This window comes from Pyrus communis, chromosome 16 (assembly GCF_041283825.1).
Source record: "Pyrus communis isolate YQ-2024b chromosome 16, ASM4128382v1, whole genome shotgun sequence".
In the NCBI taxonomy this organism is placed as follows: Eukaryota; Viridiplantae; Streptophyta; class Magnoliopsida; order Rosales; family Rosaceae; genus Pyrus; species Pyrus communis.
Window position 1 is genome coordinate 24190893 of NC_142580.1, and position 72089 is coordinate 24262981.

The 72089-nt window shown below is 39.9% G+C and overlaps 1 protein-coding gene, 1 non-coding gene and 3 pseudogenes across 2 annotated transcripts; 2 read left to right on the forward strand and 3 right to left on the reverse strand.

The window, feature by feature from the left end:
• Positions 1–29047: 29047 nt before the first annotated feature.
• LOC137730583 (large ribosomal subunit protein bL35c-like) lies at positions 29048–31036 on the reverse strand. The gene is made up of 3 exons (XM_068469567.2): positions 30734–31036; positions 30337–30453; positions 29048–29539 (listed from the first exon to the last, which is right to left on the reverse strand). The coding sequence occupies exons 1-3, from the start codon at positions 31010–31012 to the stop codon at positions 29462–29464; spliced, it is 474 nt and encodes a 157-aa protein (XP_068325668.1). The 5' UTR covers positions 31013–31036; the 3' UTR covers positions 29048–29461.
• Positions 31037–34902: 3866 nt separating this feature from the next.
• LOC148690171 (uncharacterized) lies at positions 34903–36510 on the reverse strand (annotated as a pseudogene).
• LOC137733057 (small nucleolar RNA R71) lies at positions 36026–36132 on the forward strand. The gene has a single exon (XR_011068375.2). It is a non-coding gene; the product is annotated as a small nucleolar RNA R71 (small nucleolar RNA).
• A 27480-nt stretch (positions 36511–63990) lies between the features above and the next one.
• Positions 63991–65474, reverse strand: LOC137732852 (uncharacterized; annotated as a pseudogene).
• Positions 65475–69544: 4070 nt separating this feature from the next.
• Positions 69545–72089, forward strand: part of LOC137732853 (beta-amyrin 28-monooxygenase-like) — an 8887-nt pseudogene continuing 6342 nt past the window's right edge.

Here is a 72089-nt window from a genome sequence, read left to right on the forward strand (position 1 = left end):
GGGGGGGGGGGTTTGATTTGACGAAATTAACTAAATTGCACAAATTGTAATTAAAGGCAAAACGTAAATATGAATGTGATGAAAATATGGATGATGGAATAGCCAAGGGGTTCTTCTCCACACATGTTACACTTGCATACAAGATTGATTCTCAGTTGGTCTTTCGATAAATTATGAAACTCAACACCCCGGGTTAATTAGGTCCGCTTAAATTAACCGTCAAGTTCTCCTTTAAGTTAATGAATTGGATGGGTTTGCGCAACGCAATTCACAACATTCTCCAAAAGTCCTTTACGTGAAAAGCACAATAAAGATACAATCAAAGATCATTAAGCATTATGAAAACTATAAGTGTTGACGAGGCATTCGTTACTATGATGAGCATGAAACTCGTGCCAAGAATTCATTTAACGCGATTGTTTATAAGCAACCTCCACTACTTGTGAATATAAGTTCATAACGATTAGGTGAAACTCACTTATATTCTAGCGTCATATTCATGCATGAAAATTAAGCGCGCATTCTTAATAAACATTCATAAATAAGTTATCAATCAAACGGTTAAACAAATTGAATCCACAACTTATGAAATTCCAACGAAAGTTAATCAATTCATATTGCAAATATAAACATAGTTTCGAATCACCCCCTAGCTAAAGGGGGTTTAGTTCCTCATAACTTTGAAATCAAAGAAACACCTAAACATTCCAACAACTCAAACTTGAATTGTATGAACGTTTAGGCACTCTTCTCTTCAATTCCTCATACGTACAAAACAAAGAGAATTGAATTTAAACATTGAAATCAAAGAAACACCTAAACATTCCAACAACTCAAACTTGAATTGTATGAACGTTTAGGCACTCTTCTCTTCCTCGTTGTTGTAGCACAAGGTTTAAGGATAGGTTGTGTGATGGTGTGAAGTGTTTTGGAGGGATGGGAAGTGGTTGGATAGTGGCTGCAATGGAGGAGAAAAACTGCACAAAATGGAAGGGGATACACGGCAAGGGATGTGTGTTTATGTTGTGTGCTGTGTGGTGAATGGAATGAATCAATTGTGGCTGCAATTGATGCTTATTTATAGGTAAATAAGAGGGAACATGACAGCTAGGAATAGGTGGAAATGTGGCTGCAAGGTTGGTGAATGATTATGAGTGAATGCATGTGAATGTGGCTAGGTTGGAAAGCTGGAATTGCATGTGGAGTGTGCTGAAATGGAGATGTTTTGCACGGCAAAGGGTGAATGGGTAATGTGTGCTGCATGGTTGAATGATTAAAGGGTGCATGTGGGTGAATGTTAGGTTGGAAATGCATGTGGAAGTGTGGCTGCAAAGAGAAGGAAAGCTGGAATGTGGAGGGGAGTGCACGGCAATGGCAGATTTTGATGTGTGAATGGGAATTTGAATGATTAAGTGGCTGAATTGGATTAAAGAATGGGAATGCATGTGATTAAAGAGTGAGAATGCATGTGAATTAGGTTGTAATTGATGGAGTAATGCACGGCATGGGTAGTAATGATGGCAGGTTGTGTATGTGATTGATTTAGGGTGAATGTGCATGTGGTTTAGGTTGTGAAAGCATGTGGATTAGGTGGAAAGAGGTGGGTGTGCATGTGAGTTGAAATGCATGTGTTTAAATGGTTGAAATGTGTAGATGATTATGAGTATGATAAGTGATAAGTGTATGGTTATGATAAGTGATAAATGAATGATTATGATAAGTGATAAATGAATGATTACGATAAGTGATAAATGAATGATATGTGGTGATGATAAGTGTATGATATGTGGTGATGATAAGTGTATGATATGTGGTGATGATAAGTGATGATAGGTGGTTATGATAGTTTGGTCTTCAATTTCGTCCATTCCTTTTGCTCCAAACATAAGCTATCCATTCCAAGTCCAATTTTGCTCCAAAATGCTCCAAAATGCATCTTTTTGCTTCCTTAGCCATATAAACCTAAAAACACACGAAAGAAGCATAAAGGACTAAAATAACTAAAGAAACATAACGTAAATGTACGAGAACAAGCCATTTAAGTCGCATGAATATGCTCCTATCATGCATGTGAATGCATGTGGATTAAAGATTGAATGCATGTGCAATGAAGTGGAATGACAGCTAGGTTGTTTATGATTAAAATGTGGCTGATTTGCATGGCAAAGATGGATAAAGAATGTGTGATTGTGATGGTGTGTTGTGTGATGATTTTCTGAATTGAATCCTTTTATTTATTCCTAGCCTCCTTTGGTCTTCAATTTCGTCCATCTACTTGGCTTTAAGCATATGCAATCCATTCCAAACTCTAATTTGCTCCAAAAGGCTCCAAAAGGCATCCTTTTGCATACTTTTCCCTTAGAACCTGAAAACACACAAAAGAAGCATAAAGGACTAAAATAACTAAAGAAACATAACGTAAATGCACGAGAACAAGCCATTTAAGTCGCATGAATATGCTCCTATCATATAACATGTGCAACTCATGGCAACCAGTACGACAGTATTGAAGTTGCCTAACACATAACTGTAGTCATGCTATAACACAATCGATTCAACTAATACCATAAACTCACCTGAACTTACCTGGGTGTCCTGCATTCACCTTTGCACTTGAAAGCATTCCTAATAATTATATGCAAGTAATATACATCTGGATATACCATGATGCAATCTAATACTCAACCATGTCGTAGCATTTTCAATTATAAACAATACGGTGTGAAGTGTACAATCAATAATGCCCTACTCCCGAACTACTTATTTTCAGGGATAATTATCCATGACAACCCAATTAACACTAATTTAACTAACTAATTCACAAAACTAAAACTTGCCTTTACCAATTTCCTTCGCATTACTCAATTTCCCAAATAAGGCTTTTGTCTCAAATATATTATGGCTGCATCTAACGTCTCGTTAGACTGCCTACGTACCCTAAACAGGGATCAAGCCATTCGTAGTTCATATAGTTACTTCAAGCATTCACAATAATTATATGAAGGTAATATACCTAATCAATATAAAAATGTCGATAGAACTCTCAATAATATGTACGATAAAAAGGAAAAGATCCATTCACCTGGAGTCCATGCTATGATTCTCTAGCGCACGCATCAAGGCGTCCTGAATGATTTGTCCATGTGACCAATTATCAAATCACATCTTAGAACTCTTATCCATAGAATACATAATTCACATAAAACACAACCTCAAAGGCATTCTAAAATAGTTTGAGACCCATTGACCACAAGTCAACAGTCGATCAAAGATCGACGGTAGGGTCTACAACCCTGTATAACTTGACCCGGAAGATCCGCATATCAGATTTCCAATCCGCAACTCCCAACGATCCACAATATGTTTCTAGAATAACATATTAAAATTTCATTACGATCCAACGGTCAGATCTCCGCCAATTGCCTAAAACAAGTGGCCGTGAACATTTATTTTACTAACTTACAAATCCCATTCAGGAAGATCCGTAAGTCGGATTCCCAATCCATAAATTCATATGATCTTTAAATATTACGTATTATAATGTATCCAATTTTGGTGACGATCCAACAGTCGGATCGTCGATTCACATTTTTATCAAGTAATGTATCGTAACGAATTTAGGTTCCAACGATCAACCTACGTCATTCAAATGACAAAAATGAATTCAAGACATTCGACATAGCCTAAAAATAGCATTGGCGGCTCATTGGCCACGCACCGCCGCACGCGCCGCCGCGGGTGGTGGAGCAACTTTCATACCTGCCACAAAGTCCAAAAGTGGACGGAAGATGGTCAATTTTTCCCACAAAGCCGGTGGGTGCCTAAAACTTCCCGGTGTCAATTCGTCTTCTACAGTGGTCCAACGGGGTCAAGGTTGGTTGGGTTTTGCTCCTGGGATGATGGGCTACAAAGCCCAAGTGGTGGCATCGGCCATCACTTTGCCGATTTGCCAGAAAATCAAAAAGAGTGGCCGGAGCACCGTTGATTTTTGTCGACTTTCGTGGCCTCAAACCGCCACATACCATGGTTAATCAAGGTGTTTCTTGGGTGGGTTTTGTAGAGGGGAATGAGAGCTTCAAGATGGTGGTGGTGGCGTTGAAAAACTTCACCGGAGTTGGCCGGAATCGACCTTGGAAAATAGGTGGTCGTGAGTGGAAAAACCCACGGGAAAGCTGGGAGTTTTTTTTTTTTTTTTTTTTTTTTTTTTTTTTTCCCTTCTTCTTTCTATTTCTGATTGGGTCTCACCCTCTCCCTCTCATTTAATTGGTTCCTTCCTATTTGTGCCTAAAATCAGATTGGCCACTTTCCCACAAGGTTGGAATTCAAATAATTTATAACTAAACTTTAAATAGCCATTTTCAAACGTCTATAACTATACCGTTATAATCCGGACTCGCAAACGGCTTTCGCCTCTGCGTCAACATCCACGAGTACTACGAGAATATGTTAAAAGAATAAGTCATACATCTCTCTAGACGATGGTCAACATAAGTCAAAATCTTTGCCTTTATGGCATTTTCCTAAATTCACGCTTTTAAAATAATATAAAAACGTAAAATTTGGAACGGGTTGTCACATAATAGCCTAGCTATTTTGTGAAATTGATAAAAAATAACCCCCAATTTTTATGAGATGTAACAAAATATACACTGTTTATTGATCTAAAACAATATAACCCAAACTAACTGTGGATTTGAGGCAAAAATAATTCACAATATTGCTTGAACTATCCTAATATTAAACATGAAATTGAAGAATAGTAGTAAACACACAAAATTTCAGTTTCGATAAAAATTGATTAGTTATCAAAATGCAGTTTCTAATTTAAAATTGATAGATTATATGGAATCACGAACATACAAACAAGGATTTCAGTTTAGTACCTTTGATTGGAGGCAACTTGTTGCTCGTTGGGAACTTCTTGTTCCGTCGGAATTTGTTGTTGTTCTGCCATTGTTGTGTAGATTTTGGTTTGAAATTTGGAGTATGAAGTTGGAATTGGGTTTTGCGGAAAGGATTTCGAATTGGTTTCTTTCTGCTGGTTTGTAGGGGTGGTTGGTGCAAAGCCCTTTTCGTTAAAGCTCCTTTATTTTTTTATTTTTTTATTTTTTATTTTTAAACTTATATAGAATATTAACCAATAAAATATATTAATATATACACTAGGGCTATTGTATTTTATAGTAAGTTTTTTTAGTAGTTTAACTTTAAAATTATCAAAATATATTTTTTTCTTAACGGGTCGAAACGGGTTACCCATGAGTTACCCGCGTGTAAACCCATTAAGGACATGTTATTAAAAGGTGACTCGATAACGATCCGATTAGTTGTCGTGTCGACCTAAAATCTGTTATTTTCGTGTCGTGTTAACGGTTCGTGTAAGAAATTGTTAGGTCTAAGGGGTCATAATGAATTTTAATGTGTGGTTGTTTTCATCTAATGGTTTGGAATTGTCATTGTTGAGATGGGCACATATATTGCTCACAGTAGAGCCTTCTACATTTTGTATTTTGTTTTTTAAATTTGTACATAATTTATGAATGGTATTATATTACAATTTTGGCCCTATTTTTGTTAGCTTTGTGTGTTAAGTGAGGCATTTTCTTCATTTCGAAATGCTTTACCGTTTTTGTGACATCCCGTCCCGGGATTATTAACACGTACGCGTGGAATTACAATTTTGCCCCTAGTGCGTTTTTCGTCACGTTGTGGGGTTGTTTTGTGTGTTGTGGCATGTGTTGGGCCACAAACACACACCTGCACACTCTCTGTCCTTCCCTTTCCCTCTGTCTCTCTCTCCCGTGTCTCTCTTTCTCTCCCCCGAGCTTCCACTTCCCCTGTAAACGTACGGACACAAACCAAGGACCATTAAACCGTAGCAGATCGAGGAAACCAAGGGTGCAGTTGTGATCGTGAGGTTGAGGGGAGCACGAATATACCACTTTCAGGTAAGAACTTCGACGTTTTCACGTCGATATCGCGATGTCCGTTTTGAGCACTGTTCATGCAACATTAATTTACTTAGTTTTTGGACATTTGAAGCTTGTAGGTGTGTTGGTGAAGCCCTAAGGAGCGTCGGAGTAGCTCGTTGGACAAATTTGGACGTCGGGAAGGCCTGGTTCGAAGTTGGCCGAACTTGGAGTTTTTGGACAAGGTATAATCTCTTAGTTTTAGCCCTTAAAACTTGTTGGGACATGTTCTACTAGTCTAGGGCTTTCATTTGGTCCAAGAATCACGAAAAACGGATGAAAAATGAGCGAGAAAACCCAAGTTGCAGGTTTTCCCAGTTTCCGGCGCCGGCGACGTCGCCGGCGATCGAATGAAGAAGGCGACGGAATATTCCGTCAATTCTGACGGGATATTCCTAACGCCGTTAACGGATCCGGTTAGTTTTAACGGAATATTCCGTCAGTTTAACGGAATATTCCTGACGGCGTCTGTTGACACCGTCAGTGTGCCTGGCACGTGGCCGCGCGTGGGGGGCGCGTAGGTCCGTGCCTGTGCTAGCGTGTGGGGGCGCGTGTGGGGTCCAAAAATTATTTTAAAAATATGGTTGTGATCCTGAGGTTGTGTAGAGCACGTTGGTATATTCATTTGTCCATTTTGAGCAATGTATGAGAAGTTATTACGAGAAACGGGTTATGTGCTTTAAAGTTAACGTTTTTATAGTTGTTTCGCATTTAGGTGACACGTACCCAGAGGACGAGCGTGCACACGCGAGACAGGGAGGCTACGACCCTTCTACATACCAGTGAGTGGGCTTTTGTTTTTCCGTATATACCTATATACATTTATATTACCAGAAATAGATTAAAAAGGGTAATTGATTTATGCCATGCACTTTATTATTATCGTTTATGCATCATTGCATGCTTTATTAGTGGCATACATATACATATGCATATTGGGTGCTGTGGACGCGCAGGTAAGTGCCAGGTAAGTGACATTCACGTTTATGTTTCAGTAGTGGTTTGAGATGCCTAGAGTGCTCATAACCTGCACCCCCGGTGTTAGTGCTCCCGCCCAGAGTAGGGCACAGTCCTTCACGTGATGTTCACCTCCCGCACCACACGCTCAGCTTGGATCCAAGTTAGGTGCATAGGCCTGTCGTACAGACCACATTAGGTGGTTCCGACTTGTAGGTGACCCGCGATTAGTCGCACAGTCTTCACGTGATCGTAGCTCTAGAGCGTATATATATATGTTACACCCAGGCCTGTCGTACAGACCACCTTGAGTGGTTCCGACTCGTGGGCAGGTTCAGTTTTAGAGTTGAGATTTGAGCTCTAGATGCAGCCGTACAGGTCACGTTAGGTGACTCCGGCTGCCAGATGTTATGATGTTGATATGATTTATACCTGGGCACTTACATTCATATTGAGGCTTTGGCATGGCATATCTTGAGCATGATTGGCATACCCTTGAGCATGTTGTGCATGTTTATACATACGTACATATGTTTATTTTCTGGGAAGTATACAGGTTTTACGGCGAGGGGTTAGATTGTATTTTGCTAAATGGTTTTCAAAGAGCTTTGTTTTTGCCCACTCACGCTTTTGTTTTGCGCCCCTCCAGGTTCTAGTTGCTTAGCCGTTGCGGTGGTTTCCCTTGAGAGCTTTTCGGCGTTCTGACAGACACTCCACATTGTAGGGTCGCCTTCGGGCGTACTACTGTTATCGTTTTTGTTTGGACTGCTCTAGACCTGCTCTGATTTTGTATATCACTTACTAGCACTTATATTAGTACCTTGTATGCTAGTTTTGAATTATTCGTACTTTTATATTACTACTTTATTAGTTTCCGCACGCGCACATGGCTACGTCACCTTTGTGTGACGGCCAGCACGCTCCGATCTCGGTCGAGGTGTGTCAGTTTGGTATCAGAGCCTAGGTTTGGCAGTCCTGTGTCTGTGTGAGTATTCTAATAATTTTGGTGTCTTCTGTCAGAACTATGCCGCCTCGTCGGGAACCCCGTCGCTCTTCTGAGCCTATTTTCCCCGATATTACTCAGTTGGGGGAAGCTTTTGCTACAGCCCTTCAGTCAGTGATGCGCCCTCCCCAGAGGACTCCTCTGGAGACCATGTACAATCTGAAGTTGGATAAGTTTAAGGGCAGTGAGGGGCCCGAGAGCGCAGAGCGCTGGCTAGAACACATAGAGAAGACTTTCCGGGTGCTGCATAATCAGGGGAACTTGCCTATGGAGAGGTGGGTCGAGACGACCGCTTGGTTTCTAGATACGGAGTCGGCAGCTTGGTGGGAGCAGGAGCTTCGTAGGTTGACTCCGGATCAGAGGATTGATTGGAATGTTTTTACGGGGTTGTTTAGGAGAAGGTATGTGCCCCCTGAGTATATTGACCGTAAGAAACAAGAGTTTTCCGAGTTAAAACAGCGGAAGATGTCAGCGAATGAGTACTACCGTAAGTTTACGGACTTGTCTCGTTATCACCCTGATGTCGCTGGTAATCCGGCGGAGATGCTCCGTCTTTTCCGTCTGGGCACCAAGAAGAAGTGGCGTTCTATGGCGTCTACTGTCCACAGTGAGACTTACCGGGACTTTTATGAGATACTGTTGAGGATCGAGGACTCCGAGAATATGTCGAGCGATACTGATGAAGAGAAGGACGGCAACCAGAAGAAAGATGACAAAGGCAAAGGTCAGGCATCGCTCGGGCCCCGCCAGACTCAGAACTTCAAGAGAGGTGGAGCTAGTTCTAGTTCTTCGAGTGGTGGCTTCAGTGCCACTGGACAGGGTCGTGGAGGTAGATTTTCTGGTGGCGCTAGAGGCCAGAGGCAGGGCGATGGTGGTCGAGGTAGAGCCCCTATTTGCCGCAGGTGTAACAACCGGCATTTCGGCGAGTGTAGACGTGGTAGCAGTGGTTGCTTCACGTGTGGACAGGTGGGACATAGAGCGGCGAATTGTCCCCAGGGTCAGCAGCAGCAGAAACCACAGCAGACCTTTATGCCACCGCCTGCACCGCTCCAGCAGATCCAGGGTCCTAGTAGTTACGGCCAGACGGGTCGAGGTGGTGCTTACCATTATCAGGGTGATGCTGTTCCTTATGCTCCGGGGCAGTATCAGTATCCCCAGGATCCCTATTCCCAGGGTGGCTATCCCCAGTATTCGGGCGGCTATATGCCGTATCCTCCAGCTCCAGCGGGTGGTTCACAGTGGTATCAGGGAGGACAGTATCAGCAGGGGGAGATTGCCACTAGCAGTGCAGGGTCTTCGAGACAGTCAGGCCAGCCCAGTCAGGGGCGTGGTGCTCAGGGACGCGGCGTTCAGGCGAGCCGAGGCCGCGGCGGGCGTCAGCAGGGACAGGGGCGTCTTCACAATATTTCTCTGCAGGACGCTCAGAACAACCCAGACTTGATTATGGGTACGTTGAACATTCTTGGTTGTTTTGCTAGAGTCTTAATTGATTGTGGAGCTACACATTCCGTAATTTCTCATACTTTTGCTCAAGTAACGCAACCTCGCCCCACGCCTCTAGGGTATGATTTAGAGGTTGTTATGCCTAGAGGAGAGAGTTGTGTCGTAGATTGTGTGTACCCAGGATGTCCAGTGATCGTAGAGGGAGTTGCTTTGTCAGCCGATCTTATCCCGTTAGATATTGTGGACTTTGATGTGATTCTGGGCACGGATTGGTTGCACTTCTATCGTGCCAACATTGACTGTTACGGGAAAGTAGTTACGTTTCACCGACCTGGACTACCTGTGGTTACTTTCGTGGGTGAGCAGAGTGGGGTGAGACATGGCGTTATTTCGGCGCTGCGAGCGAAAAAGTTGTTATCTAAAGGCTGTCAGGGGTATCTGGCTCACGTAGTGCTAAATGAAGCTGTTTCTAACAGAGTTGAGGATGTGAGAGTGGTCAGACACTTCCCTGATGTATTTCCCGAGGATTTACCTGGGTTACCCCCAAATCGAGACGTAGAGTTTACCATTGAGTTGATTCCAGGTACAAATCCTATTTCTTTAACTCCTTATCGTATGGCTCCCGCGGAGTTGAGGGAATTGAAAGTTCAGCTGCAAGAGTTAGTGGATAAGGGATTTATCCAGCCTAGTACTTCGCCTTGGGGCGCTCTAGTGTTGTTTGTGAGGAAGAATGATGGAACTTTGAGGCTGTGCATCGACTACAGGCAACTCAATCGGGTGACGATTAAAAACCGTTATCCATTGCCTCGTATCGATGATTTGTTCGATCAGCTGAGAGGTGCTTGTGTGTTCTCTAAGATAGACTTGAGGTCTGGTTACTATCAGCTGAAGATCAGTAGGGATGATGTCCCTAAGACGGCGTTCAGGACTCGTTATGGTCATTACGAGTTTCTGGTTATGCCATTTGGGTTGACGAATGCACCAGCCGCCTTTATGGATTTGATGAACCGAGTATTCCAGCCTTACTTGGATAGATTTGTCATTGTCTTCATTGACGATATTCTGGTGTATTCTAAGTCGAAAGCGGAGCATGTTCGACATCTTACTTTGGTGTTGAAAAGGTTGAGGGAACACCAGTTATATGCTAAGTTTAGCAAGTGCCAGTTCTGGTTAGACCAAGTTACGTTCTTGGGGCACGTCATTTCTGCTCAGGGTATTTTGGTTGACCCTCAGAAGGTTGCAGCTGTGGAGAGTTGGGAGCAGCCGCGAACCGTCACCGAGGTGAGAAGTTTCCTTGGTTTGGCAGGGTATTATCGAAGATTCGTTAAGGATTTTTCGGTGATTGCCCTGCCGTTGACGAGGTTAACGAGGAAGGATGTTAAATTTGAGTGGGATGATAGGTGTGAGCAGAGTTTCCAGCGGTTGAAGCATTGTCTCACTCACGCACCTGTTTTGGCACTCCCAGACGATAGTGGTGATTTCGAGGTTTACAGCGATGCTTCCTTGAATGGTTTGGGATGTGTATTGATGCAGCATGGTAGGGTGATTGCTTATGCTTCGCGGCAGTTGAAACCTCATGAGATGAATTACCCTACACATGATTTGGAGTTGGCTGCTATCATCTTTGCGTTGAAGTTGTGGAGACACTATCTTTACGGGGAAAAGTGCAGGATCTTTACAGATCACAAGAGTCTCCGGTATCTCTTTACTCAGAAAGAACTTAATCTTCGTCAGCGGAGGTGGTTGGAGTTGCTCAGCGATTACGATTGCACGATTGATTATCATCCTGGTCGTGCGAACGTAGTGGCTGATGCACTTAGCAGGAAGTCACAGGGCCGTATTAACGCGTTGTACGCTAGTCGTGTTCCTCTTTTGGTGGACTTGCGTACTACGGGAGTAAGGCTAGAAGCCGAAGATCGAGATGTGGCATTACTTGCTAATTTCCAAGTTAGGCCGATACTTGTTGATCGGGTGCTTGAAGCCCAAGTAGCTGATCAGGAGACTCAAGAACTTATTCAAGCTCGAGATCAAGGAAAGAGGCGAGACCTCAGAGTTCGTGATTCGGATGGCATGTTGATGCTAGAAGGTAGAATGTTCGTGCCTAAGAGTGTGGAGTTGAAGAAAGAAATTCTCGATGAAGCACATATCTCGGCTTATGCCATGCATCCAGGAGCTACGAAAATGTATCATACCATTCGACCGTTTTATTATTGGCCGGGTATGAAGAGGGAGATAGCCGAGTATGTGAGCAGATGTGCTGTTTGTCAGCAAGTTAAAGCAGAAAGGAAGAAGCCGTTTGGGTTGTTGCAGCCGCTTCCCGTTCCCGAGTGGAAATGGGAAAATATCACCATGGATTTTGTGTACAAGCTCCCGCGTACACATAATGGCTTTGACGGCATTTGGGTGATCGTTGATCGACTCACTAAGTCGGCTCATTTTATTCCAGTGAGAGAGAAGTATTCTTTGAGCCGTTTAGCGGAGTTGTTCATCTCGAAGGTTGTGAAGTACCACGGTGTCCCTGTGAGTATTATTTCGAATCGAGATCCACGATTTACATCGAAGTTTTGGGTAGCTTTCCAGGAAGCTTTGGGCACGAGATTACTTTACAGCACGGCGTATCATCCACAGACAGACGGACAGTCAGAGAGAACTATTCAGACCTTGGAGGATATGCTACGAGCTTCGGTGTTGCAGTTTGGTGACGCTTGGCACCAGCGGTTAGATTTGATGGCAGAGCTTGTCGCACACCGTTTGGTGACCATTTGAGGCCTTGTATGGCAGAGCTTGTCGCACACCGTTCTGTTGGTCAGAGGTTGGAGAAAGAGTCTTAGTAGGTCCAGAGATTGTTGAGGAGACTACTCAGAACGTTCAGGTGATCAAGTCTAACCTGAAAGCAGCTCAGGACAGGCAGAAGAGTCTAGCGGATCGGCATGCTACGGACAGAGCATATGAGGTCGGAGATTGGGTATTTCTGAAGCTTTCACCGTGGAGAGGTGTTGTGCGGTTCGGAAAGAAGAGGAAGTTGAGTCCCAGGTACATCGGACCATACGTGGTCACAGAACGAGTTGGTGAGGTAGCTTACAGGTTGGAGTTGCCTCCGGAGTTGGCTAGAGTGCATAATGTTTTTCACGTGTCCATGCTCCGACACTATGTTGCTGATCCATCTCATGTGATACCTCCTCAACCGCTTGAGATTAACCCAGATTTGAGGTACGACGAGGAGCCGGTGACGATACTAGATTGGAAAGAGAAGGTTCTGAGGAACAAGACAATGAATTTAGTGAAGGTTTTGTGGAGGAATCATTCAGTTGAAGAAGCAACGTGGGAGACAGAAGATCGAATGAGGGATTTGTATCCTCGTTTGTTCTTTGGCCACTAGGGGCTGCTGCTTGGTTGTTTTGAATTTCGGGACGAAATTCTATTAAGGTGGGAAGGTTGTGACATCCCGTCCCGGGATTATTAACACGTACGCGTGGAATTACAATTTTGCCCCTAGTGCGTTTTTCGTCACGTTGTGGGGTTGTTTTGTGTGTTGTGGCATGTGTTGGGCCACAAACACACACCTGCACACTCTCTGTCCTTCCCTTTCCCTCTGTCTCTCTCTCCCGTGTCTCTCTTTCTCTCCCCCGAGCTTCCACTTCCCCTGTAAACGTACGGACACAAACCAAGGACCATTAAACCGTAGCAGATCGAGGAAACCAAGGGTGCAGTTGTGATCGTGAGGTCGAGGGGAGCACGAATATACCACTTTCAGGTAAGAACTTCGACGTTTTCACGTCGATATCGCGATGTCCGTTTTGAGCACTGTTCATGCAACATTAATTTACTTAGTTTTTGGACATTTGAAGCTTGTAGGTGTGTTGGTGAAGCCCTAAGGAGCGTCGGAGTAGCTCGTTGGACAAATTTGGACGTCGGGAAGGCCTGGTTCGAAGTTGGCCGAACTTGGAGTTTTTGGACAAGGTATAATCTCTTAGTTTTAGCCCTTAAAACTTGTTGGGACATGTTCTACTAGTCTAGGGCTTTCATTTGGTCCAAGAATCACGAAAAACGGATGAAAAATGAGCGAGAAAACCCAAGTTGCAGGTTTTCCCAGTTTCCGGCGCCGGCGACGTTGCCGGCGATCGAATGAAGAAGGCGACGGAATATTCCGTCAATTCTGACGGGATATTCCTAACGCCGTTAACGGATCCGGTTAGTTTTAACGGAATATTCCTGACGGCGTGATAGGAGCATATTCATGCGAATTAAATGGCTTGTTCTCGTGCATTTACGTTATGTTTCTCTCGTTATTTTAGTCCTTTATGCTTCTTTTGTGTGTTTTCAGGTTCTAAGGGCCTAGGGAGCAAGTAAGTGCATTTTGAGGCCATTTGGAGCATTTTTGGGCATGGATTGGATAGCTTATCCATGGAGCCAAGAGGATGGACGAATTTGAAGGCCTTGTATGCACTTGAAGACACAAAACAATGGCCCTAACCCAATCACATAACACATTATGCCATACAAACCAACCTATTTTAGGCCCATTCTATGTACTTAAACCCTAGCCCTTTAAACTAGTTCATTTATCACTTATCAAACCATTCACTTATCACTCACCACATATCATTCACTTATCACTTAACATATCATTCATTTATTTCACTTCCATACTCCTCTTAATTCCACATGCATTCTCACACATGCACATCATTCACTCACATTTCCACCATTCATTCTTTATTCCTTTCCAAACATCTCACATGCATTTCCACCTTCCTACTTCATCATTTCACCACATTCTCCCTCTTTAACTCACATGCATTCATCATAATTCACAACACAAAACAACTTCATTGCCGTGGGTTCCCATTTCCTTTCCAAACATCTCACATGCATTTCTTCATTATTTCCTAACCCTACATGCATTATTTATTGCATCTTCACATGCATTCACACACACTTTACACATTCAAACCGTGAGCTCCCATTCCTATATGCCATTTTCAGATTTCCACCCACTAACCTAGTCATCAACACATGCACTTCCACCTTTCATCCACAATGATTCATGATTCATTCACTTTGCATCCTTTAAATCAATCACATACTTTTCCATCATTAATTAGCCACTTGCATCTTAAACAAACAGCCATATGTTCCCTCCACTACTCCTATAAATACCCTTGCATTCATCCATTCAATTCATATCTCATATTTCCATTCACAACACTTCACACAACACAAATACACATCCATTGCCGCAATTCCCCTTCCATTTTCTGTGCAGTTTTTCTCCTTCATTGCAGCCACTATCCAACCACTTCCCATCCCTCCAAAACACTTCACATAATCCCCAAAGCTCACCTTAGACCTTGTGCTACAACAACGAGGAAGAAAAGAGTGCTTAAACGTTCATACAATTCAAGTTTGAGTTGTTGGAATGTTTAGGTGTTTCTTTGATTTCAAAGTTTAAATTTAATTCTCTTTGTTTTGTACGTATGAGAAGGGAAGAGAAGAGTGCCTAAACGTTCATACAATTCACGTTTGAGTTGTTGGAATGTTTAGGTGTTTCTTTGATTTCAAAGTTATGAGGAACTAAACCCCCTTTAGCTAGGGGGTGATTCGAAACTATGTTTATATTTGCATTTTGAATTGATTACGTTTGGTTGGAATTTCATAAGTTGTGGATTCAATTCGTTTAACTGTTTGATTGATAACTTATTTATGTATGTTCATTGAGTTTGCAAGCTTAATTTTCATGCATAAATATGACGCTAGAATATAAGTGAATTTCACCTAATCGTTATGAACTTATATTCACAAGTAGTAGAGGTTACTTATAAACAATCGCGTTAAACGAATTCTTGGCATAAGTTTCATGCGTATTCCATAGTAACGAATGCCTCGTCGATGTTTATGATTTCCGTTGAACTTAATGATCTTTGTTGAATGTCTCTATCATGCGTATTCCATAGTTAGGGACTTTGATTAAGAATAATTGGGTTGTAATGCGTATTCCATTCAATCCAACAAATTTAGGGAAATCTGAAAGTTAATCTAAGCGGATCTAATTAACTTGGAGCATTGAGTTTCACAACTTATCGAAAGACCAACTGAGAATCAATTTTGTTTGCAAGTGTAACATGTGTGGAGAAGAACCCCTTGGCTATTCCATCATCCATATTTTTTTTATCACATTCATATTTACATTTTGCCTTTAATTATATTCTGTCTTTTTAATTTAATATCGTCCAACCACAATTCCCCCCCCCCTATTTTGTTAAGTCTTAATCATTCGTATTTGTTTTATTTTTGTATCTTTAAGCTTTTGGAGTCATAAACAATTGCAAATTCGTCTAAATCAAGTTCTAGCTTCTATTTGAGTCAATTTGATTGTTTTAGACAATTTGAGTTTTTCAAAGCCATTCTGAGTCATAGTAGTCTTGTTAAGAGTATTTTAATTTAGTTTTTATGTTTTTAAGTCAATTTAGAAGGTTTTAGCAAGCCCTCCTAATCCCCGGTCTAGAACGATCCCTCACTTATCCATTCTACTACAATTGTCAAACGAGGGTTTAATTTGAGTGTCAAGTAAATCTCGCATCAAATTTTGGCGCCGTTGCCGGGGATTAGCAACTTTGCTAATCCTTTGTCTTTATTTTTATATTTTTTTTTGTTTTTCGTGCATTCTTATTTTAGATTCTTAGTTTGTTTGTTTCCTTGTTTTTTAGGTACTGTGTATGACTCGTCGCTCTCGGCCTATTATAGAGAACATCTCCGACTTTGACGGTGATTTTGAACGCACTTTGAGGAGAACGAGGAGTCAACAAGAGCCACCACAACCTGGGCTTGAAGAAGACGAAGTAGGTGTAGAAGAAAAGCCCACAGATCAGATTTTTGAAGAAGAACAAGCCATGGCAGCAGATAATAGAACCATCAAGGAGCTTTCGGCCTCGGGTTTGGATAATGCATTGCCTCTTTGTATCCAATACCCCACGGCTGCAGAGGGGAAGACTGAGGAATTTGAACTCAAATCCAGTTTGTTACACCATATTCCGAAGTTCCATGGCTTGTCTATGGAAGACCCCAACAAACACTTGAAGGAGTTCGAGGTGGTTTGTTCGAGCATGACCCCCGTCAATGTGGATGGGAGTATATTGAAGATGAAGGCCTTTCCATTTTCACTTATGGACAAGGCCAAAGATTGGCTCTACGAACTAGCCCCGGGAACTGTGACTTCGTGGGAGAGTATGAAGCGTGCTTTCTTGGAGAAATTCTTCCCTACTTCGAGAGTGATTCTCCTACGGAAGAAAATTAGTGGTATTCAACAGAATCATGGTGAGACATTCCCGGCTTATTATGAGCGCTTCAAGGGCCTTGTAGCTTCATGTCCTCAACATCAAATGAAGGAGGAACTTCTCCTTCAATATTTCTATGAGGGCCTCCTTCCTATCGAACGTCAAATGGTTGATGCGTCAGCGGGAGGAGCATTGGTGGACAAAACACCAAGGGATGCTAAGATTCTCATAGCCAACCGAGCGCTCAACGCTCAACAATATGAAGGAGTGGGCCAAAGGGAAGCCCCACGGCAACAAAGTGTAAATGAGGTGAGTGCTATTTCTGAAATTCAATCACAACTTGCTAATCTTACTTCTCTTGTTTCTCAGGTTGTGATTGGTCCAAAAGCACAAGAACACCAAGTTTGTGGCGTGTGCTCAATTCAAGGGCATCCATCCGACAAGTGCCCTCAACTAATCGAGAATGGTGGGTGGGAATCTGCCAATGCAATTGGTTTCCAAGGACAAAATCAAAACAACCCATACTCGAACACTTACAATGCCGGATGGAGGGACCATCCAAACTTCAAATGGAGGGAGCCACAACAAACTGCCCAACAAGGAGGATTTAGGCCAAACCCCCCTGGTTTTTATACCAAGCCGTATGCACCCCAACAATCCCAACAACCTTCGGCATCATCTCATTCAGGTACGTCTTTGGAAAGTAATCAAGCTATGCAATTACTAACCTCTATTTCGCAGGGGTTGCAAAATCAAAACAACCGGATAGAAAATAACGAGAAGGAGATGATGGATATGAAGAAACAAATAGGGCAGATTTCTGAGTTCCTTGGACAGATTAGAGAGCAAGGAAAGCTTCCTAGCTCAACCACAGTCAATCCAAAGGGAGGATTCGAATCCGCCAAGGCCATCACCCTAAGGGGTGGAAAAGAAGTTGGGACCGAGCCAAACAATCCCAAATCTGCCCAGAAAGTAGATGAAGAGACGACACAACCTGAGGCAGATCACCCTAACTCGGCCAAATCAGGTAATTTAAGTTCAAATTCATGTACTTCACGTCCTAATCTGCCCAATGTACCTTTTCCTTGCAGGTTCATGCAAGAAAAAAAGGAAGAAAGTGAGAAGGACATTCTTGAAACGTTCCGGAAGGTGCAAGTGAACATACCACTTCTCGATGCAATCAAACAGGTTCCAAAGTATGCTAAATTCCTCAAAGACCTATGCAATACAAAGAGAAGAAGGGCAAACAAAGAGGTAGTGAAGGTAAGCGAGAATGTGTCCGCTGTTTTGCAACGTAAACTGCCTACCAAGTGCAAAGACCCCGGTAGTTTCACGATTCCTTGTGTGATTGGACATAATCGTTTTGAACATGCCATGCTTGATTTAGGTGCATCCATAAATGTCATGCCTTATTCTATTTATGCATCTATGAATTTGGGTGAATTAAAACAAGATGGTGTAATCATACAATTGGCCGATCGTTCTAACGCGTATCCAAAAGGAGTTTTGGAAGATGTGATTGTGCAGGTGAACCATTTAATTTTTCCAGCTGATTTCTACGTCCTAGACATGGAGGATTCAGCCCATTCTACATCTTTGCCGATTCTCCTTGGTAGGCCATTCATGAAGACGGCCCGAACGAAGATTGATGTATACAAAGGCACCTTGACAATGGAATTCGATGGGGAAGTGATTGATTTTAATATTTCTGAAACTATGAGATATCCCGTTGATGACCATTCTTGTTTTTCCATTGATGTTATCGATTCTTTGGCGCAGGTATACCTTGAAGAATTGAACGAGGACGCCCTGGAAACAACCATCACTAAGGCCATAGAGCGCAAAAATGAAGGATTTGGGCCAATGCAAGGCCACGGCAAGGAGGAGGAATTCTTTGCAATGGGTTCTAGAGAAGAAATAATTGAGGTTGTGGCAGCCCTTGAGTCATTGCCACAACAATATGGTAAGGTTCCACTCTCACTTTCAAATTCAGTTTCCACTAAGATGCTACCTTCTGTTGTTCAGGCACCATCGCTTGAACTTAAGCCGTTGCCGGACCATTTGAAGTATGTGTTTTTGGGAAAAGGCGAAACATTGCCCGTCATCATTTCATCAAGTCTCACGGCAATGGAGGAGGAGAAGCTTGTGAGGGTGCTGCGAGAACACAAAACGGCCATAGGGTGGACTTTGGCCGACATTAAAGGAATAAGCCCTACCACATGCATGCACCGTATACTTCTTGAGGAGGGGACTAAGCCATCCCGAGAGGCTCAACGCCGTCTCAACCCTCCGATGATGGAAGTGGTGAAGAAGGAAATAATCAAGCTTTTGGATTGCGGAGTGATCTACCCTATCTCCGATAGCCGTTGGGTCTCTCCAGTTCAAGTCGTTCCCAAGAAGTCCGGAGTAACTGTTATCAAGAATGATGAGAATGAGCTCGTGCCTACACGCATTCAGACTGGATGGCGCGTATGTATCGATTACCGGAAGCTAAATGCCATGACTAGGAAAGATCACTTTCCTTTGCCATTCATCGACCAGATGCTCGAAAGGTTAGCCGGTCATGCTTTTTACTGTTTTCTTGATGGATACTCTGGATATAACCAAATTGTGATAGCCCCGGATGATCAAGAGAAGACCACATTCACATGTCCCTTTGGAACATTTGCTTATCGTCGCATGCCATTTGGCTTATGCAACGCACCGGCCACTTTCCAAAGGTGTATGGTAAGTATATTTTCCGATTTTGTTGAAAAGATCATTGAGGTTTTCATGGATGATTTCAGTGTATTTGGGAGTTCATTTGATAATTGCTTGGATAATCTGACCTTAATTTTGAAACGATGTGTTGAAACTAACCTTGTCTTGAATTGGGAGAAATGTCACTTTATGGTGAAACAAGGAATAGTTTTAGGACATATTGTTTCAGAAAAAGGAATTGCAGTAGATAAATCGAAAATAGACCTTGTACGTCACTTACCCTCTCCTACTTCGGTTAGAGAGGTACGTTCGTTTCTTGGCCATGCAGGGTTCTATAGGCGTTTTATCAAGGACTTCTCCAAGATGTCCAACCCTCTTTGCCGATTGCTTCAAAAAGATGTGCCATTCAAGTTTGATGAAGAGTGTAATTCGGCATTTAACCAACTCAAGGAGAAGCTAGTCTCGGCCCCCATTATTGTACCTCCAGATTGGAGCCTTCCGTTCGAGCTCATGTGCGATGCATCCGACTATGCATTAGGAGCTGTTCTAGGACAAAGAAGAGACAAGCGGCCGCATGTCATATACTATGCCTCTCGGACTCTCAATGATGCCCAATTGAACTACTCCACGACGGAAAAAGAACTTCTAGCTGTGGTTTTTGCTTTAGATAAATTCCGTTCATATTTAATTGGTACTAAAGTAATCGTTTATTCTGATCATGCAGCTTTGAGGTACTTGCTCACGAAAAAGGAAGCAAAGCCGAGGCTTATCCGTTGGATTCTTCTTCTTCAAGAATTTGATATTGAAATCCGGGATAAGAAAGGAAGCGAGAATGTAGTGGCTGACCATTTAAGCCGAATGATCCACGAGGAGCATGAACATGCCGTACCTATCCCTGAAACTTTTCCCGATGAGCAGCTGCTATCCATTGAGGTAAGTGAACCATGGTATGCAGATTTAGTGAATTACTTGGTGGCTAAACAAATTCCAAATGAACTAAACAAGCACCAACGTGATAAGCTTAAAAATGATGCACGTTTCTATGTTTGGGACGACCCTTATTTGTGGAAGTATTGCTCAGATCAAATTGTACGTAGATGTGTGCATGATTCTGAATTTCACTCAATTCTAAGCTTTTGTCACACATATGCATGTGGTGGTCATTTTGGCACACAACGCACTGCCCTCAAGGTTCTAGAGTGTGGTTTTTATTGGCCGACTATATTTAGGGATGCTAGAACCTTTTGTATGTCTTGTGATCGTTGCCAACGAATGGGTAACATAGGTACCAAGGACCAAATGCCGCAAACCCCTGTCTTTAATGTTGAAATTTTTGATGTTTGGGGCATTGATTTCATGGGCCCTTTCCCTCCATCTTATGGTTTCACTTATATCTTGCTAGCCGTTGATTATGTTTCTAAATGGGTGGAAGCAAAAGCCACCCGTACTAACGATTCTAAGGTGGTTGCAGATTTCGTGAAAACTAACATTTTTGCTAGGTTTGGAATGCCAAGAGTAATCATAAGTGATGGAGGGTCTCACTTTTGCAATCGGACCATTGAGGCGTTGCTAAGAAAGTACCATGTCAACCATAAGGTCTCCACACCTTACCATCCTCAAACAAATGGCCAAGCCGAGGTGTCTAACCGAGAAATCAAACAAATTTTGGAGAAGACCGTTGGACCAACAAGGAGGGATTGGAGCTTACGTTTAGATGATGCACTGTGGGCATATCGTACGGCATACAAAACACCCATTGGGATGTCACCTTTTCGGCTCGTCTATGGTAAGCCATGTCATTTGCCCGTAGAGTTAGAGCACAAGGCACATTGGGCCGTGAAGACTTTCAACATGGACATAGATGCAGCGGGAGTTCATAGGAAGCTCCAATTGAATGAACTTGAGGAGATTCGGAATGAAGCCTATGAGAATGCCCGGATGTACAAAGCCAAGACCAAAGCATTCCATGATAAAATGATTCGAACCAAGACCTTCACAGTTGGGCAGAAAGTGTTACTTTTTAACTCTCGCCTACGTTTGTTTCCTGGTAAGTTGCGTTCTAAATGGATTGGCCCGTTTGTTGTTACTAATGTTTTCCCTCATGGTGCAGTGCAAATCAAAAGTTCAAGGACGCAGCAAGAATTCAAAGTGAATGGGCATCGATTGAAGCCCTATTACGAGATGTTTGAGGAGCATGTCGTGGAGGAGGTACCCCTCCATGCCGTGGAACCTAGTCAAGCTTAAACGGAGGTACCGTCCGGCTGCAAGACGTAAAAGAAAGCGCTTCGTGGGAGGCAACCCATGCATCCGAATAGAGAAGAACTTGGAAAACCCTTTAAGAGACTTATTTTTATTCCTTTCTTTTTCTTTACTGCCTTTACTTTGCTTTCTTTCTCGTATTTGTTTATTTGCTTGCTCTGTTGTTTTTTTTTTTTGCTTAAAACATTGAGGACAAAGTTTGATTTAAGTGTGGGGGGGTAAACAATTTGTATTTGCATGAATTTCGTGGGATTTATTCACCTATCACTTAGAATGTTGTTTCTTGCTGTTTTAAGCGTTTTTAGAGTGTTTTAGTGTGTTTTATAGTGTCTTGGTATAAAACTCCGAAAATTTGATAAAAATTTAAAAAAAAAAAAAAAAAAAAATTCTTTTCTTTGTTGCTGTTTTGTTTCTGCCTTGTTAGGTTGTTTAGTTGTTATTGTTTGTTTGTTTATTAATTGTGTGAGTCTATGATTGTAACATTGAGAAAATGTTTGATTTATTGATAGGCACTGTTAAACAAAGAAAGATGGTGCTTCATAAAGGTTGTTTGCTTGAGGCCCCACTACGTGGCTTTACTCTTGGAGCGGAAGGCGTAGGAGCGGAAGGCGTAGGAACAGAAGGCATCGGAGCAGAAGGCGTAGGAACAGAAGGCATCGGAGCGGGAGGCATCGAAGATAGAGCATTCCAGGCCTCAATACTTGGCCAAGCGCTGGATGAGCCAGGAAAAAGGTGCCTCTGGAGGAAAGACGAAAACCTTTGACGGTCACTGTGAATCCGACCTTCAGACTCTTGCAGCTCATCAAGCTTCCTCTTCATGCCCGTCGAATAGTTGTTTGCAAGCACATGCAAACTTCTATTCTCATACTTCAGCTGCTGGATCTCCTGCTTGAGACTTTCCACCTCTGCCATCAATGATTCCACCTGACGGGAGCGGGCAAGCAGGCGTTGGCCCATGTTGGACACAGAACTCGCACACTGAACACTAAGTGCGAGGGACTCTTGAACGGCCAACTCATCGGACCGTCCTGACAGCAGCCTACTATCTTTCGGAGTGAGGAGGTTCCTAGCTACTATTGTAGCTGTTGTGGCGTCCTGCATCACGGAGTCTTCACCTGTGAGAGGACCGTTAGAAGAAAAGAAAGAAGGGCGCCATACGTTACCTTGACGCGGCGCGGCCGCATCACTGCTAAGGCTCAATTCCAAGCTAAGGTTCGATGAGTTTGCCATTTTTTCAAAAGTGTTCAAAGAGAAGGGATGGAGTTAAATTTCAAAGGGCCGGAGTCGATTTTCAAGAATGGGAAATCTTCAGAGTGTGTTTGTGGCGGTGATCGATACCTCAATAAGAAGCCAAGGCGACGCGTCCACCGATTCAAAAAGCCGGAATTTCCGGCGTAATTTAGGCGACGCTTTCTCAGCTTTTCAAAAGACGTGTTCAACTTTGTCAAAAGAGTTCTTCTTTTCAGACAACACGTGGAGGCCATCATCGCAACTACACATCTTTAGCCGACAAGCGCAAAGTTCGGCGACGCTTTCTCGGCTTTTCAGAAGACGCGTGCAGCTTTGTCAAAAGGAGCCGCATCTGCACTACCACGTGTCGTTCAGAAAGCGAAGGGGCGCCTGCTCAGAAATCGAAGAGGCGTGTTCAGAGATCGAAGAGGCGCCATTATTTCAAAAAGCCGGATTTGCGGGATCAAAACGTTTGTCGACAAAGGTAAAAAAATACCACCACTTGATATTATCTCTATATATGTCGACCTTCGTCTTTTATGGCAGGGCAAACTTGAAGAAAATGCCCAACTCTCCCTCACCTCTGAGGGCGCACTCCCAGCAAAGCCTTTTGAAATACTCAATTCTTTCTTTTTCCCCAAAGATGATACCAGATGCCTGGAGTACATATGACCCAGGAGGAAACGGCGGATTGAAACATGTGCTGATTCATTCACCGCTTCTTCAAAAGCAAAGGTATCTCATATCATCAAGGTCAAAAGCAAAGGTATCTCATATCATGCTCTTTCCCTGTCTTTTTCTTTGTCCTTGTTCTTACTCGCATGGCAAAGTAAACGAAGCAATCAGCCGGCACTTGGAGTCAGTCTTCCGATCTGGAGCCAACTGCCTGGAATCTATTCCTGATTGCTTACCTAGCGTTGCTCTCGAGTAGTCATCTTCAACGGTTGATACACTTCCGGAGAAGGGACCACTTCTGCAAAGGGGAGCGAGTAAGGCAAGTGAAAATGATACATTGAAGCATGTGGAGACAAACATAGGCTGAGTTATCCTCCAACCCTTTTCAATACGAATTGGAAAGATTGAACAAAGAAACAGACCAAAGGGGTAAGCTCAGACTTTCGGGGGAGACCAAAAGAACCATCCTGCTGCCCAGTTCAAGAAGTAGCACAAAGGAAAATCAACGATGGGCAGAAACCAGTTCAAGAGTAAGCCTGTGGAATCACAAAGATCAAAGCCTCAATGCAATTACCAAGGAGAAGATGGAATTTGAGTGTTTAATTTGAGTGTCAAGATTTTAGAGAGGTACCAAAATTTGATGCGAGATTTACTTGACACTCAAATTAAACCCTCGTTTGACAATTGTAGTAGAATGGATAAGTGAGGGATCGTTCTAGACCGGGGATTAGGAGGGCTTGCTAAAACCTTCTAAATTGACTTAAAAACATAAAAACTAAATTAAAATACTCTTAACAAGACTACTATGACTCAGAATGGCTTTGAAAAACTCAAATTGTCTAAAACAATCAAATTGACTCAAATAGAAGCTAGAACTTGATTTAGACGAATTTGCAATTGTTTATGACTCCAAAAGCTTAAAGATACAAAAATAAAACAAATACGAATGATTAAGACTTAACAAAATAGGGGGGGGGGAATTGTGGTTGGACGATATTAAATTAAAAAGACAGAATATAATTAAAGGCAAAATGTAAATATGAATGTGATAAAAAAAATATGGATGATGGAATAGCCAAGGGGTTCTTCTCCACACATGTTACACTTGCAAACAAAATTGATTCTCAGTTGGTCTTTCGATAAGTTGTGAAACTCAATGCTCCAAGTTAATTAGATCCGCTTAGATTAACTTTCAGATTTCCCTAAATTTGTTGGATTGAATGGAATACGCATTACAACCGAATTATTCTTAATCAAAGTCCCTAACTATGGAATACGCATGATAGAGACATTCAACAAAGATCATTAAGTTCAACGGAAATCATAAACATCGACGAGGCATTCGTTACTATGGAATACGCATGAAACTTATGCCAAGAATTCGTTTAACGCGATTGTTTATAAGTAACCTCTACTACTTGTGAATATAAGTTCATAACGATTAGGTGAAATTCATTTATATTCTAGCGTCATATTTATGCATGAAAATTAAGCTTGCAAACTCAATGAACATACATAAATAAGTTATCAATCAAACAGTTAAACGAATTGAATCCACAACTTATGAAATTCCAACCAAACGTAATCAATTCAAAATGCAAATATAAACATAGTTTCGAATCACCCCCTAGCTAAAGGGGGTTTAGTTCCTCATAACTTTGAAATCAAAGAAACACCTAAACATTCCAACAACTCAAACGTGAATTGTATGAACGTTTAGGCACTCTTCTCTTCCCTTCTCATACGTACAAAACAAAGAGAATTAAATTTAAACTTTGAAATCAAAGAAACACCTAAACATTCCAACAACTCAAACTTGAATTGTATGAACGTTTAAGCACTCTTTTCTTCCTCGTTGTTGTAGCACAAGGTCTAAGGTGAGCTTTGGGGATTATGTGAAGTGTTTTGGAGGGATGGAAAGTGGTTGGATAGTGGCTGCAATGAAGGAGAAAAACTGCACAGAAAATGGAAGGGGAATTGCGGCAATGGATGTGTATTTGTGTTTTGTGAAGTGTTGTGAATGGAAATATGAGATATGAATTGAATGGATGAATGCAAGGGTATTTATAGGAGTAGTGGAGGGAACATATGGCTGTTTGTTTAAGATGCAAGTGGCTAATTAATGATGGAAAAGTATGTGATTGATTTAAAGGATGCAAAGTGAATGAATCATGAATCATTGTGGATGAAAGGTGGAAGTGCATGTGTTGATGACTAGGTTAGTGGGTGGAAATCTGAAAATGGCATATAGGAATGGGAGCTCACGGTTTGAATGTGTAAAGTGTGTGTGAATGCATGTGAAGATGCAATAAATAATGCATGTAGGGTTAGGAAATAATGAAGAAATGCATGTGAGATGTTTGGAAAGGAAATGGGAACCCACGGCAATGAAGTTGTTTTGTGTTGTGAATTATGATGAATGCATGTGAGTTAAAGAGGGAGAATGTGGTGAAATGATGAAGTAGGAAGGTGGAAATGCATGTGAGATGTTTGGAAAGGAATAAAGAATGAATGGTGGAAATGTGAGTGAATGATGTGCATGTGTGAGAATGCATGTGGAATTAAGAGGAGTATGGAAGTGAAATAAATGAATGATATGTTAAGTGATAAGTGAATGATATGTGGTGAGTGATAAGTGAATGGTTTGATAAGTGATAAATGAACTAGTTTAAAGGGCTAGGGTTTAAGTACATAGAATGGGCCTAAAATAGGTTGGTTTGTATGGCATAATGTGTTATGTGATTGGGTTAGGGCCATTGTTTTGTGTCTTCAAGTGCATACAAGGCCTTCAAATTCGTCCATCCTCTTGGCTCCATGGATAAGCTATCCAATCCATGCCCAAAAATGCTCCAAATGGCCTCAAAATGCACTTACTTGCTCCCTAGGCCCTTAGAACCTGAAAACACACAAAAGAAGCATAAAGGACTAAAATAACGAGAGAAACATAACGTAAATGCACGAGAACAAGCCATTTAAGTCGCATGAATATGCTCCTATCACGGCGTCTGTTGACACCGTCAGTGTGCCTGGCACGTGGCCGCGCGTGGGGGGCGCGTAGGTCCGTGCCTGTGCTGGCGTGTGGGGGCGCGTGTGGGGTCCAAAAATTATTTTAAAAATATGGTTGTGATCCTGAGGTTGTGTAGAGCACGTTGGTATATTCATTTGTCCATTTTGAGCAATGTATGAGAAGTTATTACGAGAAACGGGTTATGTGCTTTAAAGTTAACGTTTTTATAGTTGTTTCGCATTTAGGTGACACGTACCCAGAGGACGAGCGTGCACACGCGAGACAGGGAGGCTACGACCCTTCTACATACCAGTGAGTGGGCTTTTGTTTTTCCGTATATACCTATATACATTTATATTACCAGAAATAGATTAAAAAGGGTAATTGATTTATGCCATGCACTTTATTATTATCGTTTATGCATCATTGCGTGCTTTATTAGTGGCATACATATACATATGCATATTGGGTGCTGTGGACGCGCAGGTAAGTGCCAGGTAAGTGACATTCACGTTTATGTTTCAGTAGTGGTTTGAGATGCCTAGAGAGCTCATAACCTGCACCCCCGGTGTTAGTGCTCCCGCCCAGAGTAGGGCACAGTCCTTCACGTGATGTTCACCTCCCGCACCACACGCTCAGCTTGGATCCAAGTTAGGTGCATAGGCCTGTCGTACAGACCACATTAGGTGGTTCCGACTTGTAGGTGACCCGCGATTAGTCGCACAGTCTTCACGTGATCGTAGCACTAGAGCGTATATATATATGTTACACCCAGGCCTGTCGTACAGACCACCTTGAGTGGTTCCGACTCGTGGGCAGGTTCAGTTTTAGAGTTGAGATTTGAGCTCTAGATGCAGCCGTACAGGTCACGTTAGGTGACTCCGGCTGCCAGATGTTATGATGTTGATATGATTTATACCTGGGCACTTACATTCATATTGAGGCTTTGGCATGGCATATCTTGAGCATGATTGGCATACCCTTGAGCATGTTGTGCATGTTTATACATACGTACATATGTTTATTTTCTGGGAAGTATACAGGTTTTACGGCGAGGGGTTAGATTGTATTTTGCTAAATGGTTTTCAAAGAGCTTTGTTTTTGCCCACTCACGCTTTTGTTTTGCGCCCCTCCAGGTTCTAGTTGCTTAGCCGTTGCGGTGGTTTCCCTTGAGAGCTTTTCGGCGTTCTGACAGACACTCCACATTGTAGGGTCGCCTTCGGGCGTACTACTGTTATCGTTTTTGTTTGGACTGCTCTAGACCTGCTCTGATTTTGTATATCACTTACTAGCACTTATATTAGTACCTTGTATGCTAGTTTTGAATTATTCGTACTTTTATATTACTACTTTATTAGCTTCCGCACGCGCACATGGCTACGTCACCTTTGTGTGACGGCCAGCACGCTCCGATCTCGGTCGGGGTGTGTCAGTTTTTGCCTAATGACTTCATATATACTAACCTTTCTGCATGCGCTTTAGCAAAGATTAAAATAACCATGTATAAGTACTAGCTGACTCATGAGGAAAGTTTGATGAGGTGAAAGACGGTGTTTAAGTAGTTCATATTGGTAAGGCGATAAAAAGAGGCATCGATTGGAAGGTCAGTTGGTGACCTGCCGAGAAAGGCAATGACATCGAGCACGGTGGGGCTCACTAGGCTAAGGGGCAAGATCATCATATTAGTGGCCAAGCACCAGAAGTTTAGGGTGGCCACCAAAAGCTCGCAGTCCATATTGATCTCGACTGTAGAGATTTTGTTGGCATCAAGAATGCCTAACTTTTTCTTGGAGTCGTCGAAGTGTATCTGGTTGACCCAAGAAACCCAACCGGTGGGGGTCGAAGGCAACTTGGGGTTTGGCAACTTCCCACTTCGACCAACCACCTCCCTTGAAGAATGGGTCGAGTAGGTTCGTCTGCATCAGCGAGACGATCGAATCTGGGACGGTATCCTTGAATAGAAGGCCTAGGACCTGAATTTTGGTCTCTTTTTTCATCTGGGTATCTAAAAAACACATAGCAAAAAGGGTTCCAAAAATCAAAGTGACGGGATCCTAAGGTCACAAATGAACTAAACTCTGTAAATTAATACAATTTCAAAACCTTATGATGCAATGTGAGAAAAATGCAAGCTCATGGCCAATTATGAAAATCAATTCAAACTTAAAGGGTTTGAAATTTTTTTTATTTTTTTTATTTTTTTGTTTGGTCAAAAAATAGATTTTGTTAAATTAGATGTTAGATTAACCACCGATAGGGTTCGAACTCACGCCGTTTGGCAAGGGTTGAACTTCTTTTCACCACTGTAGTAAAGGGCCACTTGCATTTAAAATGTAGTTAGGAAACTGGGGGATACAAGACTCCGAAGCACCTTGGCAACAGTAAAAAAAATGAGAACCCGCTAGACATCTACTTACCCATAACTATACTATTACCTCATCACCTTCTATAACAGTATTACCACAGCCCAGTTTAACACAGGGAAGACTAAGTGCACGATGTAACAGCAGTAAAACAATCCACAGACAAATGCGAAAACCAATCCTTCCATGGTACGATGAATGATAAATAAAAGACGATAGACCTATTCTATCAATAATAAATATAAGTTTGCAATTCATAGGACAACACTGACACTCTGCCTCACATGCAACTAGGCTGCCCAAAATGAAGCACATAGAATAAATTGCATCATAGCTATTATCATATTGTTTGCATTTACCAGCAGACCCAAGTTCTAGAATCTTGCAAAAGAGGAAACTATATAAAACGTTAGTATTTCCATGATATATGTCCGTACTTTGAAAATGTAACAGCAACACCCTCAATTGGCAAGGAAATAAAAATCATTGAAGAAAAAAAAGATCAAACACTTGTACAAAGATTTGAGAAATAAAAGAGCATGCGTCAGAAATTCCATTTGCATCAAGTTTGGAAATCATCTTTACTCTGCCTTCCTATTTACTTTTAGATATGGCAAGGCTCCAATCACGTTGTCATAGTCACTTCGACTAACTGCATGCTGCACATGGCAAAAGCCAAACTAACATAAGAAACCGAGTAGCAGTACTAAACCTGTGGGCATCTAGATGGTGGGGGTGTGTGGGTTGAGTGCTCGGTAATTGGTGGGTTATGGACCTATGGTTCATTTAGATGAGCCATATGCATTCATTTGGACGAGCTAGATGGGTTTATAAGAACCAAGTAACATAAGAAACATTACTTTTTCCCTTTTCCCACGAAAAGCTCACTCCAAAGCTTCTCCTTCCCCAATTTCAACTGTTCACTCTTTCCAAATTGCAAGCTATTGATGGCATTGCCTTGCCTTTTGAAGTTGAGCTTTAAAACAAGCCAACTCAGAAAAAAAAAAAAAAAAAAAAAAAAAAAAAACCACACCGATAATGATAAATGCTATGAACATATGAAGCATACAACAGACAAGGTAACAAACTCAAATGGGTAATGGATGAGAAGACAATCATTATTTCTCTAGAACAAGAACAAATGATAAAGCGATTGCAAACTGTGTACCAATTTTTTCAAAGTTCACGAACAAATTGTTGATAAGTGAGAAGGAACCATTTCTTGCTCAAGTTTCACTTGAACTGGTTCTAAAAGTAGTAGGGTTCAGAATGAGCCCTTAAAATCATGGTAATATCGCAAATTAAATTCAAACCTAAACTCCTTGAGTCAAACATTGAATGTTTCAAAGAAAATCATTCTATAACAAAACATTAGACAATTGAAAGTGGAGGGAAATATATACTAATTGAACATAGTTCTCTAATTGAAAGTGGAGATAAGTTATACAAAACGCACCATTTTGGAGAGTCGAGTTCTCCTCTTGGCATTCTTCTTTACAAGTAAATGTTGCTTTCCAGCTCTCCTGCGAACTAGTTTTCCTCTACCCGTCACCCTGAAGCGTTTCGCTGAAGCCTATCAACAATAATTCACCAAATACTTACTATTTAGATGACAAAACAAATAAAATTTTGAAGGCTAACAATTAAACAACAACAAACAACGGCCTAAGTTGGATTTGATTGGGGGAATTCACAGTTCAAGGTTTCACTATGAATTTATTTGGTGGACTAATATCAAATTCGAATTCACTACTATACCAATAAAGAAGAGAATCATAATATCAACTCCAGATTCCACATTGCTTATTTTCCAAAGATTTTCCCAGTAACCAAACAAAAATGACGACTAATACCTTGTGGGTCTTCATTTTGTAGCCTTTGGCTGAGACGATGGTAAGAGAGCTAAGGCGGCGAGGAGGGGTGAAAGTAATAGCGCAGAGCTTGTGGGGAAGAAGCGAGTCCAACCCAGAAATGCTATGAGATTGAGAGGAACTGAGTCTCAAGGGTTTGGGCCTCTTGAACTGACCGAGTTGAACTGAGCCGTGATCGAGTTGAGTTGGGTAAGAGCACGATGGGGAGTATCTTAAACCAAACGATGCCGCCATGGTCATGGTTACACCTTCACAAGCCATTCTTACCTTCTCTTCTTCCGCTGACAGAAAACAAGTTTGTGGATAAAATTTGAGCGTTTAATTCGACTCCTTATACACTGTAACTACAACGGGTGTACACACCACATGCTACTATATAAATAGTGAAATATATGTGTTAAAAAGTTAATAATTTAAAAAATAAAATTTCTCATCACTTATAAAAACACGTGGTGTACTACTCGTGTTTCGGTCATACTCGAGAGGAGGACCATGGGCTCCAAATCTGTCTTTTTTGTGTCTCATTACTAATATTTTGACATATGTCTTCTAATTTAACCTAAAAATAACTTTAGTTAAAAGCAAAAGAACTGCGAAGAGAATGAGGATCACTTCGGAACTCTAGGAGCATTGGCGTTTTAGGGCGGAATCTAAAGGCTCTCCAACATGTGTAACCAAAAACACTCTGTTGCAAACAAAAGTTCACATCTCCAAAGAAGATGAATACGAATATGGACCAACTGTTGTGTTAGTGTTTGGATCTAAATTTACATCATCGGCCGTGTAATCAAGGTTGTTGAGTGTGTATAGCTCCACACTATCAGATGGAGAAGCAAGAATAATTTTGTTATTATTAAATGATAACATTATGATTTTTCATCATAGCAATTATATTTTAATAAGGAATTATCTTAACGTTTTCTTATCCAAGATAAATGGGATGCAAAATATATATGTGATCTGGAAGTAAACAATACAATTCGAGTTGAGGACTCTTATCTCGTGGCATGGCTTGGATATGATGGTCATGATAGGCTTTAGCCTACAGATGAAATAAGAAAATAGTGACGTGATGTAGTAGAAAGTTATCATGCATGCATGGATAAAGATTGTGAAATGATGGTGGGATAATTAGCACCATCGAATATTTTTGGCAGGATGCCAAGAATCTTAGTCAAATGGCATTGCATGCAAGACTTGGGGATAAAGTGGAAGTGCATCAGGTCGCTACAAATGAACATGTGGCCCCAGTTTACAAGAGATGATTATGAAGAGTTGAGCTTTGGATTAATTAAAGGGGTCAGAATGAGATAAAGATAGGGTTTAGCCATGTTGGAAAAGTCAAACGACTAAAACATAGGCTTTGGCCTGCAGAACGTAAATCGCTTCATGAGTTTGAAATGCAATTGTATCATGCAATAAGTGTCAGCCGCCAAACAAGTATAGTAGCTCTATAAATACAAAGTGTCAGGCAATTGAGAAAGCCCCTCCAATTCAACACATAATTGCCCTACGTAAACTTCTCAAACAACTTGAGATTTTTATTTTCCTTTTCTCCGCCAACACATCTTTAGTTTGGATAAACAACACTAGAGCCGTAGAATTAGCCAACCGAGGAACACCTTTAGTTTGGATAAACAACACTGCTTTGAGACCGTAGAATCAGCCAACTGAGGAGCACCTTTAGTTTGGATAAACAACACTGCTTCGAAACTGTAGAATCAGCCAGCTGAGGAACACCTTTAGTATGCCCACAAGGGCTCTCATTGATGTAATAGCTTTTGGAATACTTATTGTGTTAAACTATTATATGTTTAATGAAGGCAAAAGCTTATTGTTAATCACTATTTATTGTATTATGTGTTTAAGTAATAAGGGAATCCAAGGAATGTATTTAATCTAAGAGAGAAGTGATCTAAGTAAGTTAGATTAACGAGACCTTTCTCTTATGTTCATTCCTAAAACGTTCCTAGTCATAGGATTGACAATTGGGCATTGACATTCTGCTAAAGTTAGTATGTGTTATGTTAACTCAAGCGTGATTATGACTAGTCTCAAGTCATTTAGTGTTGGGCACAGAGACAAACATATAGGCGCTCAAAATGGTAATTGAGTACACTGAACTACAATCAAAAGAGAGTTCGAACAATACATGTCATGTAAGAACTCGTAAGTTGCAATATGCAAAGTAGCCCTTTAACCTGAGACATCGTAGATGTCTAATGGTTAGGTCCTTGATCTTTGATCATGTCAAAGGCATTACATTGAGAGTGCCCACGACATTGTTGGGGTCAAGCTATCTAGTCATGTACGCATATGAATGCACAACAAGGGATCTTTAACCTTCCATGGTGGAGGGAGAATACTCTGAGATATGATTTGGAAGTCTTTGACCAAAGCATACGAATATGACTTAGGAAGTTTGTTCCAAATCATTCAATTGAATCATACAGAGAAGTATCATATTGGATAGTAGACATGAAACAAACTATCACTCAAATAATGTGATTAAGAGTATTGTATTAGAGAAGGACCGTATTGCAGCGTAATTGTAACTGGATAGGCTCTCCAACCACTTCTACTTAGTTTGGGTAGCCATGACATACTGCTAGATGTCACTCATGGTTTGTGGAAGCCCTGAAGATTAGCAAACACTAATCTTCATCAAGGGAAGAATTAAAATGTAGTTTCAATTCACAATCGATCGTTAAGAGTAAGAATCGCCCACTGCCTCACTAATTCGAACCTAATGAATCGTACACCGAGTAAGGATGAAAGTGAAGAAATATAAATGAGATGGATAAGCAATTAAATGGTTTAATTGTGAATGGTCAAGATTAATTAATTATACGAAAGGTTCGTATTGGGCTTTCAAGTTAGTTTCGGGTCTCGAGGCCCAAAAGGGTTTTGGTACGCAAGGCCCATTATGTTTAAGTTGTATGACAACTAAAAAAAAAAAGGGCAAATAGCCCAATAACTAAAGGATGGCCGGCCATAGGGTGAGTGGTAGTGAACTTGGCATAATTGCAAGTTTGCCACTCAAATGTGAGGTGCTATAAAAGGAACTTTATAGCTTTACCACATCAAGGGTTTTTCTTTGAGGCAAAAGAGCAAAATTCTTTCTCTCTTTGTCTTCCAAAGAGGCCGGCCACACTTTGATGCAAGGTGCAACTGATAGAAACAAAATAAAATGAAAAATAAGATTGATAGGTAGGGTTTAATATCTCCTAGTGCAAGGAAAGGCCTGAAAACCCTATAAACTTTGCTTTTAGTACCAGCCTACAACGTAGACACTAGAAAGAACAAAGATGCAAACTCTTAAACAAGAGAAAGGCACATAAAAAACGAGTTTACAACTCAAATATCAATATGATAATTCAAACAATTTTGCCCCTTCTTCTTTACAAATACAAGTGTTTATAGGCTTACAACTTAAAGTGAAAAATATGAAAAAACAAAAAATAAAGGCTTACAATATAACTCCTAAAAAACTAAATGATTTCATAAAATGTCATTAACCTAGGAATTCCATAAGCCACAAATTTAAAGCTAGCATATTCCTTTACTTACAATATAACTCCTAAAAAACTAAATGATTCCATACGCCAGCATATTTCTTATGACATTAAGAAAAGGTAAATTAACATTCACTTTACTTAAAATATCAAAAATTTCTTTAAATGACTTATCCTGCTTGCCTTTGGCAAGTCTTCCAGGAAATGGGACGAGAAGAGTGTAAGGTTTTGCAGCCTTGTGAAGATTTGGGACTTTAAATGAAGAAGTGACATTACTTGGTTCGTCATTTGGTTTCTCATTCTCTTCTTGAGTCACACCTGCATTCACATGATCAGATTCATTAGTAACTTCATTTCCAACTCCATTATTAATAACCTTACCACTTCTAAGTGTAGCAATTGCTTTGGCCTATTCTTGGTTCCTTTGAAGTATCACCGGTTGGCTCGGAAACTTTTCGGCCTTTCTTTGACTCAAAGCATCTACAATCTAACCTAATTGTGTTTCCATTTGGTTAGAGTAACTGAATGTTGTTGGAGAGTATTAATGGTAGTTTGTTGGAATTGAACGGTATTTTGAGCTAGCATTTTGACTGTATCTTCAAGTGTAGCAGCATGCTTTGGTTGGAAATTTTTAAACTAATTGTTATTTTTCCATGAGAGATTTGGATGGTCTCTCTAACCAGGGTTGTATGTATTAGAGAATGGGTCATTTTGTGGCCTCTGATTATAAGAGTTCATGAAATTCACTTGCTCTTGGATGAATTCGGGGTAAGCCTCACTACCTGAGCATTGATAAGTAAGATGACCTGGTATGTTGCAAATGGCATACACCTCAGCTATCTTGGGCACCATATTAAGCACGGAATCAAGCTTCTTTTCCAAACCTATCACATCCCGGCCCGGGGTCCACCACATCCCGAGCCCGCTCCACCACCATAGCACGATATTGTCCACTTTGGGCCCTGACCACACCTTCACGGTTTTGTTTCTAAGAACTCACACGAGAACTTCCCAGTGGGTCACCTATCATATGAGTGCTCTCGCGCGCTATTCGCTTAACTTCGAAGTTCTCATGGAACCCGAAGCCACTGAGCTCCCAAAAGGCCTTGTGCTAGATAGAGATGGGAATATACATATAAGGATCACTCCCCTGGGTGATGTGGGATCTTACAATCCACCCCCCTTAGGGACCCGACATCATCGTCGGCACACCACACTACCAGGGTTAGGCTCTGATACCAAATTATCACATCCCGCCCCAGGGTCCACCATATCCCGGGCCCATTCCACCAACGTAGCACAATATTGTTTACTTTGGGCCCCGACCACGCCCTCACGATTTTTTTTCTGAGAACTCACACTTGAACTTCCCAGTGGGTCACCCATCATAGGAGTGCTCTCGCGCGCTACTCGCTTAACTTCAGAGTTCCCATGGAACCCGAAGCTAGTGAGCTCCCAAAAGGCCTCGTGCTAGGTAGAGATGGGAATATACATATAAGGATCACTCCCCTGGATGATGTGGGATCTTACAAAACCAGCCACCTGCAATGCAAAATCTTTATGAGAACTCATTTCATACACTCCAGCTCGTTTACCTCTTGTATCTTTGTGTTGAGCATTAGATCCCAACATCTGATAGATGTTATATGACTCTTAAGCATTCTTTTTCTTCAAAGCCCCACCTGCTGCAGTGTCAATAGTAGATTGACATGTTTGGGTTAATCCACCATAAAAAATTTGCATTTGTAAGTAAGGAGGTAACCCATGATGTGGACATTGCAGCAAAAGGCCTTTAAAGCACTCCCAACATTCATTGAAAGGTTATCCATCATCTTGCTTAAAGTTAATGATTTGTCCTCTCAAAGTGGCTGTCTTTTTAGTAGAAAAGAACTTCTCTAAAAATTTCTTAGCTATGGCATCCCAAGTGGTGAGCGAACCAGGTGCTAAAGTCATTAGCCAACCCTTAGTCTTATGTTTCAATGTCTAAGGAAAAACTCTCATCCTCAGATTTGCTTCATTCACTCTCTGCAAAGGTAAACCACTCACAACATTATAGAATTCTTTAATATGGGCTAACGGATTTTCATTAGGTAAACCATAAAATGAAGAAATCATATGAAAATGTGAGGATTTGAGATCATAGTTTCTAGCTTCAACAGGCAACAAGATGCATGAGGGTGAATTTGGTATAACCGGCTGAGCATAGTCTTTCAAAGCTCGATTGTCATCGTCATTGTTTGCCATCTCTTCTTCTTGCTCAAAATTGCACTACTTAGAATAAGCACCTACACTCGTTGATCTAGAAGATTGATCATCCTCTTCTTCATGGTTAGTTTGAGCACTAGTTGACAGAAAGTTCTCAAAAGTTCTCAAAAGCACCTACACTCCTACCCTCTGATCAAGAATGTTTACCGTGTTTTGTTTATCTATATTAAATCATGTTTAACATGTTTAAAAACCTATACATATCTTTTTTTGCCCAAAACTCAACAATATTTTTTGCATCCCCATACAACAGCATCTCCTCATTTTTTGTATGCAAAAGCTGGAACACAAAGTATATTAAATGGGGTTATTAGAAGAAATTCAGTTATTATAATGTTTTTTGTATCTTTGTACCAGAAATTTCTATGTTTTGTAACTGAATGTTACACACTGGTAAAAACTAATTCCTAGTTATTGTTAATATATCGGTTATATTATATATATATATATATATATATATATAAATTACAGAAAAAAAAATTCTACATGTTGGGTAATACCATAGGTAAAAAGAATCACAGAACAGACTTGCTATAATCACAACGCGACTAATTGCTCTTCCAAGGCTGGCAAGGGAAGGCGTCCGAAAAACCCCTCACGTAATGTGTTTATCCCCAAACTTAGCTTCGGCAAATATGTTGGAAGCCCATTTGTCCCACATCGGATAAAGGGAGAAGAGAAGAGTACTTTAAGTAGAATAACACCACTTTAACTAACACCGAGAGCTCTTGTGATAAAACCCTGATAACTCGTATATTTCATGCATTTATACCATTCATTTCTAGTCTCTTTGTGATGTTTTTGAGTTAAATTGGTTGCATTTTACCTTATTTTGTGTTAGTGTAGTTACATGTACTTTAGGATCAATTTGAGGACAAAAGAAGTGAAAAAATGGCATTTTTAGGGTTGACCCTTATTCAAACTTGGAAAGATGTTTAGTGGCCTGTTTTGAAGCCCAAATAAAGAATCCAAGACAAATCTGGCTTGTTAGAAAACCAGGAGCAGAATGGGAAAGGAATTGGAATATCTAGCCAGATTTGGAGGAGCCAAATAAGGAAAAACGTTCAAAACTTTGGCTTAATGGTGGGGACCACCTTGCAATCAGCTACAGCCCCATTTAGCCTATAAATACTAGGGTTTCATATCACTTTTTCACAAGCTCCCCTTGGGGGTCGCTCAGAGCTCTCTCTTTTCTCTTTCTTTGGCCTTTCTTCCAGAAACAAAACCTTATTTCTCTTCACCATCCGCTACCACGGAAGAAACCACGCAGCCGCGTTGTTCTTGAAGGATTTCAACATCAGAATTGCTTCAAGGGGGTTTCTTCTATGAACTTTAATTTCACTCATGTTGTTCTTGATATTTATATATTCTGTAATCATGTTGTGTAATTAAGTTCATAGCTGGGGATTTCAATGTAGCCTTGCAAAACTATTCTAGTTTATTAAGTTAAAGTATTCGATTCATCAATCTGTTTCTTGTTTCATTCACTTATTTATCCACTGTTTCATTTCCACGCCCAGAGTCTTATCTTTTTCTTGGCTTCTTTGTCCACCGTTTCATTTCCTCGGTTAGAGTCTTATTTTTTTTCTCGGCTTCATTGTCTTGGCTTCAAATTTATGTTGCTTCAATTTTTCTGTCATTGACTGAGAAATTGGGGATGCCAGTCACCATGGGTATTTGTCGATGGTTGCAGGCAAAGAGCAGTATTCACTGAAGCGATGGTCGAGAATTGATGGTAAACCGAGCTACCAAGAAGCAAGTTTTTCTCAGTCTTGTTTTCTTTAGCCGATTCGACCAAGTGGAGTAGACGGTCTAAAGGTGCTGCTTCACCATGATCCCGGTGCTAATGGTGTTTTAGGTCGGCTAAATAGCCAACGGTGGTTCCAACTAGGGCAATAAATGGTGTTCAGTTGTGAAGTGGTACTCAACAATTTCACAAGTTTTTCAGGTAGAGTCTCGACCAGTTGTTGTCTCTCGGCCGAGGATCTTTTCATCAGCATTTGGTCCACTCGGTGGAATTTGTCAGGTAAAGAAAAAATTTGGTGGAATCATATTTTTTACGGCCAAAAGAGATGGCATGCAAAAGATTATATGTTCATGATATAAATGAAAAGCCACCAATTTCAAGTGGTAGGTTTTCACGTGGGATATCCTTCTTTGGTGAAGCAGTCATTAGTTGGAGTTTGTCAAGGATCTTAAACACGAATGTCGCCTTACAATCAAGGCCAAGCGACGAAAGGCCACCACCGAAGAGGTTCGGTCGGAGTAATGCTCAGCAATGAAAAGGCCAATACCTCTTCAGCAATTGATTGGTTGGCCATTTAAAAATGAGTTAGTGGTGCATTTGTGAGAGATATATATATATATATATATATATATATATATAAACATCTTTGCACGGTCAAGTAGAGGCCATTCGGTAGAAAAGAATTAGGCCAAGATTTTATGGCCTCGATTTTTACAAAGCCATTGTTGTCGACATTGGTTCAAGATTTTTAGGCCAAGTGCAGATGCTTTTCTAAGCTTGGCTGGGCTATGAGCCGAGTTCGGTGGTATTGACCCATTCGGCAGCATCAATGTCAATCTTAACGCTTACTGTGGAGCGCGTTGAATTCGAAATTTTCCTCAACCATCAACTCTAATCCAAAGCCCTGATTCGAGGAGTTAATTCGGTGTTTCTTCGGTTCGACGAATCATTTTGACCGACGCCATATCATGTTCGAGGACGACCTAGACACCATTTCACCCATGTGAGCTTGGTGGGGATATTTGGTAAAAGACAGGGTTTATCCAAATTTCGTCAATAGCATCAAATGTCGTTTTTCCAATCAAGGCCTCTACATCATCGGTCTCTACAATTAAGGTCGTTGAGTGAGCATAGCTTCCAACCGTCGGATGGAAAACTGAAGATAATTTTGTTATTATTGAAGAATAATACTATGCTTTTTATCATAATAATTATCTTTTAATATGATTCATCTTGACATTTTCTTATACGGGATAAATAGGATTCAAATTATCTCCAATCTGGAAGCAATAACAAAGTTCAAGTTAACATGGGACACGTAGATTGGAACAACTTGGAGTAGGAGATCGGCACAAAGATATTAAAGACGGGATTGCATTTGCATGCAGCGTGAGGCCACGGAGACTTCTATTTGGAGATTAATTCCATGCAATAAAGTGTCCAATTTGAAGAAATTAGCAATGTGAGTGGTGTTTGATTAATGTTGTGCATGTCCCTGATGTGCTATTGGCTTAGTGATAACAACCGGATGATTAGAGATAAAGTGGAAGAGCATCAGGTTGCTGCAAATAAACACGTGGCCCCAGTTTGCAAGAGATCATTATCTGGAGTTAAGCTTTGGATTGATAAATGGGATCATAATGAGATAAAGATAGGTTTTAGCCATGTTGGAAAAGTCAAACAACTAAAAATGCTTTGGCCTACAGAACGTAAATCACTTCATGAGTTTGAAATGTAATTGTATTCTACAATAAGTATTAGCCACCAAGCAAGTACCGCAACTCTATAAATACAAAGCGGTAGGCAATTGAGAAAGCCTCTTCAAATTAACATACAAATTGCCCTGCGCAAAGCTTCTCAACAATCCTGAGATTTTTTCCTCTCCCCCCTTCTTTTCACCAACATATCTTCAGTTTGAATAGACAGCACTAAAGCCGTAGAATCAGCCGACTGAGGAGCACCTTCAGTTTGGATAGACAACACTGCTTCGAGACTGACTGGTTATTTATCCAAGTCTCGCTCAACAAGGATTCCTGAATCCTTGTTGGTAGAGGTCATCTCATCAACCTTTTTGGCGAAATAAGGTATTACCAGGTTACTACATTCGGCACATTAAAAGCTGAATTTGAAATTGAACTTCGCAGAACTAGTAGCCTTGTCTTCAAGCTTTAGAACCCAAAGGCTAAGACATGTTCCTTCCTTGGCCACAGTCGTATGATCAAGAGGTTAGCAGCACGCCTAACACCACATCAACCTATTTACTCCCCGGCAGATGAATTGGCGCGCCCCGCACACAACCGAATGATGTAGTTAGCTTATTAATTACTTGGCCTACGCGCCATGTAGGCTTGGTAGTTTTTATGGTTAACACTTTTACAACCCAAATCCTACAAATTACAAACCCTAAACCGAATGAGTAGAAACCCATAACAAACGAAGAAGATTCTCCCAAACTATTCTCTAACTCACAAACTAGTTTCCACCAATTGCCAAACGAATAAGCCATGAGTTTGCCGCACACACTTGAATCCACAAGGTGACCTCCACCCATGAACCCAATTAGAGAACTTTCTAAACCCCTGGTGACGACACAAAATAAACCTTCCCTAAGGTAGTGCATAGGATTTAGGTTACAATGAGAATCCTAATCCTAAATAGAAGGAATCCAAATCATAATCAAATAGATAATTAACAAAATCTCTCTACCAAATAAGGAATCCAACCACAAAGTCATATCCAAACCCCAAATAGGAGACCAAAACAAAATAGGTAACACAAACTAATTTATGCTTTATCCTAATTTTGAGCTATAAATGACAACAGGTCTCTCCAGCTCAATATAAATACATAAATACCCCCAACTAAAGTTCATCTTAAAGACATCAATCTCAATACCCTTATTCTCTTACACATTACTTGAGTCTTAAATTGTTAACTAACTTGACCATCGAAAAGCCTTTGACCAACACCCCCTTGGGTCTAGGGCTTGCTTACAATTCTTTTTTACTTTCTAGGTTACTTAAATATGTGCCTCCACCACTCACAGCAATGCACAATTTTGATTCCAACAATGGGCATATAAAAAGTCCCAGAAAGAAGGCGCATGTTTCTAAATTAAAGACTGCTCTAATACAATAACAAGTCCACCACAATTGTTAAGCTCTTCTTAAGAAAGAGAATGCAAAAAGAAAACATGCAAATTACCTTCATCCAGGTTGAACACACTCATTTGTGAATCCTCCCAGCTGGTGTTTTGTCTGGCACTAATGCACAAGTAACGTGAATTCTAGAAGACGCCATCCTGTTGAATATTTGTAACAAGTACTTGATCACAAATATGTTAAATAGGATTAAAACAAAAAAACCAAAAATTCAGTCCACAGAAAGGAAATGAAAGGTTAGCATTTCCTCCATTTTAGTAGATAGTCACTTTTTGTCGGAAGGAAACACCCTTGGTATATCAAATTGAATTACTAATGCGGAAAAGAGACAATGGGAGAGGAGAGAAGCAAGAAGATAGAAACTTTTACCTTGTGAAGGACGAGGTTGAATAGTATCTAGGCTGGAATCTTGGGCCAACTGCTGCAAAGAAGACACCAAGTGGAGGCTTGGCCGGTGGAAATTCAGCCATCACCTCAAGAAGGCTTCTTTGACTTGCAACCACCCATTGTGCATATTCGTCCTGCACAAGTTTACAGCCAATGTTACATACTGACAAACATCTAACAATTAGATATTGATGAAGTAATATCAAGAAAAGATACTTAGTAGTTGGTTAGTATCAAAGTACAAATTATACTACCTTCCCAGCTGGTGATGCAAGATGTCTTAATCGATCAGCTTCAGTTGAGTCAGATGCATGTGCAGCTAAAGCGAGCAAGGCAGACTTTCTCGGAGAAGTTAAAACATCAGCGTATCAAGTTAGTGCTATTCTTAATGTGCATGGTGGGAAGGGAGGTGTCAAGGAGCTTCCACTTAGTGGTGTGCCATCCTCTGTATCAGTGTGCATCAAAACCTCTTATATGAACCTAGTGTGGAAGTTTAGACAAAGAGGGGATAAGGACATATGGGAGTGCCAATGGTGGATTGGGTGGATGGAAGTTTTATTGCCGGATTGCTGACGGGGAAGCGAAGTATGGTGGGTGGGTGGAGGTCTTATTGACGGGTTGTTTTCAAAATTTTTATAAAATTCTAATTCGATGAGATAACAGAAGAAAAAATGTTTGATCTTGAAATGAAGAATGTACTCAGAGATGGGATGACCAAATCGCCAGGCGACTTGCGAGAGACCTTTAACTGCAGACTCACTTTCATATCCTCCAACTGCTAATTTTTAGTATAATCAATTTGTATAGGGTATTTGTGTAATGAGAAAAAAAAAAGGCAATAATGTCATCTATCACATGATTAACTTTTGTCTTTTCTTGAAATGTTTAAAAAGTGTTGTCTCAATATAAAATTAAGTATTAAAAGTATACTTTGTGTGTAATTTTTCCTTAGTTTTAATATGGTTAAAAAAAACAAATTATAAGAGTATTTTTATTATTTTAGCTTAAAAAAAAAATCTGAAAAACGTTGGCATACCCAGCAACTCTCGAACCATGGACACTTATATTTGCAAAATCCCAATAACCAATGAGTCACATGCTCATTTCCCCTAAAACTTGCAGAAATTAATATACAGAGGGCTGCAATTCCAGGATAGGCTTAGGCCAATGCTAGGCTCTATGTGGTTCTGCCACTGACAACTTGGCTAAACTCTGATTTTCTTTTATTTTTCTTTTTATAGATCGGGTACTTTTTTTTTATAGGGAAGTGTTATTTGCACTCCAAAAATTTTATTCTATACTCCTCACAAGTGTATTTTTCTTTCTAAATATAGAAAGTTTGGAATGTAAAATGAAAATTTTGAAGTACCAATAATAATTCCCTTTTTATAATACTCAAAAACACCGATTGAATGACAACTTGGCTAAATTCACATTTTCTTTCCTTGTCCTTCTTTTGATCAAGTAACTTTTTAAGATACTCAAACACCATCATGTGATTTTATTATATGTTGACCTATATTATAATACATAAAATAAGGTAAGCAATTTGTAGATTAAAAATTATAGAATTCTTTAGATATAAGTCCATGCAACACTTATTTCCTTGACAAAAATCCATCTCATTTTAAACATTTAAATAAAACCCAAATTTTAAGTAAACTGCCATGTAAACAAATAAATACCTATTATTTTCAAACTATTTACAATTGTGCCACAACACTCTAATTATGTTAATGAATTTAATTATCCACCATAATTGTGGGAAATAAGTGCCTTATTATTATAAAATTATCTACTTTATACTTGTCTTACCATCATAGATTCATATGTTTCATTTCTTTTATTTGTTTGACAATCATTGTAGGTAAATGATTTTGCATGTATGTATGATGACACACCCCGACCGAAGTCAGGGCATGCTGGACGTCACGTGGGAGTGACGTAACCATGTGCACAGTGCGGAAGCTAAGAAATAATAATAAAAGTACGAATAAATAAAAACTAAGCTATACACTAAGTAGATAACATACAAGTGCAGTCTGGGGGAACAAACACTAAATAAACACACCCAGAGGTGGTCCTACTCTGATGATAATCTGTCAGATATGCAGTGAATCCCTCGAGAGCCACCAACAGAGCTATCCAAACTAGAACCTGGAGGGGCGCAAAACAGAAAGCGTGAGTGGGCAAAAACAATGCTTTTCAAAATCATTTCAATAACAAAAGTTCTAACCCCTCGCCGTAAAACCTGTATAGGTTCCCAGAAAATAGAATATACATATATATATATATATAACATGCTCAAAAATATGCCATGTCGAATGCCTCTAAACAAAATGCAAGTACTCAGGTAATGTCAATCAATGCCATATAATCTGCCAGCCGGAATCACCTAACGTGATCTGTACGGCGGAATCTAGAGCTCAAATCCCCAACTCACTAACTATACCTGCACACGAGTCGGAACCACCTAAAGTGGTCTGTACGACAAGACTGAGTGTAAATAAATACGCTCAAGTGCTACGATCACGTGAAGACTGAGCGAATAATCGCGGGTCACCTACGAGTCGGAACCACCTATAGTGGTCTGTATGACAGGACTGTTCACCTAACTTGGATCCAAGATGAGCGTGTGGTGCGGGAGGTGAACATCCCGTGAAGGACTGTGCCCTACTCTGGGTGGGAGCACTAACACCGGGGGTGTAGGTTATGAGCTCTCTATGCATCTCAATTCACTACTAAACAAAAACATAAACCATAACTTACCTGGCACTTACTTGTGCGTCTGCATCACCAAACATATATATATATATATATATATATGCAACTACTAATGCATAATTAATTAGGCAAACACAAAGCATGACATTTAAAACATATAAACATTTCATTTCATTTTTTGGGAAAATCACAAGTATATAGGTATATACGGAAAACCAAAAGCCCACTCACTGGTATGTAGAAGGGTCGTAACCCCCTTGCCTCGAGTGACTGCTCTCGTCCTCAAGATAGGTCTCACCTATATGCGAAACAACTATAAAAACGTTAATTTAAAGCACATAACCCAAACTAGGTAATAACTTCTCATACAATGCTCAAATGGGGTGTGTGAATACACCAACGTGATCTACTCAATCTCACGAACATCCCCATATTTTTAAAATAATTTTCTGGCGCCCCTCACGCCGGCCAAGGCACGCCCACACGCGCCGCCCACGCGCAGGCATGTGCCTGGCACACTGACGGCGTCAGTTAACGCCGTCAGGAATATTCAGTTAACTCTGACAGATTCTGATAAAGTTAACCTAACACTGTTAGGAATATTCTATCCAAACTGACGGAATATTCTGTAGTCTTCTCCGGCCAACCTCTGGCGTCGTTGCCGTCGTTGGAAAACCGAGAAATTTTCTAAACTTAATATCTCACTCATTGTTCACCCAAATTTCACGAAATTGGTACCAAAATGAAGCTTACAACTAGAGGAACAAATCCTTACCACTTTCAAGCAATAAAACCAACAGAATCTCACCGGAAAAAAAAAACCCCACCAAATCTGGCCAAACTTGCAACTCACGATCCCGACATCCAAAACCTTCAAATGAACTACCCCAAGCTTCCTAAGGACCTCACCAAGCTTCCTACAAGCCTGAAATTCCCAAAAACACATGATTTTACGTGTGCATAAACAGTACTCCAAAATGAACACTCGGGTTCAATGTGAAAACGAAGGTTCCCTTACCTGAAATGGGTATGGTTGAACTCCTACGAACCTCACGAGCACAAATGTATAGTTTTCTTCCTCGATCTACCACGTTTTCGAGTGTTTTAGTCTTGTCCGTACACAAGCAGAAGAAAAGAGAGAGAGAGAGAGAGAGACTTGGGACATGAAGAAGATAAGGATGAAAGTGTATGGGTGCGTGTGTGGTCCAAAATCAGCCCACCAAAACTCCAAAATGACCATACAACGAAACAAAACACTAGGGGCAAAACCGTCATCTTACCCCTACGGTACGAAAAATCCGGGACGAGCTGTCACATATGAGGCATATTTTGTTAAAATTATATATATGCGTGCAAATAATTTATCTATATTTTTATGTAAAATAATATGTAATTAATTAATTTTGAATCAATTTGACACACCCCAACCGAGATCAGGGCGTGCTGGCCGTCACGCGAAGGTGACGTAACCATGTGCACGGTGCGGAAGCTAATAAAATAGTAATACAAATAGTACGAATAAATAAAAACTAGCAACATAAGGTAATAAAATCAAGTGCTAGCGTAAGTGAGACACAAGTTCAGAGCAATAAGTCTACAGCAGTCCAAAAGAAAATGATACGACAACAGTACACCCGAAGGTGACCCTGCTCTGGTGATCGTCTGTCAGAAATGCCGGGAAAGCCCTCTGGGAAACTACCGAACCTGCTAGACAACTAGAACCTGGAGGGGCGCAAAACAAAAGCGTGAGTGGGCAAAAACAAAGCTTTTCGAAAACCATTTAGTAAAATACATTCTAACCCCTCGTCGTAAAACCTGTATACTTCCCAAAAAATAACATATGTACGTATGTATATAGATATGCCAATCAGGCTCAAGAATATGTCATGTCGAAACCTCAGAATGAAATGCAGGTGCTCAGGTATAAATCATATCAATAACATATAATCTGGCAGCTGGAGTCACCTAACGTGACCTGTACGGCTGCATCTAGAGCTCAAATCTCAATATCAATACTAAACCCGCCCACGAGTCGGAACCACCTAAAGTGGTATGTACGACAGGCCTGGGTGTAAAACATATAAACACTCTAGTGCTACGATCACGTGAAGGCTGTGCGAATAATCGCGGGTCACCTATGAGTCGGAACCACCTAATGTGGTCTGTACGACAGGACTGTGCACCTAACTTGGATCCAAGCTGAGCATATGGTGCGGGAGGTGAACATCACATGAAGGACTGTGCCCTACTCTGGGCGGGAGCACTAACACCGGGGGTGCAGGTTATGAGCTCTCTAAGCATCTCAAACCACTACTGAATATAAACATGAATAACACTTATCTGGCACTTACCTGTGCGTCCATAGCACCCAATATGCATATGTATATATATGCAACTAATAATGTAACTAACGATGCACAGCCAACAATAATATAATGCATGGCATATGGCAAATAATAATTCAAATCAATTTCTGGGAAAATATAAGTATATAGGTATATACGGAAAACCAAAAGCCCACTCACTGGTAAGTGGAAGGGTCGTAGCCCCCTGCCTCGAGTGACCACGCTCGTCCTCGAGATACGTATCACCTATATGCGAAACAACTACAAAAACGTTAATTTTAAAGCACATAACCAACTTCTCGTAATAACTTCTCATACATTGCTCAAATTGGGCAAATAAATATACCAACGTGCTCTACTCGACCTCAGGAACACACCCAAATTTTTAGAAAAAAATTTCACCGCCACACGCGCCCCCACGCACCGGCCAAGCCAGGCACGTGCCTGGCACGCTGACGGCGTCAACTGACGCCGTAGGGAATATTCTGTCAGTTTTGACAGATTCCGTCAACGGCGTCAGGAATATTCCGTCAGACTTGACGGAATATTCCGTCTCCTTCTCCGGCGAGCCTCCGCCGCCGGAAAACTGGAAAATTTTCAAACTTCAATATCTCGTTCGTTTTTCACCCAAATTTGACAAACTTAGTACCAAATTGAAGCTTAGGACTAGAGGAACATAATTATACTACTTTCAAGGGTTAAAAACCACGAAATCTCACCTGTCAAAACAATCCAACTCCGGCCAACTTCGAATACAGTGATCCCGACGTCCAATTCCTTCAAACGAACTACTCTGAGCCTCCTTGGGACCTCACCAAGCTACCTACGAGCTTCAAATTTCCTAAAACATGAGAAATCACGTTTGCATGAATAGTACCCCAAATCGGACTTCGTGGAATCGACGTGAAAACGTTGATATTCTTACCTGAAAATAGTACGGTTGGGCTTCTACAAGCTTCACGAGTTCGAGTATGGGTTTAGTTTCTTCGATCTGTGGAGGTTTAGTGTGCTTGTGTGTGTCCGTAGGTTTTCGAAGGAAGAGGAAAGGAATGGGGCTCGGGACAGGTGTAGAGAAACAGGGAGAAATGTGGTGGTTGGTGGGAAGATGTGTGTGGGTCCAAACATGCCAACCAAACTCAAAAACAACAAATAAACGTAAAGAAATCAAACTAGGGGCAATTTCGTCTTTTCACACGTACGTTAAAATGTTTCTGGGACGAGCTGTCACAAATTGGCCAAAAACGTTTATTTATTCTGTAGGTAAATTATTTTTCATGTGATATTACATATATACTAGCCACATTTTGTTACTATTATATAGAGTGTGCAATCAATCGACATTCTTTTATTTTGTAGGTAAATTGTTTTATTTTATTTTTTTGCAAAATATTGGTATTTAATTAATTTGAATAAAAAATATTTATTTATTTTGTAGGTAAATTATTTTGCATGTATCATTACATAATTTACTAGGAACTTATAAATTTATTATATATGTTGTGCAAAATAATTCACCATGTTATATTTAAAATATTGATAATTTTGAATAAAATAACATTTTTTATATTTGTAGCATCATCTGAAAACAACTATACAAGGAACATTGGTATCATGTAAATTTTTGTTATTAAATGCATAGGAATCATGACATTTAAATTTTTTTCCAAATCCCCATAAGGTATTTGAAGACATTTAATTGAATGAAAAATATAGATAATATGTGAGAGACCCAAAGTAAGTGTTATTAGGGATAATTTAGACATCCAAAAATACAAATTTTGTCAAGTCAAACTTAACTATGGATATTGCTTAGTTCGAGCCTAGTTGACACACCCCGACCCAAAATGGAGAGTGTTGGCCGTCACGTGAGGGTGACGTAGTCAAGTGCACAGTGTGGAAGCAAGAGAGTAAAAAAATACAAGGAAATAAAGTCAACAAAATAATTTACAATAAAAGATCAGTGAGTGCTAGTGACAAACAGGGAAGGAAAGTGCAAAGTAGGAGCTTAAGTATCCTAGGTGCAGTCCAGAATAAACAAACACTACACAAGTGATAACTAGAAAGTCCTACATGGAGGGCGCTCTGTCAGAAATGCCTCGATGCCTCTGTCCCCACCCACGTCCTCGCTGCCTAAAACCTGGAGGGGCACAAAACAGAAAACGTGAGTGGGCAAAAACAAAGTTGTTTTTCAAACCATTTCAATATGAAGTAATAACCCCTCTCTGGAAAACCTGTATACTTTCCAGAAAATATTGTACATACTCGTATATCAAATCATGCTAAAAACGATAAAGCTCAAATATGTCATGCCAGATATATGCCATGCCAAAATATCCGATCAACAATATAAGCATCAACCAGGTGAGATAACACAAATCATAATATGCTGATAATATCAACACATCAGCTGGAGTCACCTAAAGTGACCTGTACGGCTGAAACTATAGCTCCTCAACCACTATCTTGCACACAAGTCAGAACCACCTATAGTGGTCTATACAACAGGTTGGGTGTAAATAAATACGCTCTAGTACGAAGTTCATGTGAAGGTTGTGCGAAGTATCGCAAGTCACCTACGAGTCGGAACCACCTGAAGTGGTATGTACGACAGGCTGGCACCTGCCTTGGATCCAAGCTGAGCGTACAGTGCGGGAGGTGAACGATGATGTGAAGGCTAGGCCCTACTCTGGCTGAGCACAATCACCAAGGTGCAGGACTATAAGCTATATCTCAATCTCATCAACACCACATCTATCACTAACAATATACTCACCTGACTTACCTGCGCGTCTGCGGCACCAAAGCATACATATATGCAACTATTAATGCATAAATAAATATGCAAACACTATGCATTGCATTTAAAAAAAACATATAAACATTTAATTGCATTTTCTGGAAAACTTCTCAAGTATATAGGTATATACGGAAAACCAAAAGCCCACTCACTACTACGTAGAAGGATCGTAAGCCCCGAGCCTTTGCGTGGTTGCGCTCGTCCTCTGGATAGTCCTCACCTATATGTGAAACAACTATAAAAACGTCAATTTAACACACATAACCAACCTTAGATAATAACTTCACATACATTGCTCAAATGGGGTGTTTAAATATACCAACGTGATCTACTCAATCCCACGAACACCCCCATATTTTTAAAATAATTTTTTGACCTCCCACTCATCGCCACGTGCCGGCCATATGCGGGCACGTGCTTGGCACGCGTGTGACACCTTAACAGTGTTAGGGAATATTCCGTGGAATATTTTGTTAGAACCCTAACAGACGTTAACGGCCGTTACCTGACACCGTTAGAATATTTCGTTAACTCTGACGGAATATTCTCCTCCTTCTCCGGTGAGCCTTGGCGGTCCCCACCGTTCGCCGCCGTCAGCGTCACCGCCTGCAACTCGACTTCTCGCCGGAAAACTGGAAAAACTTCAAACCGTAATATCTTCTTCATTTCTCAACCAAATTCCATGAAATTGATACCAAAATGAAGCTTACAACGAGTAGAACAAAACCTTACCACTTTGGAGACCCAAAACCAAAGGAATCTCACCAGAAAAACTCACGACATTCCGGCCAAACCTGCAACTCTCTGAAACTGGGCTTCCCGACGTCCAAAACACTTCAAAATTGTTTCCCCAGCTTCGTGAAAAGGTTCTAAAGCTTCCTAGAACCTTAAAAACTTCTAAAAACCTCAAGATCACATGTGCATGAACAGTGCACCAAAATTGGGTTCACGAGTTCTAGGGTTTTTTAAGGTCTCACGTTGATTTAAGTGTATGGATGAGCTCCTGAGCTTACAAGGAACACAAAGGTAAACTCCTCGACGTCGATCCGTGGTAGTAGAAGGTAGTTTGAAGTTCGTCCGTACCTTTGCAAAGGAAATGGAAGAAAATTCGAGAGAGAAGGGAGAGAGGAAAAGTTCACGGGTGTGTGTGTGTGTGTGTGTGTGTGTGTGTGTGTGTGAGGTGGCAACCCACAAACAAAAACAATTTAAACAATACCCTACAACACAAAATACGTCCAGGGGCAAAATCATCATTTCACACTAACAGTACAAAAATCGGGACGGGCTGTCATAAACCTATCCACCTTAAAAAAATTTCATCCCCGAAATTTACACAACAAAACAAACTACTAGTAATCATAAAACAAATGAGGATACAAATCCCTCATCTGATTCTCCATCTCCCAAGTAGCCTCCTCCACAGAGTGATTCCTCCACAAAATCTTCACCAAGCATACTGATTTGTTCCTCAGAACCTTATCTTTCTAGTCAAGAATAGTCACCGGCTCCTCATCGTAAGTCAAATCATGATTAATTTCCAACGGCTGTGGAGGTAGCACATGTAATGGATCTGAGACATAGTGACGAAGCATCAAAACGTAAAACACATTGTGCACTTGAGCTAACTCTGGATGTAACTCAAGTCTATAAGCTACTTTGTCGATCCGCTCAGTGATCACGTACGGTCCGATATACGTGGGACTTAATTTCCCCTTTTTCCCAAATCATACAACATCCTTCCATGGCGACAACTTCAAGAATACCCAATCACCTACTTTATAGGTCCGGTCCGTGGCATGTCTGTCCGCTAAGCTATTCTGACGATCCTGGGCCGCCTTCAGGTTAGACTTGATTACTTGAATATTTTGGGTAGTCTTATCCATTATCTTTCGGCCCTCCAAAACTTTTTCGCCTACCTCTGACCAACACAACGGCGTATGACACGATTTACCATACAATGCCTCGAAATGTGACATACCAAGGCTTGAATGATAGCTGTTGTTGTAGGCAGACTCCATCAGATCTAAACGTCTATGCCATGCATCGCCAAACTGCAAAATAGAGGATCTCAGCATATCCTCCAGTGTTTGAATGGTCCTTTCTGATTGCCCGTTAGTTTGAGGATGATATACCCTGCTATACAGTAATCTCGAACCAAGAGCTTCTTGAAATGTTGTCCAGAATTTAGAAGTAAATCTTGGATCTCGATCAGAGATGATGCTGACTGGTACACCATGGTATTTAACGATCTTCAACACAAAGAGCTCAGCTAACCATTTTAGGGAAAACTTCTCTTGAACTGGAATAAAATACGCAGACATGGTGAGCCGATCAACCACTACCCAAACGCCATCATAACCATTCCGTGTCCGAGGAAGCTTGTACATGAATCTATGGTAATATTTTCCCATTTCTACTGTGGAACGGGAAGTGGCTGCATCCGTCCAAATGGCTTCTTCCTCTCGGCATTAACCTGCTGGCATGCAATACATCTGCTAACATACTCAGCAATCTCTCTTTTCATACCCAGCCAATAGTAAAATGGTCATATGGCATGATACATTTTAATGCTACCCGAATGCATAGCATATGCTGATACGTGTGCCTCATCTAAAATATCTTTCTTCAACTCTGCGTTGTTCGGTACAAACATTCTACCTTCAAGCATGAGCATGTCGTCAGATTCTCGAATCCGAAGATCTTTCTTTTGCCCCTCATTTCTTAGCCGAATCAACTCTTGAGTTTCGTTGTCATCCATTTGCGCCTCGAGTATACAATCGATCAAGATTGGCCTAACTTGAAAGTGAGCAAGTAAGGCTTCTTCTCGAGCTTCCACTTCTAACTTCACCCCGGTCGATCTCAAATCAGTAAAAAGAGGAACACGGCTTGCGTGAACAGCATTAATTATGCCTTGAGACTTCTAGCTAAGTGCATCAGCCATCATATTTGCACGTCCCGGGTGATACTATCCACCTCCGTTGGCAAAGGTTCAAATCTCGCTGAGTAAATAGGTACTGGAGACTCTTATGATCTGTGAAGATCCTACATCTCTCACCATAAAGATAGTGTCTCCAAATCCTCAGTGCAAACACGATTGCCGCGAACTTAAGATCATGAGTCGGATAATTTACCTCATGAGGCTTCAATTGTCTTGAAGCATAAGCAATAACCCTGCCGTGTTGCATTAGTACGCAGCCCAAACCATTCAACGACGCATCACTGTAGATCTCAAAGTTATCACTGTCATCTGGAAGTGCCAACATCGGTGCATGGGTGAGACAATACTTCAGTTGTTGAAAACTCTACTCGCAACTATCGTCCCACTCAAATCTAACGTTCTTCTTGGTTAACCTCGTAAGTGGCAACGTAATAACAGAAAAATCCTGAACAAACCGTCGATAATAGCCTACTAGACCAAGGAAAATCCGTACCTCAAAGATGGTTCGTCGCTGCTCCCAATTTCTACTGTTGCAATTTTCTGGGAATCCACCTGAATACCTTGAGCCAAGATAACATGTCCCAAAAACACTACTCGATCTAACCAAAACTGACATTTACTGAATTTAGCGTATAACTGATGCTCCCTCAGTTTCTTCAACACTAAAGTAAGATGTCTCACACGATTTGCTTTGGATTTGGATTAGATCAAAATGTCATCAATAAAAACAATGACAAACCTGTCCAAGTACTGTTTAAACACCCGATTCATCAAATCCATAAAAGCAGCAGGTGCGTTAGTAAACCCGAACGGCGTCATTAAAAACTCATAGTGACCATAACGGGTTCAAAACGCCGTCTTAGAGACATCATCACTCATAATCTTCAGCTGATAGTAGCCAGACCTTAAGTCGATCCCCGAAAACACGCAAGCTCCTCGTAGCTGATCAAACAAATCGTCGATACGTGGCAACGGATAATGGTTCTTAATCGTCACCCAGTTCAGCTGCCAGTAGTCAATACACAGCCTTAAGGTACCATCTTTCTTTCGCACGAACAAGACTGAAGCTCCCCAAGGTGAAGTACTAGGTTGTATAAAACCTTTATTTAATAACTCCTACAATTGAATTTTCAGCTCTCTCAACTCAGCAGGAGCCATTCGATAGGGAGTCAAGCATATAGGGTCTGTACCTGGCAATAAGTTGATAGCGAACTCTACGTCACGATCTGTCGGCAATCCCGGTAAACCATCTGGAAACATGTCGGGAAAATGCCTAACCACCCTAATGTCCTCCACAAAACTAGAAATGTTATCATTCAGTACAACATGTAACAGATATCCTTAACAACCCTTCTGTAACAACTTCTTGGCTCTCACTACCGAAATAATGTCGTGTCTCACGCCGCTACACTCGCCAACAAACGTAACCATAGGTAGCCCCGGGCGATGAAACGTAACTTTCTTCTCATAACAATCAATATTGACTCGATTAAAGTGTAGCCAATCAGTGCCCAAAATGACATCAAACTCAATAATATCCAACGGAATGAGGTTAGCTGGCGTAACCTCATCCTCCACTAACACTGGGCACCCAGGGTACATCCAACCCACCTGACACGTCTCTCCTCTAGGCATCGAAAACTCTAACTCAAACCCGAGAGGTATAGGATTAGGTTGCGTCAATTGAGAAAATGTATAAGAAATAACTGAATAAGTAGCACCACAATCAATCAACACTCTAGCAAAGTGACCAAGGATATTTAACGTACCCATGATCAAATCTGGGTTGTTCTGGGCATCCTGCACCATGAGGTTATGAATACGGCCCTAAGACTGCTGCCGACCACCTTGACCTCTACTCAACTGACCACTACGTCCAGGTGTACTACGGCCCTGACCAGTCTGTCTGGACGACCTTGCGCTGCTAGAAGCAACCTCCCTCTGTTGGGGCTGTACTCCCGAATACCACTACAATTCGCCAGCTGGATAAGGAGGATATGGGGTATACCCTCCAGGGTACTGCTGATATCCACTATGGTAGACGCTCGGATAACACAGATCCTGAGGATATGAGTACAGCACTCCTGAATAAGGGATAACATCTATTTGGTAATGGTAAGTACCCCCACGACCTGTCTGACCATAACTGCTCGGTGTTGGAGCCTGCTGACTAAGAACTAGTGATGACAAAGAAGGCAATTGAGGCCTCTGCTGACCCTGTGGACAATTTATTGCCCGATATCCAACCTGTCCACAAGTAAAACATCCTCGACTGCCCTATCTATACTCACCAAAGTGTCGGCCGTTACATCTCAAACAAAACGGAGCTCCTGAACCACCAGAACCGCCGGCATCTCGTTGCCTCTGAAAACGTAGACCTCCGGCAAACCTACTACCTTTATGTTGGCCCGTAGAACTCATGCCTCCACTGGACGAACTAGAGCTAGCCCCGTTTCTCTTAAAATTCTGAGTCTTCTTGGGTCCCTTAGATACTTGACCATTACCTCTATCGTCTTTCTTTTGATTACCGTCCTTCTCTTCTGCTTCACTTTCACTAGGCAAATTCTCAGAATCCTCAATCCTCAACAAAATCTCGTAGGACTCCTGATAAGTATCGCAAAGAGTAGTGGTCGCCATAGAATGCTACTTTTTCTTAGTACCCAACCTGAAACGACGAAGCATCTTAACCAGATTAGTAGCAACTTTCAGATGATAACGAGACAAATCAGTGAATCTTCTGTAGTACTCATTCGCCGTCAACTTCCCCTGCTTCAAGTTAGTGAATTCTTGCTTCTTATGATCAATACACTCAGGGGGAACAAACCGTTTTTGAAATAACCGTTTAAAAACTTCCCAGTCAACCGCTTCCTCTGGGGTCAAATGACGAACCTCCTGTACCCATTAGGATGCCGATTCTTTACCTAAGAACCATGAAGTCATCTCTACCCACCTTTCAGAAGAAAGATTCCCCTGACTTTGCAACACTACAAAGTCTTTTCAATATGCTCAAGCCATCGCTCGGCTGCCTCATAACCTTCATGACCCTCAAACTTATCCAGCTTTAGATTATACATGGTCTCTAGAGGAGTCCTTTGAGGAGGTCAAAGCATAGACTAAATCGCATGAGCTATAGCTTCCCCCAACTAAGCTATATCGGGGAAACTAGGCTCAGCTGAGAGATGTGGTTCTTGACGAGGTGGCATAGTTCTAACAGAAAACACCAAGAACAATTAGAATACTCACAAATAATGCATGACTGCCAAACCTAGGCTCTGATACCAAACTAACACACCCCGATCCAAAATGGAGCGTGCTAGCCATCACGTGAGGGTGACGTAGCCAAGTACACAGTGCGGATGCAAAAGAGTAAAAAATACAAGGAAATAAAGTTAACGAAATAATTTACAATAAAAGATCAATGAGTGCTAGTGACAAACACGGAAGGAAAATGCAAAGTAGGAGCTCAAGTATCCTAGGTGCAGTCTAGAATAAACAAACACTACACAAGTGATAACTAGAAAGTCCTACATGGAGGGTGCTCTGTCAAAAATCCCTCAATGCCTCTATCCCTACCCACATCCTCGTTGCCTAAAACCTGGAGGGACACAAAACAGAAAACATGAGTGGGCAAAAACAAAGTTGTCTTTCAAACCATTTCAATATCAAGTAATAACCCCTCTTTGGAAAACCTGTATACTTTCCATAAAATATTATACATACTCGTATATCAAATCATGTTAAAAACGATAAAGCTCAAATATGCCATGCCAGATATATGCCGTGCCAAAATATCCGATCAACAATATAAGCATCATGTAGGTGAGATAACACAAATCATAATATGCTGATAATATCAACACATCAGCCAGAGTCACCTAAACTGACTTGTACGGCTGAAACTATAGCTCCTCAACCACTATCCTGCACACGAGTCGGAACAACCTATAGTAGTCTGTACGACAGGCTGGGTGTAAATAAATACGCTCTAGTACTACGATCATGTGAAGGCTGTGCGAAGTATCGTAAGTCACCTACGAGTCAGAGCCACCTAAAGTGGTCTGTACGATATGCTGGCACCCGCCTTGGATCCAAGGTGAGCATACGGTGCGTGAGGTGAACGATCACGGAAAGGCTAGCCTTATTCTGGCGGAGCACAATCACCAAGGTGCAGGACTATAAGCTATATCTCAATCTCATCAACACCACATCTATCACTAACAATATACTCACCTGACTTACCTGTGCGTCTGTGGCACCAAAGCATACATATATGCAACTATTAATGCATAAATAAATATGCAAACACTATTCATGGCATTTAAAAAAACATATAAACATTTAATTGCATTTTCTGGAAAAATTCTCAAGTATATAGGTATATATGGAAAACCAAAAGCCCACTCACTGATACGTAGAAAGATCGTAAGCCCCGAGCCCCGCGTGGCTGCGCTCATCCTCCGAATAGTCCTCACCTATATGCGAAACAACTATAAAAACGTCAATTTAACGCACATAACCAACCTTAGATAATAAATTTTCATACATTGCTCAAATGGTGTGTTTGAACATACCAACGTGATCTACTCAATCCCACGTACACCCCTATATTTTTAAAATAATTTTTTGACCTCCCACGCGCCACCACGCGCGGGCATGTGCCTGGCATGCATGTGACACCCTAACAGCGTTAAGGAATATTCCGTTAAAACCTTAACAGACGTTAACAACCGTTACTCGACGCCGTTAGAATATTCCGTTAACTCTAACGAAATATTCTCCTCCTTTTTCGACGAGCCTTGCCGGTTGCCGTCGTTCGCCACCGCCTGCAACTCGACTTCTTGCCGGAAAACTGGAAAAACTTCAAACCTTAATATCTTCTTCATTTCTCAACCAAATTCCATGAAATTGGTACCAAAATGAAGCTTACGACGAGTAGAACAAAACCTTACCACTTTGGAGACCCAAAACCAATGGAATCTCGCTGGAAAAACTCACGATATTCTAGCCAAACCTGCAACTCCCTGAAACTGCGCTTCCCGACATCCAATACACTTCAAAATTGTTCCCCGAGCTTCGTGAGAAGGTTCTAAAGCTTCCTCGAACCTGAAAAACTTCTAAAAATCTCACGATCACGTGTGCATGAACAATGCACCAAAACTGGGTTCACGGGTTCTAGGGTTTTCGAAGGTCTCACGTTGATTTAAGGGTTTGGATGAACTCCTGAGCTCACAAGGAACACAAAGGTAAACTTCTCGACGTCGATCCGTGACAGTAGAAGGTAGTTTGAAGTTTGTCTGTACCTTTGCAAAGGAAATGGAAGAAACTGGAAGAAAATTCAAGAGAGAAGGGAGAAAAGAAAGGTCCACGGGTGAGTGTGTGTGGGTGGGTGAGGTCCAGATGGCAGCCTACAAACAAAAACAATTCAAACAATACCCTACAACGCAAAATACGTCCAGGGGCAAAATCATCATTTCACACTAACGGTACAAAAATCGGGACAGGCTGTCACACTAGTCATTGGGTTTTTATTAGAGAAATTTACCATGATGGGTTTTAGTGAAAGAAAATTGAATTACAAGGGGTGTGCTCATATTTTCAGAAAATTATATAAATATAATAATAATAATAAATAAAAATGAGTGGAGAGATTGTCAACAACAATATTAAGCTATGGCGTGGTCAGATGGTGGTGGTTTTGTTTCGTACAACTGCAACGTTCTCCTTCTTGTCATTTTCTAATTTCCTTGGGAGGAGGAAATAATACATAATAGTAAGAAGCGCTCGTGTGTTTTATAATATATAATTGTAAGATGCCCTCGTGTGTTTTGTATTTTGCACTCGTGTGTTTTGTGCGTTTGATGGATTCAACCACCAATAATCAATACCTATAAACATGTGTTTAATATTTTGATTAAGATGATTTTAAGGAGACCAATGTTTTAGATTAAATTTTGTAAATCATGTGATTTGGCTATTGATGATTGAATTATTACTTTATTGTTGATTAACGTGCTTATTTTTTAGGGAAATTGCCTAAAATGATATATTTTAATCTTACGAATGAAATAGGACAAATCTATCATACACAAACTATGCACACCATGCACATAACTGAAATGACAAAAATACCCACATATAGTAAAAATTCACAGGTGATGATGTTATTTTACAAAACTAAAATGACTAAAATACCCACATATAAATAGTAACACAGGCGACAACGTCATTTTACAAAACTGAAATAACAAAAATACGCACATATAAATAGTAAAAATTCACATGTGATGACGTCATTTTTCTAGGTTGAAAGAGATGGATGTGGAGAGAGGTGTGAGTTGTGGGCTTTTTTGTTGAGCTCAGACGTGTGAGCCTTGACTTCAAAGAGAGAGGGAGATGTAGAGAGAGGTTAGAAGAGTGAGATGGGTTTTGGGTTAACCTTATACCTTTGATATCGAACACAAGGATGTCGAGAGAGAGGTGAGAAGAGCGAGGTCAGGATTTTGGGGTTTAAGCTCAGATTTGTAAGCTATATGTGTTATTCTTCCATAACCAAACACAACAAATTGTTCCATCCTTAAGGATAGGATGTTTGTACCATATTTTCTATTTTGGCAAGAAAGTCCCATTTTTTCCTATGACTGAAGATTGGGCAAGCACAGTAAGGTAGGGTGTTTAATTCCAAGTTTCTACATCAATGATTTATGGAATAAATGGATTGCTTGTAAGGTGAATTAATACTTAGAAGTTAAATTACGTTTTGTGTTTCTTTTTGGGGCCCATGGGTTGTGGAATGAACTTTACTTTTTGACATGCTACAAAACTGGGATGGAACAATTTCTGGTTCAAGTGTTGAATTGCGGAAATTTGTGAATTTTTTTCCACAATGTGCATGTGGTGTGCATGGTTATTAACGACAACGAGTATTATGTTTTCCATATACACAGTTAAGCGGTGGTTGATATATGTAACTGTATATGTAATAGTTATGTTTTAATTGTATCACTATACCAATAGGTTGCCGTTAAAGTTTCGTATTAATGTGAAAAGTAACTCATTGCATGATCTCCAATTTTGTGAATACCATGTGCACATAGTGTATATCGTGCGTATTTACATATTTGATACTCTTCGCATTAACGTAGTTTAGGATATGGTAGGCATTGAAGATAAAAAGGATACATAGTCCTAATATTTATTATCATATAATAGTTAGCAAATACATTGCACAACTATGGATTAACATCTAAGCATTCAAATTAAGTTTACCATAACTACTAAGCATAACCTTCACCGAATGATCACCGATACCAAATTGTATTAAACGATTCAACCTCCTTCTGTGTCAAAGAATCCTACTGTGGTTCATGGGATTCCTTTCCCTTCGCTACCTCACAAAAATCCTCAAACCTCTTGTTGTGTTCCTCCTCCATTTTGACCTTTCCTTCCCGAGAACGCTCATACGACTCAATATGGTCGTGACGCTTCTACCACAATTCAAAATTTAGGGATGGGATCATTTCTCGAGACGTGTCAACCTTCGTTTTCTGTTTGCTTGTACGGTAGAGCGGTTCGTTGGCTTTACCGTTGAGGTCTACAAGCTCTTTTTCTACCTTCATTAGCTTATGGCTCCAATACAATGTGCTGCCCATCTAATAATCGAGTCTCCCATTGACCTGATCTATTTTTCCAGTGGTTTCTTTGAGTCAACAAAGCTAAGCAATGACGTAGGATTTGCCTATGGTAACCTCGGAAGCGAAGGATGTTCCCTATTGTACCACCCGTGGAACTCTATGCAAGGCCAGTCTTGAGTTTTTTTAGGCTCGGGGCGACACCAAAAATGTGCCCTAACTTCATATAAAAAAATTATTTGTTTTTACACTTAAGACTGCGATAAAATTATACTTATAAAAGCACTTCAAACTTAATAATTTAAAAATACGGAAAAACTAATTTATTTTATATCAAGAGAATGGAACAAAAAAATCCCGAGCTTACATGTAACATCCCACATCGCCCAGGGGAGTGGATCTTGTAAGCCTTATATGTATATTCACATATCTACCTAGCACGAGGCCTTTTGGGAGTTCACTGGCTTTGGTTTCCATTGGAACTCCTAAGTTAAGCTAGTTCGCACGAGAGCATTCCCAAGATGGGTGACCCATTGGGAAGTTCTCATGTAAGTTCCTAGAAACAAAACCGTGAGGGTGTGGCTGAGGCCCAAAGTGTTATATTGTGCTACGGTGGAGTCAATCTCGGGATGTGGTGGGGCCCGAGCCGGGATGTGACAATTTGGTATCAGAGCCAATCCTTGGCCGGAAGTGTGCCGACGAGGACGTCGGGCCCCAAGGGGGGTGGATTGTAACATCCCACATCGCCCAGGGGAGTGGATCCTATAAGTCTTATATGTATATTCCCATCTCTACCTAGCACGATACCTTTTGGGAACTCACTGGCTTCGAGTTCCATAGGAACTCCAAAGTTAAGCAAGTTCGCGCGAGAGCATTCCCAAGATAGGTGACCTATTGGGAAGTTCTTTTGTGAGTTCCCAGAAACAAAAACGTAAGGGCATGGTCGGGGCCCAAAGTGGATAATATCGTGCTACGGTGGAGTCGAGCCTGGAATATAGTGGGGCCCAGGCCGGGAAATGACAATTTGGTATCAGAGCCAATCCTTGGCCGGAAGTCTGCCGACGAGGACGTCGAACCCCTAAGGGGGGTGGATTGTAACATCCCACATCGCCCAGGGGAATGGATCTTGTAAGCCTTATATGTATATTCCCATCTCTACCTAGCACGAGGCCTTTTGGGAATTCACTGGCTTTAGGTTCCATAGGAACTCTGAAGTTAAGCAAGTTCATGCGAGAGCAATCCATTGATGGGTGACACACTAGGAAGTTCTCATATGAGTTCCCATAAACAAAATTGTGAGGGCATGGCCAGGGCCCAAAACAGACAATATCGTGCTACGATGGAGTTGAGCCCAGGATGTGGTGGGGGCCCGAGCCGAGATATGACATTACAAGTAGATAGATGATTAGTTTTGTTTTCCTTCTAGCTAAACTTTTAAAGTGTTTTTATATAATTCGTGACATGTTTTTTCTTATATACTAACCTTGTCAATGTGGGAGTAAAAAAATAATGATGTTTTCTAGTCTTTAATTGATATGTACAAGTAATGAATGAACATTAAATTAAACCTAATGGTGACACGCCACATGATTTGTAAATTTGGTCTAAAAATTGTGTCTACACATTACTCTTTGTTGAAGGTTAGACTTGAATTGGAACAAATGTTTAAAAACTCCAACCCACATAGCTACTAGCTAGTAACTAAAAAGAAATTAACAACCAAATATAAATTTGTAAAAATGAAAAGAATAAACATGCATACAGCATTTCGAACTTATGATCTCTCGTTAATTTTAAATAACAAAAACCATTGCTTTTGATTAAACCTCTTGATCATTTAATCAAATTTTATAACTTTGAACTCTTATGAAAATAAATTCAGAAAAGTTAGAAAGTAAAAGCAAGCACATAGTGTTTCAAAGCAAGCCCTCCTTGATAATTTTAAACAACTAAACCACCACTTATGGTCAAACTTTTTAATCACTTGGCCAAATTTTATAATTTATAGTCTTATTAACAAAAATTAGTAAAAATTGAAAAGTAAATAAACATACATGGTGTTTTGAACCCAAAACCTCCTCATTAATTTCAAACAACAAAAGCCACTAGCTCTACTTAAAATTCTTTGTTATTCAATGAACTTGCAAAAATTTATACTGTTATGAAAATATATATGAATAGATCACCCTAATAATTTGGTGCACTCAATTTTTTTGGGCCCCGGACGGTCGCCCAACCCATACTAGGCCTGGACTAGCCTTGAACTCGACGTTAAAACTCTCAATTTCATGTCTAAACTTGGACATGTTGGTGTTGTGAATTATTTTGGCTATCTGAGAATTAGAATGGCTTTTTTGGTATCGCGATAATAGTTATGGCATAAGTGTGAGAAGTCTATTTATACAAATGTATCATTGATGTGGATGATAACCCATTGGGTGTAAGAGGGATTGTGTTGAAAGTGTTTGTGTGATGAGAATTTGCTGCATGTGACCGACAAAAGTTGTAGGAATCCTAGCACTCCTTTTTTTTCCCTCCTACTACTTGATTTCCAACATATAGGTTAAAGTGTTTTCAAATCTCACACCCCAACCTCATTTCCAACATATAGCTATCAACTCCTACTACCTCATTTCCAAATAAAATACAATAATATAGGTTAGGGATATTGATCAGTGGAGGAGCCACATGGATGGGAAGGTTGGTCCAGGCTTATTCTACAATTTTTGTAATATTTATCAATTGTATGCTACCATAAACAATATTAAGCATCATGTGAGTTAGTGAGTATAGTTTGGTAGTTTGAATAAGGCATGGGTTTGCAACTTGATTGTTTTTACATCTTTTTTTTGTTTTTTTCCTAAACCCAACCTTATGCTTTACCATATAAAATTCAATTCCCTTTTGGTTCTATACAATTTAGAAGAAGATCTAATGGATCCCTAGATCTAATTATGTTCAAAGAAAATGTCATAGTTATATAGTTTTGAGTCATGACTTTACTTTTTTATTCTAATTTAATGTAGTAATTTTTTTTATTAAAGCTTGTAAACAAGTTTTGTTCTTATGATATAATAGACTCAATACTAATTCTTTGTATATACTTTAAAACTCCATCTCTCCTATTTGAGTAAAATTAACCATCGTAATGTGTCTTACAAATCCCATAAGCAATTCCTTGGTCAACGAGTTTTTACATATCATGTGCATATAGTGTGCATAACATGTGCAAAATAGTGTCCATATATTGTGCATACAATGTGCATATCATGTACATATAATTCATGTATTTGTGTTCAAATATGATTATGATAACATGGTTTTGTATGTATAACTAACATGGATTTGTATATATACTTAATAATTGACCATTATTCTAGAATTACTAACCTTATCAATCATGTATTTGTATTGGAATACGATAATAAAAACATGGTTTTCACAATATGTGTAACCATGTCTGAAGGTACATCGTAACTTTGGTGTACTAATATACATATTATTGTAGTGAAATAGATTAATTAATTAGTAAAGAAAAATAAAACTTTTTATTTTATAAATTAATTAATTAATTGTAAAGAATACAATTGTTGGGTATTTGCAAGGACGAAGCCAGAGATTTCTATGAATAGGGGCATCTTCAAGCAACAAAGTCATAATTAAAGAGCTCAAGAATTTACTAAACACAATACTTATATATTAATCCGGAAAAGTTTTTCATACAACATTCCCTTACAATATCCCTCGACGCGTTCTCATGTTCTGAAAGCGTTGCATGACAACATCATTACCAATACCATCAAATCTCTCTCTCTTTATAAAAATAACCATGTTATCATTCATCTATTGATCTCTCATCTGATTTCTCAATTGATTCTCCAGAAATTTCATGGCCGAAAATGTTTTTTCAACAGTTGCAGTAGCAATTGGAAGAGTTAGTGCTAATGTCACAAGCAAGTAAAGCATCTAATACACCTTGTGTTTTTTGCATTGAACCATTTTTTTTTTTTTTTTGCAAGATCTCCAATCTCTTTTAAACCTAAGAACTCAATGCTAGACCGCATATCCACAATGTAAGTCTCAAGTTGAATCTTAAGTATCACCAGCTCATTCATTGAGAAGTCCTTAGGATAAAACTGGGCAAGTCGCAATAGCTTTTGGCTATCAAAAGCAGAGAAGGAGTCGGCTGGACATAAACGTGCCAAACAAAGAAGTAACTCAGTGTTGGTCTCATTGAAACGATTATTTAGTTCTTGAAGCAGCCAATCCAAAACAACATAAAATATCTCATCACAATAATGATGCATATTTGTGACTGCTTGTGCTTTTCGTTGCCCTCGCCTTTGGGAGAGAAACATATCATCCATATTAGGCACATCAATATCATGTTTAAGACGAAATTCAGAGACTTCACCAAGTAATGAACCCCAACCACTTTTCCTCATCATCTCCAACCTTTGCTTACAAACTCCAACCAACTTCATGGCATTTACAATATCCTGATCCTTCATTTGCAATGCTTGTGGCAATTCATTGGTTATTCCTAGTATATCTTTCATCAAGTGTAGATTAAGCACAAAATAAAATGATTGCATGGAATCCAATAAATTATTCGCTTCACATCTTTATTGAGAGCTTACTCCATCATCTGCTATTACTTCAAGTACATCAAGTATGGATCAAAACATAGTCATTATACTTACTAAAGTACCAAAGTGTGAACCCCAACGTTTTTCTCCATCACATTTCAAAGTAGTTTCTTGATTTTTGCCTTTCCCACTTGTAAACTCACCATTGTTGAATGCTTCAATAATTGCAATAGATTGCTTCTCTCAAAGAAGATCACAACACTTCGATGAAGCTCCAACAACATTTACCAAAATAGTAACTATAATAAAAAGAGACTCAATTTGGATGTTCTTCTTTGCCACATCTACAAGAGCTAATTGAAGTTGATGTGCAAAGCAATGAATATAATAGGCACAACCATTTTCTTTCATAATAAGAGCTTTAAGACCATTGAACTCACCTTGCATATTGCTGGCCCCATCTTAACCTTGCCCACACAACCTAGACATGCTCAATTTATGCCTAGAAAATACCTCATCAATGGTTTCCTTGAGTGAGAAAGCAGCGGTACTAATAACATGCTCAATGCTAATAAAACACTCAAGGACATGCCCATTCTTGTCCACATAACTCAATACAATAGCCATTTATTCCTTTGTTGATACGTCGCAAGATTCATCAATCAAAATAGAGAACAACAAAGTGCCAATGTCTTTAATAATAGCCTTGATGGTCTCAGTTGCACAAGCATTTACAATGTCTTTTTGAATATCTAGTGATGTCAATTTGTAATTCTCTGGAGCATTTTTCAAAGTAACGACTTTCACATCCTCATTGTGGTCAGCAAGAAATTGTAGAAGCTCAAGAAAGTTTCCATAGTTGCTGGAATGTTCAGATTCATCATTACCATGAAATGCAAGCCCTTGTCTCAAAAGAAATCAACAACAATCGATTGATGCATTCAACCAAGCTCTATATTGAATTTGAGCTTCATCATGAGTTTTAGAGAAAAAAAGATTGGATATGTTGCTTTTGACTTCTTAAAGATTCAAAATTACTTTGATTGTATGCACTATTGATGCCTCTAGTATGAGTTAGAAGTCTTTCTTTCTTCTGCCAGTTAGAAAATCCTTCACTAACAAAGAAATCACCACTTGCTTGTTCTCCAATGTTTGGTTTAAAAAGGTAGCAACACAGACAAAAGGCAACATCTTTTTCTACAGTATATTCCAACCAAGTAGGAAAATCATCAAACCAAGCAAGGTTGAATCGTCTTCATGTGTCTCCATATTTCTTGTAAGGAAAATTATGGGTTTTAGGTTGTTGAGGATCAGCTAGCACATAAACTCTTTGTACTTGATCTCGAATATTAGGATTGTAATCCAAAATTTGAATTCACTTACCAGGATCTAATTGAAGATTTGATAAAATAAATGTTGTACTATCTTGTTCCCGAGTATCATTATTTTTTCAATAACTGGGGATGGCGACGTTGTATTTTTTTTGAAAAACCCCTCCATGATGTTCCAGTCTACAAAGTCAATCATATTGATACCAATAAGATATAAGGTTCATACGTGATTTGTAGAATTTATAGAATAAAAATCTCAAAATTAGAAAGCTAAATTTTAAATTGTAATGCCAAAAACGAATTAATAAAGTAATATCATATCATAAAATACCTTGTGCAGTTGTGTAAGACAAATCCAACCAATAAAATTCTTAGACTCTTAATCCTAGAGTAGACTATACTAATATGCCTAATAACTAATCCAACCAACAATTCAATTAACCAATACCAATAAGCATTCAAATTATTCAACAAATAAAAATTTAATTCAATTCGTCATATGAATAAATGTATACCCATATTCATAGAATTCATAATTTCATTCATCAATAATCATAGAATTCATATACGAAACAATAATTTCATAATTTTTACCCTAAACAATAATTTCATTCATCAATAATCATAGAATTCATATCAATAACCAATAACCATAGTTGTGCATTACCATATGATTCTATACCAATTAAACAAAAAATTGTCTTAAATAATTAATTATGGATAGGGATTATAGATTTAGGAATTAAAAAATTTACCTAATATATATGCCGGCTAGAGAGTGGCTGCACTGGACTGGCTGGGAACAATACCTTTGCACCACGCTGCTCTCTGATTGGCAAAGGCAAAAAAAAAAAAAAAAAGGAACAGAGATAGAATTGGTGGTGGCGGGGGGGGGGGGGGGGGGGACTACATACTTTTTTTTTTTGAAACATATACGAAACGATGCCATTTCGTTTACTATTTTTTTTTACCAGGACCAAAACGATGTCGTTTTGGCTTGGATTTAAAAAGATATAAAATATGACCCAGCTCTGCGCAGCAGAACCGTATCAATTTGATTAGAAAAGACAATTTTTAAGTTATTCAACTAGTGTTACTCATAGGGAATTGGAATGCATACAATTTTTTAAAAATTTTAAAAATTCTCAGTGGGGGCATCCTCCCCCCACTAAGCCCACTGTAGCTCTGCCATTGGGTATTTGAACGGAAAAAGATGTAACTTCACCAAAAAAGATTCACGTCAAAACCGTTCCTTTCCAATTGCCTGATTTTATTGCAAATCGTCATATCTCATCCCCTTATTGTCCAAAAGATACAAACCATCTATTTAAGTTGTCTTCTTAAGGGTTTGTGTTTTATTTGAAAACCACAATTTCTTGAAACCAAACCACCTCTATGCCCACACAAAGTCAAAATCCCAGGTTCTTCAACCCATAAGGCACAAGTTCTTGTCCAAAAGATGAAGAAAGTCAAAACCACCTCAATGCCCATACAATATCTTCCCAACGAACTTCTTCTCCAAAAACTTACAAAGGTTACTTCCTAGTCTTTTAAATACCTATTTTTAGCAAATATGTTGTGCAAGAAGTTCAACGAAGTCGGCTAAGACGACTGCATATTTGAATACATCAACATTAGGGAATTTGAAAGTTTCAACCCCCTTACTTCATGGACCAATAAGGAAGATGTCTCCCAGTTCTTGAAACGGTGCAAAGAGCGTGACAATTCCAATGCCTTGTACATGCTAGGGATAACATACTTCTTCCAAGACAATACGAAAGAAGCCAGAATTGAGGGTATGAAGATGACGATCTCAAATGGTCATGAAGTAGCAACATACGTCTACAATGTCATCTTGGTGTACTACGGGGGGATTCGAAGCATGAATGCCTTGAGCTTCTATATTCTCTCAATCCTCCTAAACCAGGACAGTTGAGCGTAATGGAATATCGAGAGATAGTTCTCTGGTCTTTGTCGAGTCTTTGGGTGGACAGGGAAGTGATAAGTGACATTCTACAATTTCATGATCACAATACTACCATGCAAGCATGCAGCAATTGTGGAAGTCCACAAGGTCCTTTCATAATCCGGTAGCATTGGGATTTCTTTGACCATGAAAATTTCAACAACTGTAATTCCTGCAAATGGCATCAAGAAGTTAATATTTTTTGTGATAAATTGTGTTAAAGATAGGTAGACTTTATTTTGGTTTCATTTTGTTGTAATAGTTGCGTTTAAATTGCAACACAAAGTTTTCATTTCCTCAGCTTTTCTAATGTACTAATTTACTTCCTAATTATATGGCCTTTCTATTTTTCATTTGTTGACAAAAACCATCAAGAACCTTACAAAAAGAAGCCGTCATTGCAAAAAACCATCAATTTATGATAGGAATAGACGACACTCAATGTGTCATCATTACCATGCAAGTTTCGAAATCGAATCTCATCCACTTATTAAGACCCAATATCTACCTTGTCTTATCACTAACCCTATAATCTACCTTGTCTTATCACTAAGTCTCTATGGAGTCATTTTGGCACCAAGTGTTTAAGAGATTCCCTAGGTGGAAATTGTGGAGAAATTGTATGTATCATGTGTATATGTTGTGCATACAACGTGTATCACATGAATGATGTGCATATAATGTGCATGTCAAATTTTGGTAAACCCAATGGTAGGGTTTAGGGGGCAATCCTAACTAATGGTGTGCTTGCATGGTTTGGTTTTTAAAATTATTTCTTTTGGTTATTGTGCCACTTTGTGGTCATGATGAGCCACTCTTATTTTTATTTTGTTAAAATTAAACCCTATTTATATGACAAGACTGAGAATTTGAAAGGCCTAATTTCACATATACGTACATACTCCAATATGAACCCCTAGTTTCTTGATAATTATTTAATTAAGAATTTCTGGACAAAATGTACGTATTATGAGCATGCCATGTGTATGACGGACATATAATATGCATATTGTGTGCATGTATGTGTATATAGTAATTTGAAAAGGGACTTTTGGGACATGTTTATGTCATGCACAAGACCTGCACAACATCTGCACTTATCTTGTCAAGGAATCAAAAAAGTACAAATAATAGTCAAGGATGAGTGTGATAGGTTTGGTGGTTGGGTTGGTTTCTCTAGGGTTGTGCTAATTATGAAAAGAGGGTTATTGGTTTCTCTAAGGAATAAAAAAAGTAGAAATAATAGTCAACGTCTATACACAATATGCACTTGTCTTGCTTGGGTGAATTTTAATTAATTCATTTGGTTATTGTGCATGGATGACATTTGTATTACATGAGAGGTGGTGTATTTATTCATGATTCTCAAAGCACAAAACACCTCATCGAGTTGTAGAACGATGAAGAAAGGGACAAGTATGAAGAAAACCAAAGCGATTGATCAAGGCACAACAACCCCAAGTTTCATAGAAGCACTTCCGGATGAGCTTCTTCAAGAAATACTGACGAAGGTAGCTTCCCAGTCATTTCATGACCTCAGTTTAGCCAAAATGGTGTGCAAGAAGTTCAATCATATGGGGCAACACAATCGCATCTTCGAAGAAATCAACATTTGGACATTTGAAAGGGTAAACCCGCTAAGTTCATATAGCATAAATGAATAACTATCCAGGTTCTTCAAATGGTGCAAGAAGTGCAACAATTTCGAGGCACTCTACACCTAAGCCATGGAATGCTACTTCCAAAAATAAAATCCTGAACTTGGAATTGAGTATTTTCAAATGCCGACCTCCAAGGGTCATCAACCATCGACATACATCTACGATGTGTTCATGGTTTGCCAAGGGGGGATGAAAAACCGAAAGGGCTTGAGCTTTTGCATTCTCTGAACTGTCAGAAATTGGTGACGGTAAATGCAATGTAGGGAAAAAGCTCGTCGATCTTTACACTTAATTTGGATGGACAGGGATGTTAGAGAAAGAGTAATAAAACTGCACAAGGACAATGATGCCGTTAAACCATGCACCGACCTTGGAAGTGCATAGGGTCTATTCACACTCCAATCCCATTGGGATTACTGCCACCACGACAAATTCAATACCTGCAATTCGTACAGATGGCACCAAGAAATGAACACTTTCTTGTGTTATGTTAAATGGTTCTAATAGGGACTAAATTTTCTTGATTTCCTATACTTTTCTTCAAATTAAGTTCTAATGTGCTTTTTGTTAATGAATGGAAAAGGGACAAGTTTTTGTTAACATTAACAATGTTTGCTTTCTCCAAAGCCCGATGTCATAAGTTCAAATCTTACAGCATGTGATTTTATGTTGTTAATCGTGTTAGTTTAAAATTAGACTAAAATAATTGAGTACAAACCAAATTTGACCTTTTTTAAAGCGCAAAACATGATCAAGCAATGCTCATAAAATGCACATAACATGCACATAGCATGTACACACCATGCTCACATTATGCTCATAGTATGCACATTTTAGATGTACAAAAATAACACTTTGAAATAACCGAGTAGCGAATTTACGAAATGCTCAACACATGCACATGATAAGCACACTGCATACTCAAAGCATGCACATGGTGAGACAAAATTAATCTGCTAAGTACTAAAATTATGATAACATTTAAATGAATAAACCGCGAAGTGTATGAAACTTAAAACAAACCGAATTGCAAAATTTAACCAAAAGAATGCAATCAAATAAATGTTATCCAATTTTAGTTAGGACAATTATTGAACGATAGCTCAAGAACAAATCTGTTTCCCTAAAAATCAACTAATGCAACAACAACTACTGATAGTTGTAGGAGTAAAAATATAGCACGAAATGACTCATGTTGGCACATCCTTGTGCTGGTACATATTCCCATGGGCCTGATAAAACCTGCCCTTCTAACTTCTTCAGTCTTCCGTCAATTCATCATCAAATTCAAGACTTCGTATAGACAATAGTCAAAGCATTAAACAAAATATTATTAGGGAAAAAAACTAAACTAAGCTTTTACACTTTGCTGATTGGTTGAACATATTTCTCGTAGTTTTCATCAAAAATGATCTCTCACTTGTTTAATGGCCCATTTGTAGTTACATTTTCAAGAGGCAAAATAGATAATATCACATCACATGGACGTGGAGTTGAAATAACAAATTGTACAGAAAAACTGACTCAATAAGAGATGCACTTATAGCAAAGCCAAAAAGGAAGTGGATTAAAATGGTGCAAGACTACATGATGACATAATGATATCCGATTCCACTACCTCGATAAAGGTTGAAATTGGGTTTATTTGAGCTTAGGTTGTTTTTGCAGCTTCTACAGGAATAGACAAAAATAAACTTAGCGAACCATTTGGATAGGGATACAAAGGTGAAGTTCGAACCTAATTTTCATCTAGTGAAATGGTTTACACTTACAACTCTCAATGATTCAAAATCATCATAAGTCCATATTGATGAATTATTTTTGTCAAACAACCATCTTGTTCTACACAAGATTACAACCTTTCAAGAGTTCTTCAAGGAAATTCTCATTTCTTCACACAACAATTTGTAAGTGAAGAATCATGGCACATAAAGTCTCCATGCCGTTGTGCCTACTTCTCAAGTTCTTTGTTCATTTAACAAAGAAAAAAGCACTAGTGTTTGTGTTAACTAAGAGTTGTTCAAAGCAACTTTTATTTCTTCATACAACGATCTGTAAGTAAAGAATTATGGCACTTAAAGTATCCATGTCTTTGTGGTAATCTTCTCAAGTTCCTTTGTTCATTCATGTTTGGGCCCAAATTTGCACTATCGACCCGTGCAATCAAGACCGTTGAGTAAGCATAGCTCCACACTATCGGATAAAAAGTGAAGATAATTTTGTTATTATTAAAGGATAATATTATGATTTTTTATCATAATATTATATATATATATAATGAATT

Excerpts from the sequence above, each read along its gene's own strand:
- LOC137730583 (XM_068469567.2), bottom strand. The coding sequence starts at position 31,012 with ATGGCTTGTGAAGGTGTAACCATGACCATGGCGGCATCGTTTGGTTTA. Across the intron at positions 30,454-30,733 it reads ACAAAATGAAGACCCACAAG|GCTTCAGCGAAACGCTTCAG; the intron begins GTATTAGTCGTC and ends TATTGTTGATAG. Across the intron at positions 29,540-30,336 it reads GAACTCGACTCTCCAAAATG|CATGCAGTTAGTCGAAGTGA; the intron begins GTGCGTTTTGTA and ends TGCCATGTGCAG.